The 69,238-nt window shown below is 32.4% G+C and overlaps 1 protein-coding gene and 2 long non-coding RNA genes across 4 annotated transcripts; 1 reads left to right on the forward strand and 2 right to left on the reverse strand.

Annotated features, from left to right (window-relative positions):
* Positions 1–37,743: 37,743 nt before the first annotated feature.
* On the reverse strand, positions 37,744–38,978 carry LOC131613010 (uncharacterized). Its single transcript, XR_009287537.1, has 3 exons — positions 38,314–38,978; positions 38,086–38,221; positions 37,744–37,951 (listed from the first exon to the last, which is right to left on the reverse strand). It is a non-coding gene; the product is annotated as an uncharacterized LOC131613010 (long non-coding RNA).
* Positions 38,979–39,200: 222 nt separating this feature from the next.
* Positions 39,201–40,357, reverse strand: LOC131613018 (uncharacterized). 2 transcript variants are annotated; one of them, XR_009287545.1, is made up of 5 exons: positions 39,950–40,357; positions 39,735–39,781; positions 39,571–39,626; positions 39,356–39,437; positions 39,204–39,257 (listed from the first exon to the last, which is right to left on the reverse strand). It is a non-coding gene; the product is annotated as an uncharacterized LOC131613018 (long non-coding RNA). The 2 variants fall into 2 exon arrangements; XR_009287544.1 differs by having other exon boundaries at positions 39,201–39,257; positions 39,356–39,626.
* A 10,149-nt stretch (positions 40,358–50,506) lies between these two features.
* Positions 50,507–52,703, forward strand: LOC131643620 (extensin-2-like). Its single transcript, XM_058913881.1, has 2 exons — positions 50,507–52,049; positions 52,347–52,703. The coding sequence occupies exon 1, from the start codon at positions 50,573–50,575 to the stop codon at positions 52,022–52,024; it is 1,452 nt and encodes a 483-aa protein (XP_058769864.1). The 5' UTR covers positions 50,507–50,572; the 3' UTR covers positions 52,025–52,049; positions 52,347–52,703.
* Positions 52,704–69,238: the final 16,535 nt, after the last annotated feature.

Consider the following 69,238-nt stretch of genomic DNA (forward strand, 5'->3'; position numbering starts at 1 on the left):
GCATATTTAATGTCTCGAAAATTGAAATATTAAATTTTCTATAAAATATATATATTTTTTGGAATGTTTAACCATTGTCTTGAAGACATTGGTTAGTAAGATCCATTTTTATCCTTTTCTTATCACTTTTACTTTTCTACATTCATTACTATAGCTATTGCATTATTGTATCGTTTGTATGTTATTTAGGTTAGACATTACTTATAGTGGTTTAATGTATAAGTTTAGGTCTGCGAAGCATAAGTCTATTACATCATCACAAATTTAATTATGTGTTGAATAAATTTTTATGTAAGTGTGTTTAAATCACTTTGTTTAAAGTGTTAATTATCTTGTAATTGATTTGCATTATAAAAAACATGCCTTTAGTGATATCCTGCAATGATTTTGTTAGATTAATTTATAGAAATGGCTTTTTTTAATGCTGTGTCTTATGCAATGAGGAATAAGTATTCCATTTTTAAAATTTTTAAAATAGATTACCAATTGTTGTGTTTATAAGTTTTTTTTTCTTTTCATTTTGACTATTATCCCAATTAATGTGTCAAGGGACTATGATATTTATGTGTCCGTTTAAGGGATTAAATAATGAGCGCGCTACTTGTACTTATTTATTTCAAGTATCAAATATCATTTCTATTATTCCAACCATTCAGTTTAAATTTAAAGAGATTTTATGTTTAGATATATTAATATAAAAATTGATTAAACACTAAATTTTAGTGAAAATATCACGTTATACTTAACATTATACTAAAAGTTTAGTGTTCTAACTTCACAAAATCACATTAAGAAGTGCATTGGAATAAAAGTAATGGTGAAAATGCTCAATTAAACATGTGATAAAATCATTTTGTTTTTAAAAAAAAAAAAGAATTGAACTAAATATACACCACCTACCTAGATATATCATCTTATATTACTAGAAAATCCAAGATAGTAGGAACTAGGAATACTCTAGCTATATAACATTGTAAGAATTGAACAGTAATTTAACAATGTTGGTACATAACATGAACTGCAATATTTTGAAATTTGTGATTTTGTTGGTACTAGTACATGCACATGATTGCACTGCACTCATAGCTCCATAGCCAGCATGAGTGAAAAAAGAGTAAAAAGACAACATCAAGAAAGATGAATTCCCCACTTGTCCCCATGTGCAAAAGCATTACTCTCATATACAATGCATGGCACTTTCAAAAGCACACAGTACCAAATATGATTGTCTTTCCTAATTAGTGCTGATAATCGAGTGTTGCGTGCATCAATAGGTTTTGGTTTTTTACCATTGTGTGGTCACATCTTTTGCTATTTATATTCTATAGCATTAATAAGATTTTAGACTTTGTGTTACGAAGCTAGCTCATCCAACATAATGTGACTAGGATGATGTCTTGGTTATGGAGTAAATATTACTACTTTATTGAAAAATGTATAAGTTGCCGGGAGTAATTATTTGGGATTATAATTTCAAATAACATTACTAGTATGATGGTAACATGGGTGGGTTTAGTTATAACATTGACTCATTGTTGTGATGAAATTACTTTGAAGTAGTATGAATTGGAATTTGAGGTGTCAACAACAATAAAGCATTTTGTGTTCTTTTAAGAAAATCCTCGGATTCTTTTCAAAGATGTAAATAAGAGAGAGAAAGAGACCTTACCGATAGGCAATCATACATTTAAGTGCTCATAATTAAAAACATTCATTCAAGCTTATCAAAAAAAAAAAAAATTCATTCAAAACTATAGATTCTTCTAAGATTATTTCTCAATGCATCCCATAGATCGTGAAAGCATGCTAACATGAATTCGTAAGAATGCAACTAACCTTGGTTTTGGTGTAGTAATAGGAAGATCGGATAATGGTACGGCAAGAAGAAACCTGTTTGTAACAATGATGTGCAAAAGAAGCGGGAACTACCGTCCTCCTCTAAGAAATTTTAAAAGAGACGACACGGGTACTAGAAAATGCGAGTGTCCATTTAAGATTCGTTGTTACATGTTGGCTAGCAAGAAGTGGATATGCTCTGTTATTTGTGGTTTGCATAATCATGATTTGTGCGTAAAATTACAAGGTCATCCTAGTGTTTGTCGGCTCAATTCGAAAGAGAAGACATGTATTAAAGACATATCCTTGAATCTTGTCCAACCGAAAAACAATGGGCTCCTATTGGTTGTTGACCAAATAATGGATGCATGGGCTCGTATTGCAAGTTCGTCAACAAAGGAATTGTATGACGATGCCGCATTGCAATTTTGGAAAATATGTGAAAAATATCCCGATTTATTGAAATATGTTGAAAGTACCATTCTTGACAAAGTGAAGGAGAAGTTTGTTTGTGTTTGGACTAATAAGGTCCGACACCTTGGGAATACAACCACCAATAGAGTTTAGTCGACACATGCTACTTTGGAAAATTGATTGTGTAATAGCAAGGGTGATTTTTGTCGAGGTTGGGACACCATAAATCTCATGATTTCGAACCAACATAACGAGATACAAACCTCATTCGGTCGGAATATTACGGTGTTAGAGCATCGATTTAAGGACAACATCCTTTACTCTCAAGTGATCTGTAATATGTCTCGGTCCGGATTGAATTATATCTTTCACGAGGCCAAACGCGGCAAAACTTTTGGTGGCGATAGCGCAAAGTGTGGTTGCACTATTACTAGAACGTATGGTCTACCGTGTGCTTGTGTTATTGCTAAGAATGTGAGATTAGGTGAGATGCCAATTTTTATGCACAAATAAATCGACCGGATCGTCAATGTGGTTGGGGGTGGTAATTGCGAATTCCGGGCTGTATTAGCTTTGCTTGGTAAGGGAGAGGATGACCATAAGCTTGTCCATCTTGAACTTATCGAAGAGTTGATGAACCATAAAGACTCGTACACGCGGGTATTTGGAGACGAAACCAAATTTGAATCGGTCAACGAAGCTCTTGTTCCTTGGTTGGACGCTTACGCACCAACTTCAAAATGGATGAGATTCCCAGAAATGGGACATCTTATTGCATGCGCATATGACATGGTATGCATTGACTTGACGCGATATGGTTTTTCGGAAACCTTTTTTCCGCTCCGCACCGCACCTCCTCCAAATTTTGATGATCGTATTATGTGTGTTGGATGACTCGCAAAATCGAAACATTTTGTGCAAGTTTACTTGAAACCGGGATGCCCCATACCACCTACGTCACCGGAATGAGCACTTCATCATACCTAAACTACCGCTACGTGGCCGGATCGTTTTGATGATAAGATGCACGATTTCGAAAGGTTGAACAACATCAAAAAGGAATCAAATGTTAAAAAGTCAAGATTGGAACCTCCAATAGATTTAGCCGCCGTCAGTTCTTTTGATGTATTTATCTAGTTTCAAAGTGTAATATATACACTCTATAACATTGCAATATAATCCTTTTGGTGTTTATGTGTTTGTGTCTATGTGTTTCAAAGTGTTTATGTTTTTGTGTTTTAAGCTGCTACTGCATTCAGTTCTGCTAAAAAAACTAACAGGGAAACTTTCGTAGATGTATCTACGATAGATTCTGATATTGAAACTTATGGGTGTTTACCGTAGATGCATCTACGAAGCGGAGAAATCTATGACCCTTCCGTGGATATATCTACGGAACATTCTGTGACAGAAATTGTGTGGTCCATAATCACCAAGGCTTTTATAAATTTGGGGCTTCTAGGGTTGCATTATTACACACAAACACAAACACAAACACAAACACAAAAATGACTCACATAAGGCCTTTTTCATGGCAGCGAACATCATCCAAGCGTCCAGATCCTGAACCGGTTTATCGCAGAAGGGATGGGCATGTTATTTTCTCTTTCGTCAAACCCCCTATGTCGGTTAAATTTTGGAACATTCATTCCTTGGACAAACTCAAGAGGACTCTGATGTCTTTTTTAGAGGGGGAGTACAAACCCGGATAAGTAATCAGAAGGATCCAGAGACTTAGAACAAGGACCTCGTCTGAGACCGGAGAAAAGGAACGTTGGTGGGATGAAGTGGAAGGCGACATTGATTCTATTCTAATGATGCATGAATCATATGACATTGTTTTCTTAATTTTTTGTTGGAAATTTTGATGTATCTTTTAATCAATGTTGATTTTAATCAATGAATGAATGCTTTATCGTTACAAATGTTGTAGTTCTGGTTTTCTGAATTTTGTTTAGTTCCGTATATGCATCTACGGAAGTCTTCCATATGTGCATCTATTGAACAAAACAACGTTAAAACAAAAAATTGGTGCTTCCAGAGATGCATCTACGGAAGCACGAGAGCATTTTGATCATTTCGGTGGTGCGTAAGAAGGTCATGGAGTGGGATGAGAAATTGTCTTCTTCTATTTAACATGGAGTTAAATATAAATATTCAATTTTGATATTTAATATTGTAAGAACTGATTAAATTAAAGGAAAATAAATTTTTGAAGGGATCTCATTTAAATTTTCTTAAATTTTGTTTAAGAGTTTGATGGAAAGTGAAATGGAGAATTCAAATAAAGATTTAAAAAATATATAAATTTTTGCTATTAATATGGATGATGTGATTTTGTTCGCAAATTCACCCTTTTTGTTTTGACGATTTTGAATTTGTATTGCAACAATATACTCTATCAATTTGAATGAATGAATATCGTTTATTTTCAATTAAAAAATAATTTTTTGGCATAATTAGTCACGAAGTATTTTAACTTAATTTAATGTTTCATTTTAGTTCCTTAACTAAAAAACGTTACATATTAGTTCCTTACAAATTGTTTTGTTAGTCAAATTGGTCATTGCCGTTAAAGTTTTTGAAAAAACATTATCTTTGACTAAGTGACATGACAACTAAGCATTAGGTAAAATAATGATTCAGTAAATGTATTATAAACGTGCTCTAGGGTTTAATCATCATCTTCCTTCTTTTGTATGTTTGTTGCATTTTTTAATTTGCTTCATTTTTTGTTCATCATCATCCCTCTTTCATTTGTTTTCTAGGGTTTACATTTTCATCTTTTCCAACATTCATCTTGTTCAAGATTTTTCTCCAATGTCATAGAATTGAAGTTGTGCTTCAATCTCCAACAACCAAAGCTTTGGGACAACTGGATTTGTACTTCGTATAAACAAGAAGATGAAGTGTTTTTGCCAAGGTGAATGTGTTCTTCGTACTGTGAACTTTGGGGGAAAATTTTGGGGTTGAAGAAATTATAGAAATCACATGTATAAGAGTTGTAATTTCTTTTAGTGGTTGGGTGATGAATTTGTTGATGAAAGAAGTTTGAAGATTGAAAGGCAAAAGAAGAAAAATTTTAAATTAAAGAAAAGGTTATCCACACTAGAGGATGGTTGAAAATGTCCATTGTTGTTGGAATTTTGAGCTTAGGGTTGAATCTTGTGATTGTAACAATGTATTTAAAATAGGATTAGGATAAATCATTGTTTAGGGGTTCAATGTTGAGTTTATCAATGTACTCCAGTTATTGTATCCGTCATTAGAATTTTATGTAACACTTTATTGGTTTAATGATGATTATTATGAGAAGCAATTTTTGTTCAGTATACTCTTCCATTATCACTGATACAAAACACTGGTATAACACTAATACAAAATACTGGTATAAAAGAGTGGCCAAAAACATTGGTGTAACATATTGGTTTATGGATCAAAGTGTAACAGTACAATATAGTCAAGGGGATAATTTAAAATATATAATACAATAAAGAGACTAATGTAAAATATGTAATAAAGTTCAGGGACCAAAGTGAAATATTTATTACAGTAGATGGACTAAAGTGAAACATATAATAGAGTTAATAGAAATAGATATCAGAATTTCATATCATTTAAAAGAGTTAATAGAAATAGATATCAAAATTTCATATCATTTGAAATTGTGTTAAATAATAGAATTACATGAAGGATAGAAAAACACTTAGAAAGGGGGGGTTTGAATAAGTGTAGCTTTAAAAACTTGACAGATAAAAATAAAATGCACAGTTATTTTTATCCTGGTTCGTTGTTAACTAAACTACTCCAGTCCACCCCCGCAGAGATGATTTACCTCAACTGAGGATTTAATCCACTAATCGCACGGATTACAATGGTTTTCCACTTAGTCCGCAACTAAGTCTTCCAGAGTCTTCTGATCACACACTGATCACTCCAGGAACAACTGCTTAGATACCCTCTAAGACTTTTCTAGAGTCTACTGATCAACACGATCACTCTAGTTACAATCTGCTTAGTTCACTCCTAAGACTTCCTAGAGTATTCTGATCAACACGATCACTCTAGTTCCTTACAACTTAATGTAATCAATTCTAAGAGTTTACAAATGCTTCTTAAAAGCGATAATCACAACTGTGATATTTCTCTTAATCGTTTAAGCTTAATCTCACTAAAATATTACAAAAGCAATGTAGTGAGCTTTGATGAAGATGAAGATTCTGAGTTTTGATTTGAACAGCGTTTCAGCAAGTGTTTTTGAATAATCTTGTTCAGAATTGTTAACCTTGCTTCTCATCAGAACTTCATATTTATAGGCGTTGAGAAGATGACCGTTGAGTGCATTTAATGCTTTGCGTGTTCCGTACAGCATCGCATTTAATGTTATACGCTTTTGTCAACTACCTCGAGCCTTGTTCACGCTGTGTCTACTAACGTAGCCTTTAGTAGCTTTTAACGTTCCTTTTGTCAGTCAGCGTAGCTTGCCACTTGTACTTTCTTCTGATCTGATGTTTGTAAATACAACGTTTGAATATCATCAGAGTCAAACAGCTTGGTGCATAGCATCTTCTGATCTTCTGACCTTGAAGTGCTTCTGAGCGTGATACCATCTTCTGAGCTTCAGTGCTTCTGATCTCATGTTCTTCTGATGCTTCCATAGACCCATGTTCTGATTCTGCTTCGACCATCTTCTGATGTCTTGCCAGACCATGTTCTGATGTTGCATGCTGAACCCTTGAGACAAAGCTTCTGAGTGCTGAATTATGCGTACTCTTTATATATTTCCTGAAAGGGAAATTGCATTGGATTAGAGTACCATATTATCTTAAGCAAAATTCATATTATTGTTATCATCAAAACTAAGATAATTGATCAGAACAAATCTTGTTCTAACAATCTCCCCCTTTTTGATGATGACAAAAACATATATAAATGATATGAATTTGCGATCAGAAAGAATAGACGGCAAAAGACAAATTACACAGCTATAGCATAAGCATATGAATATGTCTCCCCCTGAGATAAATAATCTCCCCCTGAAATAAATACTCGAAGAACTTTAATAAAAGACTTCCCTGATTATTTCGGTAGAGACGATCATATAAGCTTCTTGTCTTCAGAGAATTCATAGCTTCTGACTTCTGCTTCCATAGGACAGCTTCAGAACTAGAATTTCTTTAGATCCCTAGAACACTCACAGCTTCTGATTCCTGCTTCCATCTAGGACAGCTTCAGAACTTGAATTTCTTTGATCTTCTGAACATTCACAGCCTCTGATTTCTGCTTCCATTCAGGACAGCTTCAGAACTTGAATTTCTTTGATCTTTAGAACATTCACAGCTTCTGATTTCTGCTTCCATTTAGGACAGCTTCAGAACTTGAGTTTTCTGGATCTTTAGAACATTCGCAGCTTCTGATTTCTGCTTCCCTCGGATAGCTTCAGAGCTTTGAATTTCTACCAACATCACTTCATGCTAGATTTGTATCAGAACATTGTTGAATGTACCAGAGCATCATCTGAGCATCTCTACATCTTGAAATGTTACAGAACAAAAACTAAACGACAAAAGTCAGCATGAACGAGTTAGAACATAAAATATATGTTAGAACACATTATATGTATCAGAGCCATATAGGCTGAAATAATGTATCAGAGCAAATAATGTATCAGAGCCATAACATTATATGTATCAGAGCAAATAGAATTTTGTCAGAACAAATAGACAAATATAGATCAAATTCTATTATCAGTGCTTCTGATTCATTCTTCTTTCTTGCTTCTGATCTCTGAAGCTTGACAGCACTCGGCTTGCTTCAGTTTCCATGGTTTTGCTTCTTGTGTTTGCTTTTTTGCTTTGAAGATTCTCTTCACTTCTTTATACCTGCAAAACACTTAAACCATATAGAACTTGCAGTTCTTGTTATTGAATGTGTGGGAGCTTTACCCAGCAACTGATAGATTAATCAAATCATTTATCATTTATCTTCTCCCCCTTTTTGTCATAACATCAAAAAAGAATATTTCAAAAGATTCAGATGCATAAAACGACAAATAAAATGAAACACACGGAGAAAGAAGACGATTTCATTGAAGTGCAAACAGCAGGTACAGAAGTACATGAAGATCAGATGCACAAAGACAGATGCAACGAAAGGAAAGAAACAACACAGACTCAATCTAAGATGGCCCTAGTCTTGACAAGATCTTGGTCAGCATCTCTTGAACCATATTGTTGTGTCCTTCTTGCCTCACCATGAAAGCACTATACTGATCATTGAGTGAGCTTTGCTCATCCTGTCTCTTCTGAATTTCTTCTAGAGTCCTTGCAAGACGAGAAGATTCATTAGAAGAAGTTTCAACTCTTTCAACCATAGGAATAGCAACTTGATCTGTAGCTTCCATGGATAGATCATTTGCAGGGATTTCCTCAACAGGATCTGATTCAGCAACATGATCTTTAGCATCTGCTTCTTGCATAGAAGCATCTCCATATTCTGCAGCAGGAATTTCCAAGTCTCCATTCTCAAGTGCCTGAAGAATGGCAGCTAGATTCCTTGGAGCAGAAGGACCTTCAACTACTGGTGGGTCAACAATTTCTGGAATGACCAAGTTTGGATCTTTCTCAGACGGGTTTTCCCTCAGATAGTCAAAGAGAGTCTTGAAATCTCCGAGCAGAACAGGATAGTCAGGAATAAAGATAACCATATCCCTGCATGGATTTGCTTCCATTTCAGCAGCCAGTCTTAATACTTCCAATTCATCCACAAAGGGCTTCTCCTCAGCAGCAACACAATTTCTGAGAGGATGGTAGTATATACCATTATCTTCCTCCAGAAGGTAACCAGGGTAACCAGGGGCAGCAGCCACTAGTCTTTTCTGTACTCCCATTGCTTCTACTTGAAAATCCTTGCGAAATCTTCTCCAGAGATTTCTTGTAGAAACATCATCCAGACCATTTAGGAATGCATCCTTCAGAAGGTCTAGACTGCTAATCACCTCATGTCTGAAAAGTTCCAGGTAGGTATAGGGTTCAGGTTCAGGCGGATTGAAGGTGAATTTGTAGTCAGGATAGAGAAGACAGTAAGGTTCGGAATTTTCGATAGGTAAGGGATGAGATATAGAAGTTGGAGGTACGGTGGATGAGGAAGAGGGGATATCTGAGAGAATGATTGATGAGGATGGAATATCAGAAATGATGGATTGAGACGAGGATGGAGTGTTTGTAAAGGGAATTGGTGAGAGAGATTTATCAGAAGGAGTTGGGGGAAGAATACTTAAAGGTGTGGGGTTTAGAATGGGAGAGGAGAAGGATGATGGAGAAGGATTTGGTAGGGTGAAGTTTACTTTTGGTTCAGATGGAGGTGATTGGAAAGATGGTTTAGGGACAGAAGGAGGTGGAGTAAAGACCTTTCTGGAGATTTGTACAGAAGAAGAAGAAGATCTGGTTCTGCGAAAGGAATCTCTGATCCTTTTATCTCTTCGTTCTTTAGAGTCCACCTTGTCAGGATCATAGGTGACCCTCAACTTCTTGGCTCTCTCAGCCTCATCTTCTTGTGCCTTTCTTTTTAGCCTTGCCTGACGTTCCTTTTTATCCTTCTTCAGAATATCATCTTTGGATGGAAGTACTCTGCCACGGATCCAAGCAGGATCAACGTCTGATTGCTTCCTCACACAATCTTCCAAGTAAAACTTGACAACTTGATCAAGTTCTTTATGATACAAAGATATGAATCCTTCAACAGCAATTCATCTTGACAGAATGTCAGGAAAGCTTGTGCACATAACAGGTACATTCTTAATGACTTCCAGTCCGAACAGATCAACACCATTGAAGATGGGACCTTGAGTTACTCCAAGAAAATGCGAGGCATTACGATTTCTGATGGAGTCCACCACTTTGCTTTCAATCAGAATGTCTGAAATCATCCTTCCGAAAGGAATGGTTGTTCTTGGAATATGAGGGTACTTCGCCCTTTCATCTTCTCTTGACTCAAAGATAGAGGTTTTCAGATTCTCAAATAGAATATGAGAGATGTTGATCTCTATCTTTTTGCCAATGCAGAAAAGAGTATACTTGTGAGTCGGACTGATGTAGGAGGAGCAGCGCATCCTTTTTCTATGGTGAAGAGAACCCAGAATAATCTCAGCCCATACTTTATAAAAAGGCTTTAAGTTGCCCGTAAAATGAGAATCAGTTCCAACAACCGTAGAGATTTGTTTTTCAACTAAAGTCCAGTCAACTGTATGGGGTTGAAACTCAGACCAACCTTCTTCATCATCAAGATTGTACAGCTTTCTGATGAGTTTCTCAGTGATAATCACTTCATGCCCTAGCACGAATGAAATGATGGCAGTTGGGGTAACTGTTGCATGTACCCAAAAATCCTTTACAAGTTCAGGATAAATTGGACCAACCAATCTATCAAGATATTTAGACCATCCTTGCTCAAAGATTCTTGCATCACACTGAAAGCCATTTGCTTTAAAGTTGTTGACGTCCACAGCCGATTCACATAGAACTTCCAGTTCTTTCGTGGGTATTAAGCATGTTTTCAATGGAGCATCATTTTTGCTTAAACGGTTCTGTGTGGAAGTGATTCTATCTTTAGAGATTGATGAACGAGAAGATGGATTCATTATGATAAAGCTTTGAGATCAAATCAAGAACTAGGGTTTGAAGAGAGATGCAACGAAGTGAATGCACAAAAGAGAGAGAAAGAGAGAAAAAGAGGGAATGAAGATGAAGCGGGTTATTTAAAAGATTTAAAAATAAAAAAAAATCATTATGCATTTAATGAGAAATGACATTAGGAGAGAGAACACAGTAAATGAAATGATTTAATACAGTTACCTAGGTCGGCGTCTTTTCAACTGCACGCTTTGTACAAACCGTACAGACACGTGTTCACCATCAGATAATAGATGACAGCTGTAAATATCAGAGAGATTTTACGCCTTCAGATTTAGATCACTGCTTCTGATCTGATCAACTTTCTCTTCTGGAAACACTTCTTCTGAAGTGTGCTGATATAAATCTGAATGATCTTCTGATTCATTACTTCTGATGTACACAGCTTCTGGAGATTCACTTCTTTGTTCTGCAGCTTCTGATACGACAAAATTGTATCTGCAGAAAATCTTAAGCCGCTTTGTTTCATCAGAAACAAGTTTATCATCAAACTAGATATTTATTGATTCGTCCACAATCAAGGTTTCAAAGTTGTCTATTCTGTAGCATTTTACATCATTGCTATAGACACAAACAAAATAGATGGTTCCAAGACTAACAACTTTCTTTTCTGATCTCCTACAAGCATAGTTTCTTCAACAGATTTAAGAACCAGAACTTGGAAGACAATCTTTCTTCCCTTCAAGTGTTGAGACCAACTTGAGTCCAGGAGACATGTCATGTTGACTTTTATCTTCTTTGTCACCAAGAGAATCTGCAAAAGAAATAGTCTTTTTCTTTGGTACCCACATTTTCTTGGGTCCTTTCTTGTTAGTTCTCCTCAAGTTCTGATTGAACTTGGGTTTAGCATTGTAAGCAATAGGAGGAACAGCATGATAATTCTTAATGTGAGTTTCATGATATTTCCTAGGTTGTGTCACATGCTTTTTGGTGTGTGTTATGTGAAAACTTTGAGCATGTGAAGTGTGCCTAATATCATGGGAGTGGCCATACTTGAACTGATCATACAATGGCTTGTATGTGATTTTCATTTCATCAACAGGTTCAAGTTTGTATGGGGTTTCACCCTCAAAACCAATGCCTACTCTTTTGTTTCCAGACACAGCATATATCATAGAAGCTAGCTGACTTCTGCCAATACTTCTAGACAAGAACTTCCTGAAACTTAAATCATATTCTTTCAGAATATGGTTTAGACTGGGAATGGATTTTTCTGAATCAGAAGGAGATCCAACATTATTGGATAATTTTAAAAGTTTTTCTTTTAATTCAGAATTCTCCAACTCAAGCTTCTTTGTTTCAAATTCAAATTGCTTTTTCAGCTTTTTGTATTTGAGACTAATCTGAGACTTGAGTTCCAGTAGTTCAGTTAGACCGGAAACTAACTCATCTCTAGTAAGTTCAGAAAATACCTCTTCAGAATCTGATTCTGATGTAGATTCTGATCCGTCATCTTCTGTCGCCATCAGCGCACAGTTAGCCTGCTCATCTTCTGAGTCATCTTCTGACTCATCCCAGGTTGCCATAAGACCTTTCTTCTTATGAAACTTTTTCTTGGGACTTTCCTTCTGAAGATTTGGACATTCGTTCTTGTAGTGTCCAGGCTCATTGCATTCATAGCACATGACCTTCTTCTTGTCAAATCTTCTATCATCAGAAGATTCTCCACGTTCAAATTTCTTTGAACTTCTGAAGCCTCTGAACTTCCTTTGCTTGGTCTTCCAGAGTTGATTTAGCCTTCTGGAGATCAGGGACAGTTCATCTTCTTCTTCAGATTCTGATTCTTCAGGATCTTCTTCTCTAGCCTGAAAAGCGTTAGTGCATTTCTTGATATTGGATTTTAATGCAATAGACTTACCTTTCTTTTGAGGCTCATTTGCGTCCAGCTCTATTTCATGACTTCTCAAGGCACTGATAAGCTCTTCCAGAGAAACTTCATTCAGATTCTTTGCAATCTTGAATGCAGTCACCATAGGACCCCATCTTCTGGGTAAGCTTCTGATGATCTTCTTTACGTGATCAACCTTGGTGTATCCCTTGTCAAGAACTCTCAATCCAGCAGTAAGAGTTTGAAATCTTGAAAACATCTTTTCAATGTCTTCATCATCCTCCATCTTGAAGGCTTCATACTTCTGGATTAAAGCTAGAGCTTTGGTCTCATTGACTTGAGCGTTTCCTTCATGAGTCATTTTCAAGGACTCATATATGTCATAGGCTGTTTCCCTGTTAGATATCTTCTCATACTCAGCATGAGAGATAGCATTCAGCAAAACAGTTCTGCATTTATGATGATTCCTGAAAAGCTTCTTCTGATCATCATTCATTTCTTGCCTAGACAGCTTTACGCCACTGGCATTTACTGGATGTTTGTAACCATCCATCAGAAGATCCCATAGATCACCATCTAGACCCAGAAAGTAACTTTCCAGTTTATCTTTCCAGTATTCAAAGTTTTCACCATCAAATACCGGCGGTCTAGTATAACCATTGTTACCGTTGTATTGCTCAGCAGAGCTAGATGTAGATGCAGGTGTAGGTGTAGACTTTTCACTTTCATCAACCATCTTTTACTGAAGCGTTTTTCTCTTCCTGAATCTTTTCTAAACACGGTTAAGTGCTTGCACCTTAGAACCAGGCTCTGATACCAATTGAAGGATAGAAAAACACTTAGAAAGGGGGGGTTTGAATAAGTGTAGCTTTAAAAACTTGACAGATAAAAATAAAATGCACAGTTATTTTTATCCTGGTTCGTTGTTAACTAAACTACTCCAGTCCACCCCCGCAGAGATGATTTACCTCAACTGAGGATTTAATCCACTAATCGCACGGATTACAATGGTTTTCCACTTAGTCCGCAACTAAGTCTTCCAGAGTCTTCTGATCACACACTGATCACTCCAGGAACAACTGCTTAGATACCCTCTAAGACTTTTCTAGAGTCTACTGATCAACACGATCACTCTAGTTACAATCTGCTTAGTTCACTCCTAAGACTTCCTAGAGTATTCTGATCAACACGATCACTCTAGTTCCTTACAACTTAATGTAATCAATTCTAAGAGTTTACAAATGCTTCTTAAAAGCGATAATCACAACTGTGATATTTCTCTTAATCGTTTAAGCTTAATCTCACTAAAATATTACAAAAGCAATGTAGTGAGCTTTGATGAAGATGAAGATTCTGAGTTTTGATTTGAACAGCGTTTCAGCAAGTGTTTTTGAATAATCTTGTTCAGAATTGTTAACCTTGCTTCTCATCAGAACTTCATATTTATAGGCGTTGAGAAGATGACCGTTGAGTGCATTTAATGCTTTGCGTGTTCCGTACAGCATCGCATTTAATGTTATACGCTTTTGTCAACTACCTCGAGCCTTGTTCACGCTGTGTCTACTGACGTAGCCTTTAGTAGCTTTTAACGTTCCTTTTGTCAGTCAGCGTAGCTTGCCACTTGTACTTTCTTCTGATCTGATGTTTGTAAATACAACGTTTGAATATCATCAGAGTCAAACAGCTTGGTGCATAGCATCTTCTGATCTTCTGACCTTGAAGTGCTTCTGAGCGTGATACCATCTTCTGAGCTTCAGTGCTTCTGATCTCATGTTCTTCTGATGCTTCCATAGACCCATGTTCTGATTCTGCTTCGACCATCTTCTGATGTCTTGCCAGACCATGTTCTGATGTTGCATGCTGAACCCTTGAGACAAAGCTTCTGAGCGCTGAATTATGCGTACTCTTTATATATTTCCTGAAAGGGAAATTGCATTGGATTAGAGTACCATATTATCTTAAGCAAAATTCATATTATTGTTATCATCAAAACTAAGATAATTGATCAGAACAAATCTTGTTCTAACATTACATATAGTTCAAATTGGCATTACATACCATATCACTCCATTAGTATTCCAGAATTACATATCAGTATTCCAAAAGTCATTACATTCACTATCATTCCAAAAAGCCATTCAAAATGGCATTATAAGCCATATCATTCCCAAATTCATTACATTCCAAACAACAAAAAAGAAATGAGATACATAATCATGGTTAACTCAAAATAGGTTTTGGCCCTTTTTGAAGTCTTCTTTTCTTTTCAAATAATGGCTGAGTTGAAGATATTGATGGTGCTTCTTGACAGGGAGGTGCTGCCTTCCCAGGAGGTGCTGGTGTTAGCTCAGTTATGGGTGCAAAGTCACCTTGTGCTGGCTGAGTTATGTTATGCTGATTTACTTCTTGGATAAGTGGAAATGGTAGTTTGCATATGGCCTTGTTGTGACCATCCATATGGCATCGACTGCATTTCATACCAAATTTTTCGTGTTTCAGTTGTGACTCATCTCTCACCATTTCTCCATCCTCCTTGTTCCTTTTCTTCTTGTATGATTGTTTGTTATTTTTCTCAATTTCCAATTCTCTTCTCCTTGTATTTTTTTACACAGTATGTCTCCAATGGACAACCTGACTTGAATATCACTCTCATTCTCTTGTTATCATTTAAAAAAAAAATTAGATTCCTGCTAGAATGTATAATATGTATTCTTATTCCCTCTTTAAAGTCCTCCTTTGTAACAAAATAAGTTGCTACTTCCCACTTTTAATTCTCCATTATTTTTGGAAGATTGAAGGTTTAAAAATCATCCTTTAAAATCTCATAATCTCCATTATCATACTCATCAGGTAACTCATCACTATCATATTCTTCAATGTTACTAAATCCTATAAAATTTTCCTTTGGCACCTCATCTTCATTCGCATCATCAAGTAAACCACTCCCTTCACATAATCCTTAAACTCCCCTTTGTTTACTTGGTCTCCCAACATTGTCTTTCCCCTTACACTTGTCTTTACTTTTTACCGTCCCCTTCCGCTTACCTTTTGCTTTCCCTTTCCTCACCTTTTTATTTTTCTTTTTTTTTCTAGTTACTTCCTCATTATCAAATGAAATCTCTTCAATAATTCCTATATTATCATCTCAATCTTCAAAGTTTACATTTAAAGCATTGTCTTCACAAGCACCATCTTCTTGTACATATTCTTGGTCAATACCCTCAATGGTCCCCTCCAAAGTAATATCCTCTTTGTAACGCGCGTTTTTCATTTAAGTATTTTATTTAATTGTGTGCTATGTCATTTAGTTAATTATTATGTGTTAATTAGGTGCTTATGAGATGTTGTGCTAATGGTTGGGTTTTATTAATAAATAAAATAAGTTAGAGAAGCTTTTAGTTATTGGGCTTGAGTTAGCATTAGTAAATGTAGGGTGTTATTTAAGGCCCATTAATAATTAAAAGGATAGTAGGGTTTAACTAAAACAAGGGTTTTAGAGAAAAATAGAAATTAGAAGCTCATTTGGGATTTTGGTGAAAGAAGAGAAGAGAGAAGAGGAGAATCTCAAGGTTGAAGATAGAATTGGCTTCAATCCAAAACCTAAGGTAAGGGTGAGGTTCTTCCATGCGAAAGGGATGTATGATGATGTTTAGGGTGGGTTGGATTGTATGTTGAACCATGGATTGTCTTTGTGTAGAAATGTTAGGGTTTATGAACAAAATGCATGAATTTGTGATTAGAAATGTGTTTTGATTGATGTTTGATGATAGATGATGATTGATTTCGTGTTTATACATGTTTAATTGCTGTTTAGAATGAGTTTTGGGTGAGGGAAGGGTGATTATGCAGGTCTGTTACTGTTATCGTTTTTCTGCAAAATCGCGCTCCCGCTAAGCGGACGTGGGTCCGCTAAGTGGATGTTGTTCTATCTGGAAAAATGAAAAGGCTCGCTAAGCGGAGCCAGTCCGCTAAGCGGAGCTTGTTTCGTAAAAAGCTTTTGCCTATCGTCGCTTGTGGACCGCTAAGTGGACCCTGTTTCACAAAACTTGTTCAAACCTTGAATTTATGTATCTTTTGAATCGTAACTTGTTTTTAATTACCGTTTGAACCTCCGTGAAGCTTTAATCAATGTCTTTCCAATGAATATGATTTGAAAACCCTTGAATATCTTTTTGAATCCTTTTCTTGGATTGAATTGTTGGATGTTGTGATTATTGTTGTGGCATGAAACATTGTTGTATGATGATGTAACATAGTGACGTGATTGTAAAGGAATGAATTACTACAAAAGTAATGATGTTTAGTCGATGATTGGACGATGTTGTCGTACGATGTAAATATGTGTTTTATGGATGTGTGTCATTGTGTCGCATCCATTGCATAAGTGTTCTCTAGCCTGAGAATGGCAACGACTATTAGCCTGAAAGATGGAAACGACTATGGCCCAATGGCAATGATTGAGACGGGAGTTTTTCTCTGAATGGTACCACATGCATTTGCATAAGTTGAGTCACATTTGAATTGCATTTGATGTTGTTCTGAATGTATGTTTGATGTGATGTGATGATGAGAGGTTATTGTCATGTATGGAACTCATAATTGTGAATGGAATATGTTGTCGTACTTGTTTATTGACATGGTTGCCGTTTTATAAGGTGTTTGAATGATGTGAATCATTGGTAACATGTTATGTGGTGAGAAGTGGTGATATATGTATGATCTTTACTATGCTTTGAATATTATCATACGTTTCTCTATAATGAATGATATCTCACCCCCTCTATTTGAATGTTATCCTCCATTGGTAACGTGCAGGTAAGGACGTAGAGTAGCCGTTTACCTATTAGCTCGTGTCGGTGTGTCTATGCTCTGATACATAGCACTCGGGGGACGTCTAGTTTGCTTTGATGATGTCGTGTTTTATCGTCATTGTTTTGTTGTTTCTTGTATTATGTATGGATATGATTATTTCTCTTGGATTATGTTGTTACATCTTTGTGAGATATGTTGGATTGGTCGATCGCTATGATCGGCGTAAATGAGATATTTTGGTTTTTGTTGGTAATGAATTCCGCTGCGATGTTTCTAAGTTGTTTGGATTGAATGACGAATGAGTTATGAGTTTTACTCCGATGTATGTGCTATGTATATATGGATTATGAGCATGTTTATGAATTGTTTTAAGTCGAAATTATGACGCCTCAAATATTGATGTTTGCTTTGAGACTTTTATACTCTGATTTTCCTGTATATCTGCGGGGTAGATTTGGGGTGTTACACTCTTCATCAAACTTGTCAGTTTCTCCATTATTCAAATCTTCAAAAGTGTCTTTTTTTCCATTATTCAAATCATCCAAATTGTTCTTTTCTGCATACTTCAAAATTTTCAAACTTTCTTTTTTTCCTACCTCACATTATGCTGCTTTTTCATTGGGTCCTACATTATATTTTAGAGAAAGTATTGACTCTTCAATAATATTTGCTTATGAGAATGGATAAATGACATATAAATGCACATTTCCATTAATCAATTGCTTTGGTTTTCATTCTCTTGGTTCCTAAATCATCTTTCAACAAAACAAGCTTATTAATATCCATTGCATCATAATACCACTGACTTTTCACATTTGGGTACTCTAAATCCTTTAAACCACTCAGCACTTCAAAATAACTCCAATAATCATGACCTATTTCCCAAACCTCCTCTAACCCCTTGTAACATGATTTCTTAAACTAAAAAAACTCACCCCATGATGGACAATACACTCAAACCTCGTAGTCATATGATCTCATCAGGTTAAATAATGAAGAAATTAGAAGATGCAAAAACGAAAAAGATTTTATTTTAACAAGGTAAACAATAGTAATCGTACCTTGATTAGAAAGCTGGAAATGAATAATATAGGTTAGAATTTGTTGTGTCTTCAATGTGATTCGTCTCTCTTCAATATCCTTCATCTTTCCTTTTCTTCGTCCTTCCTATTTGTCGTCATCTTTGCAAGTGTGACCTAGGGTTCTTCCAAATATTAAACAGTGAACGACATTTCTTCTTCTATACATATATTGAATAAGTTCGCTACTAAAACTAAAAATTAGCAAAAAAGTCAAGTCAGATATTAAAAATTCATCAAAATTGTCATGTAGTCAAAGTTTATGTTTTTCTCAGAAAATTTAACGGCAAAGACCAATTTAACTAACAAAACATTTTTTAAGGGGCTATTATGTTACGTTTTTTTAAGTTAAGGGACAAAAATGAAACATTAAATTAAGTTAAGGAGCCAAAAAATGCACTAAGCTATTTCTTAAATACCTTCTCAAAAAAATTTGTGTAGAATAATTAAAAAGTATTTATTATTAATATATTTTTAATTGTTAAAGTATTATAATAACATAGATTACATTTAAATAATTTGTCTAGATCTTTCAACATCCATCATCCGATACAATTTTTTTAATTTTCCGAATTTTCCGAATATTGTTTTTATGAATAAAAATAGATCTCTCAAAATTCTCTCACCTAAATATTTCTATTATTTTTATTTAATCCTTACATTTTTTCAAAGTCATATGCCCTTTATTTCCCTTCAAACTTTCAACAAAGCCTTAGGTTTGTGTATTATATGGGTAAACAAATTTTACACTATTATGGCATTTTAACGGTTGAATATGTATTTGTGTTGTTGGGATTTGTTTGAAGTTTCACATTACCGAAATTCTCGAAATGATTAATGTATAAATATGTAAGAGTAACTTAACTCTTTAAACTAGTTTTCGAGGTTAAGATTCAAAGTTTAGTTGTCTAGATTCTCGAAGTGTTGAATATATAAATAATATAAAAACAACCTCATCTTTTAAACCAATGTTTAGAGTTGAAATTCAAATATATTTAACAGTTATATATCTATAAATAACTTAAAAATAATTATGATAAAAATTCATTATTCTTAACAATTAAATTTATTAAATTTTCTATAGACTCTAAAAAGGCCTATGATGATTCCCACCGCTCAATGAAACACACCCTTCATCATATATATATATATATATATATATATATATATATATATATATATATATATATATATATATATATATATATATATATATATATATATATATATATATATATTTATTCAAAATGTACAAATATGTAATTATAGAAAGAAATAAAAGGATCGAGGGAATATTTCCCAATCAAACTGAGGAACCTTCACAAGAAACCAAACACTAAAAACAAATACATGAAACTACTTTGACTTTAGCTTCTTGTTTCCATTTCTGACATGAATGATGCATGCAGTGACTCGTTCCAATTTTTGATAGCACCATCTAATCAAATCCTGACCGTAGGATCCATTAATACTCACAATATTTATACCAAAAATTTGCACTTGGTTGCATGTTATCCTCTCTCTGTCGGTAACTCAGATAATAACATTTTTCTTACACTATTATAAAAACAGTTATTTAATTCTTTTTTTATATTTTATAAAAAATAATATTATCTTCTTGCTCTCATCAATTATTATGTTCTAATTTTGCTACTTGCGACATGAGTGTACAGCTAAGTATGTTGAATAATGTTAATAATGCATACTAATTTATTTATATTTTATTATGCCTTTTCAGGCTCGTACAACTATCATAATCATCTTTTCTTTCCTTTTATTTTCGAAAGGATCTGAATTCTAAATCTTGTGCTTTCATTATGTTAATTGATTATATACAATCATTAACTTATACGCTGTTTGTGTGAATTCTTTTATATTACATGATTGATTCCATAACATATTAAATATTATATGGCCTACTACTTTTATATATTAAAAAAGACCTGCGAAATGAGTAATATTTTTTAATGATAAATAAAATATATTAATAAAAAAAGAAAATTATGTGACAACAATAAATTAGAAAGTACAGTCCAAAAATAAATTAAAATAAGCAAGATAAAAAATAATTCCAAATCAAAAATATACTCTTCTACTATTTTTTTTTGTTGATTTTTTGACTTTATTAAAAATAATATAGTTTAGACTTTTCAATGGTTTGTTTTGTTGTATTAGATGTATAATTAGTTATCTAATTCAAGTAACCACATGACTAAATCTGATTCTTAGACTAGTTTGAACAAACATCTCAAATTTGGCCTGCAAGACACAATTTAAAATGGAAGTAAGAGGCAATTCATGTTTTAAGAGGTTTGGTGAAATTGTACACCCATCTTTCAGACATCTTGATGGATGATTGTCCTAATTCACGTGCTAAACTACCCCACCAATGTCTTATGGTAATTGTTTAATAAAATTCAACAGGTTTTAAAATATTTATTTAATCAGCTAATCGTATTAATACACTATTATATGTGTACATTTAAATGGCTACAAGTTCGCATGATTGAATATCTATAGATAATAAATTAAAGCATTGTTAAATGCCTCCGATAAGTCTTCCCCAAGTAAGTCAAGTTTAGGATGTAACAAGTAGGTTTTGTTTAGGGAAAAAATAAATGTGAATCAAGTTAAATCGCATTTGAATTAAGGTGTTGAGAGAAAATAAATCTGGATTAATTTTTTTCCATTCAAGAATCATAACTAGTTGATGACTGATTGTGATAGATCTCAAGCGTGGTGGAGCGTCTTTTCGATACGATGAAACATGATGAATCTGCAAGGTTATCACTCAAATATTCAAGTCAATGAATGAATAAGAACTAATTTGAGTGTGAGAATGAGTATAATACTCGTCTATTTTGGCATGTGAAGAACTTTATATAAGGAAAGTAGTTAAGATTGCTTCCACTTAACCCGACGTCCAATGCAGATCACCATCTGATCAAATTTGATGGTGTAGAGTTGATATGAGGTAGAAATCACGTATCCCAGGCTGGAGTGAGGTCGTACTTGTTCCTCGCGTTTTTCCCATGTGGGTGGCCCAAAATATTTTCCCCTGAAACCCTTGTTCCTGCTTGGAAGGACAAGAGTTTCATTGTGCGAGCCTCCATCTTGACCCCTGTTCGAAGGGAGTGGGATATATGTGACGTTGGTATCATTGGAAACATACACATTGAATGCCTTCCTTGAAACTCACAATGTTTCACTAGAGTGTTACGGCGCTTGGCCCTAGGGGTGACAATAATAATGCATATTTATCTTACAGTACTCGAGTCTTTTGAATGGCTCGGTGCGCGATCACGATTGTTGGTGGCATGATCACACTTTCCAACGCCTACTATCGTGGATCAGACTGTTGCTCGAAGAGTATATAAAAGGTTATCCATACATTTGCCATTTGTGAGGCCTCAATGATTCTTTCCATCTTTTTTGCACTTGCTCTTTTATCTTCGTAAAAAATCTATATCTATTAACATCCCAATATTTTGTACCATTTCCACCTACGAAACTTTCCCTACATGAATCATCTAATTCATTTCATTCTATGTCCTACCCTTACATCCCTTTCTCTTTGCTTAAGGCCTCCTCTTTGCTTGAAAAAGCCATCCATGTGTCGAATACGAGAAGAATTATACCTACGGAACCTGATGTTGATCTAGCCTCTTTATATCTTTTAATTCTGACTAGGACGGGAGTACTACGTTCTCCTAGTCTACCTTTAGTGAGAGTTACCTCCGATAAGTCTTCCCCAAGTAATTCAAATAAAGGATGTAACATGTCAATCTTGGTTAAGTGAACCAAATAAATGTGAATTAATTTAAATTAGTTTTGATTAAGTTGTTGAGAAAAAATAAATTTGAATCAATTTAAAACGATTTTAATTAAGTTGTTGATAGAAAATAAATGTGAATTAATTTAAGTCGATTTTGATTAAGTTGCTTAGAGAAAATAAATATGAATAAATGTTGTTTTGTTCGGAAACCAAAAATAGTTGATGACAGTGTGATAGGAATCAGGTTTTATGAGGGAGGTCGTGTTATGATACTTCCTCTTTAGGTGCACTAGAGAGGCCAACACGTCTAGTATTCTTGCAAAGGATATTCTTAGTATGCAATTGTAGACCCTTTTATAGGGGACTATAAAAAATTGCAGATTGACCCTCCTGGTGTCTCTTCCTTCTTTAACCACTAATTTGGCAGTATCCTTCGTATGGTGAAATCTTATCCATTTTCTCGAAAAATCTCCACATACATTATGTCTCATGAAATCCCATTGTCCAAGAGGATCCTAAACACATCGAAGTTGGCCATAGTCCCTGTTATTACCATGGGGAATTTTTATTCGGGATTCTGCCTACCTTTTTGCTATCGCAAAACCCAAGGACGAGTCTCTTCGACTTCCACTCAAAAGTTTCCTTTCCTTCTTTGTTGACCGCCATTAACTCGGTGATCCTCTTTTTAATGGTGCCTTTGGAAATGTTCATATGATTGGGAAGGCCTCCATGAATGGATGTAATGTATTGGTGCTTCCATTTTCGGTTTTCTTCTTCTTCGCTGCTATTATCCCTCTTTCATTTAGCCCTGCCTACAAACAATATAGTTGTCTTGGGAGATCTGTTTTCCCAAAAAGGGGATTATATTTTGTTTAATTTCTTTCTTTTCCAATCATCTTTTCAACCCCCTTATGAGTGTAGCGAGTGATTCACCCCATTCTTAACTAGCTACCCAATTGTGTCTTTTAAATGAACACGTTCATTTGTGTTGTTGTTGTGGATCTTATGGAAGTGGAAATAATCCGTTTTATCAGTACAGGCGAATTCTTTGATTAGGTATGGGTTCGTTATCTCAGTTTCCTTGAAGTCGGTATTTGCATAATATTTTAGAATTTTCTCCTTGAAAGTATTCAAGGGAGTATAAGATGAGAACCTTGCTCGAGGTCCCCATGTCTCCATCGTCACGACGACGATTGTTATTTCTCTCCAGCCCTCGACCACCTCCTTAGTTTCCTGCTCCCTGGCCTTATTTGACCTCTTTGGTGAATAATTCTTCTTCATAATTGGTGTAACGTTATGCCCTAGTTAAGAGGTCGTTTAAGCTACAAGCATATTCCAACCCTTACTTCTCACAAAATATATTGTTTGGTCTCAGCCCTTATTCAAATATTCAACACTTTAGTTTGTTGTTCGTACCCCCACTTTTACTTCTACTTAGGTGTACTGATTAATGTACTCTTGCAGAGTCTCCTTTTTTTCTTCTTCTGAATCTCCTAAGTATGATAATTGTGATAGCTTGTCGCTTTCCAGCAGTGAATTAAGCAGTAAAAGAGTCACATAATTCGTTCTAGGCGTTTATGCTCATTTCGCGGAGGAACTTAAACCATATCATTGCATCTCGTTTGAGGGTTAACAACAATGACTTGAACTTCACAACTCCCTAGGCGTGGTAGTAGTCGAGTCTAGTGTCCACATGCTCAATGTGTTTGTTTGGTCTCGTGATCCATCATAGTTGTAAAACTTGGGATGTTTCTCGAGAGATTTAGGAATCTTGCTATCAAGATTCATCTTGAGAACAAGTTCCTCTTCTTTTTAGGGAACCTATACTTCGACATCGTGCCTCTCCTTTTTTTGTAGTAGCGCAACGACGAATGGTGGTGACAACAGATTTTTGGTGGAGTTTGACTGACTCCTTTTCCCACAGACTCATGTGGTTGGGTGTAGTGTTTTTAAACCGTGTGTGATTCGGAGACCACCTTATGTGGAGAGGTGGTGTAAGCAATGACCGATTCTGGCTCAACTCCATGATCACCATGCGAGGTCGCCTTGGGTACATAATGGTCCTTAGAAAGAGCATATTGTAATTTCTTTTCGATTTGAAGCACTCTTTTATGAAAGAGTGTGAATTTTGTCATTACACCAGGTTTTATACATCGTTAAGCAAATAGTTGACCCCTTGCATATCCATATTGACTTATAATAGTTCGAGGCTTTGAAACATCTCTTGCATGGAAATCATCGATTGTGACAGAGGTCGCGTCGGAGTCAAGCCTTGGAGTGGTTTCTAAAAAGACTGAAAGAATAAAAGGATCTAAAATGTGCCTCGGCCGATTGTTAAAAAATCTGATAGTTAGAACTAAGAAGTGTGCGGACAACAATCCAGAAGAGGATTCCACAAAGAAACCAAAACAATTATTTTTCTATATGATATAAAATATTTAATTTGAAAATCAAAATAATTTGTAAATGTTGTGTGGTCAAGTCAGTTTCACATTTCAGAAATTTAGAAATTCAGCCTATACTTCATATCATGACAATTGACAAGCATAGAAGTAGCCGGAGACTTCTCATTTTCTTCTCAGACTCAAATGACCCAAACATTACGCCGATGTTCAGTGACAGTAGAGAAAGAGAAAGCATATGGTTTGTTTTATGGTGATTGCCCCAAATTTGGGGTGAATGACTTCATTTTAGCCATGCAATTCTTTTAATTATTCAATTGTATGAGATTAGTCTTTTTTTTTTTCCAATAAATTCTTGTAAGTCATATTAGGGATGACAATGACATAGTCTAAGTAGGTCATATTATATAAGGGATGAATTTGAACTTATGTTAAAAATGTATCAAGTTGGAATCGGAATCGGAATCGGAATCGGAATCGTGATAGTGATACGGACTTATGGCTAAGTGTATGTTCTGCCCTTTTAATAACACAAGAGATATTTGTGAATATTTGTAATGAAATTTGTTAAAAGGAGTATTATACACATAATATGACAAAATGATTGATTTCGGACAGTTAAATAATTTAAAGACTATTAGATGTAAATTGTCTTCATTTTATTAGAAATTTAGGTTCTTAATTATAAATGTAAAGAGTGAAAAAGGTGAGTTTTTTTCTTCATAAAAACGACATTTATTCGTCCAAATTGATAAAATACATAGAATAATATAAATTCAAAATCGCTATAAATTAAAAAGGATGAATCTAAAAGTAAATTTACAGTACCCATATTAATAGCATACAATGAAAAAATGTCTACAAATGTGACAAAACTTACAAATATGACGAAATTGAAATGTTCGAAATACCCATGTCTCAGAGTCTGCAACGTTGACGACGTCAAAGTCATTGATTGAATATGTACTGAGTCAAAATTAAACTATCAATATGAGTCGTGAAAATAACGAACCAAAACGAAAAAACAAAAATAACGTCAGATTAAGACGAAGACCAACACAACGTCGTACTGAGACGACGAAATCGCGAAAAAAAATTAAAAATATATGTAGAAACACTTATTTGAATGAAAAGGAATTAGAGGGTGATTTTGAATTAAAAATTGATCCTAAAACCGCTATTCTTTAGTCGACGAGACGAAGAAAAAGAAAAAACTAGGATTGAAGAAAGAAGAGAGACACTGCTTGCTAAAATGAAAACTAGATACCATTTGTTTTAATCTATTCAATATGTAATTGTTTAGGTGGGTTAAAAATTTGTTAAGATGAAAGTATGTACATTTAGTTAATTGCATTTATCTTTTGTTAATTATAAACAAAAATACTGCACTCCTTTTGTTAGAAATCGGGTATGATAATCCTGGATAACTTCGAAGAATCATGTTCGTTCACTTTCCGAACAAAGTATTTCGACCTTATTCTTGTCTGGGTTCACGAAATTTTTGCGGGGATAATTCTTGAAGAGCAATCTGTTTCTGACAATAGAGAACATATCAGAAATGTAGAGAGGAAGTATGATTTTCGTGTACCAAAATTGAGGCCAAATGACTCCTTATATAGGAGATTAATAACAGAAACCTAAAAGGCATAACTTTTCAAAAAAGCGGTTATGTCAGTTGGGAAAGGGTACGACTATTCAAACGAATTTTTCGAATGGGGCGCTGCCCCGCACCCCGCCCGCTGACCTGGACCCCAGCCAGGGGCTCTGCCCCTTGGACCCCGGCAGGACGGTGCCCCGCATCCCGCCAGGGGCTCTGCCCCTTGGACCCCGACGGGGCGCTGCCCCACACCCTGCCTGGGGCTACGCCCCTTGGAACCCCGTTTCAATTATTCGCATTCAATTACACGTTTGGCTCGACGAGCGTGCACTCCGCACTACCCTAACTCGTTTCAAACTTAACGCATAATTGCATTGACCTATAGTAAATCACATTACTACCACAATACATTGATGATACTAAAATCACCAACACCTTTTTCATTTTAATATTATACTCCTTCCGTTTTAAAATGATTACATAATTGGTCATTTAACATGGATTAAGAAAATATGATAAATAAAATAGAAAGAATAATATTATTACTAAATTATCATTGTTTTTTATTGGTGTGTTCGAATTATCATAAATACAAAGTGAAAGAATAATAAATTGAGAGTATTAATTAGAGAGTAAAATTGGAAGATAAAAATTAGAATTGCATTAGAAATTAAAAGCGACAATTATTTTGAAACAAATAATTTTATTAGATGCGATATTTATTTTAAGACGGAGGGAGTAGCTCATTTATTTTGTCTAATAAAATGTTACTATTCAATTGTCTAAAAAATCTACTTTTGTAACATGTAGAAAATATGTTACTCTCTTTGTTCCAAAATAAATGTTACATTTATAAAAATTTATCTCATAACAAATGTTACTTTTAATTTTCCATAAAATTTTAGTTTTTTTTCTTCCAATTGTGTCATCTAATTAATATTTTTAATTTACTATTTCTTCCACCTTACATTAATAATAATAAAAATACACCAATAACTAATAAAAGTAATTTAGTAAAAATACTATTTTCTCTTTTTGATTTATCACACTTTTTATTGTGTGAAATTGTCCAATATAACTAGAGTTGTTAAAATGAGTTACCCAACCATAAACGGGCCAACCCTGGTAGGCACTGAGCTTTTTAGGGTTGTGCCAAAAAAATCATGTAAAAAATGGACTCGAGAATTACTACCGAGCCCGATCCTAGATGGGCGTCGGGCTACCCGACCCTAAACAGACTTTTTATTTATATAAATTAAAACAAAAACTCCATAATATTTATTATAATAAAATTAAAAATTATCTCTTATAAGTACTATAATGTGCTTCTAAATACAATAATTATCTCTTATAAATACTATAAAGTGTTTTTAAAAATTATATGTTATAAATATTTCTATATTATCTCTTTTAAATACTATAATATTATATTGTGTTTCTAAACACAATACATGTCTATATTGTATAAAATAATATTTGAATATTTAACCAAAGAGAAAAACTAATATAATATAATGAAAGAATGTTGATTATATAAATGTATAATATTTAAAAGATAAAGATTGAATAAAGCAAAGATAAAATCTAGTGAGATGAGAAAATTACTGTACTATCTTGGAGTAAGACAATATAAATATTAATATATATTTTTTAAAAATAATATTTTTGTGGACCTAGTGTGCTCCCACGGTCCATATGGACTAGCTCTAATGGATAGCAGACTTTTTAGAGTAGAGTTAAAGAAATCCTACAAAATATGATCTCTAATTTTAAGGCTCAAACATTATAATTCTTCAGGCCTGGCGGGTTATCCCGTATGGACTAGCTCATTTTAATAGCTCTAAATATAACATTTAAAAATTATTTTAAGAGAGAAGGAGAGAGAATAATATGCAATAAATAACTAATGCTAGAAATACATTAGTTAAAAACGTATAAAAAAACATAAAAGATGAAGATGAAATAAAATTATATCAACATAAGTCATGGTTATTTAGCTTATTGTTCTTTATTAGAATAATAATGCAAGTGTGAGTAAGTGGAGAAATAGTTCCACATTGAATAGAAATATGGTGACTTGAACATTTATAAGTGGGAGAACTCACTCACCTATCACCTTAAGGTTTTAGGTGGATAAGTGGTGTGTCTCTCACAAAGGTGCATAATCCTCAACTTTGTATCTATGCTCCTAATAACTTCCCCCAAGAAATGGTATCAGAGCCTTGGGTTCGAGAAAGGGACCGATTAACTTGTACCAAAATGTCTAAGAAGAGGTGTCTCATTGCCCAAGAAGAGGTAACGACGATACAAGTGTAAGTGGGGGAGCATTATGGACTCACATTTGACGGGGAATGTTAGAATAATAATGCAAGTGTGAGTAAGTGGGGAAATAGTCCCATATTGGATATGTATGTGGTGACTTGAAAATTTATAAGTGGGAGAACCCACTCACGTATCACCTTAAGGTTTTAGGTGAATAAGTGGTGTATCTCTTACAAAGGTGTCTAGTCCTATAATATGTATCAATGCTCCCTCCTAGTAACTCCCCCAACTAACTTGTATCAAAATGCCCAATAAGAGGTGTCTTGTTGCCCAAGAAGAAGTAACGGTGGTACAAGTGTAACTGGGGGAGCATTGTGGACTCACACTTGAGGAAGAGTGTTAAAATAATAATGCAAGTGTGACTAGTGAGGAAATAGTCCCACATTGGATAAATATGTGGTGACTTGAACATTTATAAGTGAAAGAACCTACTCACCTATCACCTTAAGATTTTGGGTGAATAAGTGGTGTGTCTCTCACAAAGATGCGTAATCCTCAACTTTGTATCAATGCTCCTAGTAACTCCGCCCAACAATCTTAACACCATCTTTTTTTTTTATTTTTAAGATTCATTCAATCATAATGTTTATAATGTTTGATAACATTCGGTACCATTTGAGTTTTCATATATGAGAATGTTATAAGGGTCTTATTAAGTTGTAATTTATAGTTTTTATTTTTATTGTTTTTTGTTCTTTTGTGTAACAAATTATAGTCGTTACTTTTGTAACTATGTTGGCTATTTTGCAGGTAGCAATAGGTTATTTAAAGGAGGCACCTTGCCGCATGTAAATGATGCATTCAGTTAAATGTTGAATCTTCAATAATATATTTTTTTGCTAGTTGTTAATATAGTATCAGTATATTTAGGTGTTACTCGTGCTCTTCTTTTCCAATCCCATATATAAAATACTTTTTGGGATCATGCCCTTTCACATGTTGTGTTTATTATTAATAGAATGCCTTCAAAACTTTTACAATACAAGACTACCTATACTCTACTCTTTAACATTTTTCCTGATTACAATTTTATTAGAACATTTAATTGCCTTGCCCATACCACTACCTGCACTACCTTGGCAACAATCATGGTATCAAAGGACATGTCCTATTTGACATCCACACTAAACAAATGTTTTTATCTTGTGACACCATTTTCTTTGAATATATTTTTTGAGATCAAACACAAAAACTAGAAACACCAACTACTACCCATCCTAAATTATCCTTCAACCGCGACTATTTCCATAACCACATTGATGACCAAAAATTTCACCCTTTCAACAATAACTCAAACATATATTCCCCCAGTTACACAAGCACTTCTCCTCACATAAACCATTCTCCAACACCTTCCCTCATCACTACTCTTGAACACTTAACACACACAACCAATTCTACAACACCTTCCTTTATCACCACTTATGACCCCTTACCTAACCAACCTTTTCCTCCCCTCTTTAACCCCCACCCTTAGGTAATCCAACAAATCCTCAAATCCACCATCTTACCTCAAAGACTTTCATTGTGGCATACTAACAGGTACCACATTCCATCCCAATCAATCTCATACATGCACCGTTTATAACTTATATCTAACTTTATATAGCATTCTAATTTATCCTATAAACAGAGACTTATTAATCTTAAATTATTTTCTAACATTAAACCGTCTCCTATTCTACTGCTATTCTTGACCCTGATTGGCAAGGAGCCATTAACAGTGAGCTCCAATTTCTCGTGAATAACAACACTTAGGACCTCGCTCATTTTCCCCGCCATAGGTTGTAAGTGTATTTTCAAATTGAAATTCCAATCCAATGGTACTATAGAAAGGTATAAATCCCGTCTTGTAGCAAAAGAGTTCAATCAAATAGAGGGTCTTGACTACCATGACACTTTTATCCCTATTGTAAAAATGACATCGATTAGACTTATTCTTTCAATTGCTTCCACTCAAAACTGGTATTTACAAAAAATTGACATTGACACAACTTTTTTACATGGTGACTTGGAAGAAGAAGTCTACATGAAAATTTCCCCTGGGATAAAAGTTCCTAACAAAAACCTTGTATGCAACTGCAAGGTTAAGAGATCAATATATGATCTCAAGTAAGCTAGTAGACAATGGAATAATAAATTAACCACCACTCTTATTTCATTAGGATATTTCCAATATAAAGCCGACTACTCATTATTCACTAAGAAATATGAAATCTATTTTACTGCATTCTTGTCTATGTTGATGATTTGGTTCTTGCGGTAAATAATCTTCTTGAGATAAATAACATTAAGAAGGCCTTGGATATTGCCTTCAACATTAAAGACTTGGGAACTTTAACATATTTTTTAGGCTTTAAAGTTGTAAGATCAACTCAGGGCATCTCTCTTTGTCAGTGCAAATACATCCTAGATCTCCTCCAAGAAGCTGGACTGCTTACTACAAAGCCTGCCTCGACACCCATGGATCCAAGCCACAACTTGCATTGTGAAAAATCACCTATCCTTTTTTATCCCACTCCCTTCAAGAGCCTGATTGGTAAGTTAATTTATTTAACATACTCCCGTCCTGATATTAGTTTCTCTGTTTGTATGCTCAATCAACACTTGGCAGCACCAACAGAACTTCATCTGTAAGTTGTTTCTCAGATTCTCTACTACATCAAAATGGCTTCAGCACTAGGACTATACTTCAAAATCAAGACTAACATGACACTTACCGTATTTTCTGACTCTGGCTGGGAGTGTGCCCAATTACAAGGCATTCTACAACGGACTTCTACAATGTTCTTTGTTTTTTACCCTTATGTGTAATGAATTATAGTCTTTTCTTTGGTAACTATAGTAAGTATTTTGTAGCTAACAATAGGTTATTTAAAGGAGCATTCAGTTTAATCTTCTTAATGTTATTTATCTCAAGAAGATTATTTACCGCAAGAACCAAATCATCAACATAGACAAGAATGCAGTAAAATAGATTTCATATTTCTTAGTGAATAATGAGTAGTCGGCTTTATATTGGAAATATCCTAATGAAATAAGAGTGGTGGTTAATTTATTATTCCATTGTCTACTAGCTTGCTTGAGATCATATATTGATCTCTTAACCTTGCAGTTGCATACAAGGTTTTTGTTAGGAACTTTTATCCCAGGGGAAATTTTCATGTAGACTTCTTCTTCCAAGTCACCATGTAAAAAAGTTGCGTCTTCAATAATATTTTTTTCTCTTGCAAGATGTTAACAGGTGTCAATATAAAATATTAATAATCTTTTTAGTGTCATCACGTAGTGAAAGATATAATATTATTTTTTATAAACAATTTTTTTATATTTTCAAAAATGTATTTTATAAAAACACTTTTTTTTAAATGTTAAAAGAATACTAGCGCGATACCCGTGTGTTCGCACGGGTACCGGTCGAGTACGCTCATTGAGTTAAGAAATTATTGTTTTTAAATAAAAGAATAATGAAGTGTTATTTTATTAGTATGCAATAAAAATTAGAAAGATCAATTATTTGACTTAAAATATTACTGTTTTACCAACAGTAACTTCATGTTCCCGTTAATATTCAATATTTTGATCAGTAATTCATTATTTTGATCAGTAACTTCGTATTTCCGTTAATATTTCAAATTTGTTCCCGTTAATATTCAATATTTTGATTAGTAACTTCATGTTCTCGTTAATATTCATTATTTTGATCAGCAACTTCATGTTCCCGTTAATATTCCAAATTTGTTCCCAATAATATTCAAAAAATTTATCAGTAACTTAATGTTTCTATTAATATTCAAAAAATTATCAGTAATTTCGTGTTCTTGTTAATATTAAATATTTTGTCAATAACTCCGTGTTCCCGTGAATATTTATTATTTTGATTAGTAACTTCGTGTTCCCGTTAATATTTAAAATTTGCTCCCATTAATATTCAAAATTTGGATGAGTAACTTAATGTTTTCGATAATATTCAAAATTTTGATCAGTATCTTCGTGCTCATGTTAATATTCAATATTTTAATCAATAACTCCGTACTTCGGTTAATATTCAATATTTTGAATATTAACGGGATACTCGTGCATTCGCACGGGTACCAGTGTGGTACGCTCATTTGTTTTAAATGGTTTATTTTACATAGAAAATTAAATAGGATAGTTAAATAAAAATTATAAGAAAAAATAAATACGAAGATATGAAGGAAAACTGATACGCTCATTTGTTCAAAAAATATAATAAAAATAAAATAAGATTTTTTTTAAAGAAATAATAAATCGGTACCTATAATTCTTTCCATATATAAAAATATTTGAATCAATAATATATATTATTTTTGTTTTGGAATTATTGTCAAAAGTATTTAAACCCGAGCGTTCGTATGGGTACTGACCCATTACACTCATATGTTTCTAAATTGTACAAAAAAATGTAATAACCCGTCAGTTCGCACGAATTTTGATATGAATATCCGGGTGTTTGTATGATTATTGGTGTGTTCATTCTATAATTATTTGTGTTTAAGTTCATGTAGTTGATTTAATTTATAAAATATTTATTATTATAAAATTCACAAAATTAGTAAAATGAAATAAAATATATCACATAAATTCACACAAAATAATTATGAATTGTTTTAGTTTTAGTGGTCATAAAATAATTATTAAGTATTTATATTAGCATATAATTATAATGTTATTTAACTCATATATTACTTATGTATGTTTGTCTAGTTTTTTTTTTCCTTATAAATATTTGTTTCATTGATTTCTATATTAGTAACATAAATAACTGTAAAAGATAACATATTTTCCCGTACTACATTTAAGTAAATTTATTTTTAAACTTCAAAAGAAAAGAAAAACTCTTTGATAGATGTAATATATATATATATATATATATATATATATATATATATATATATATATATATATATATATATATATATATATATATATATATATATATATATATATATATATATATATATATATATATATATTAAAACTGCATGTTACAACTTACAAGATTATGTAAAGAAAATATACACAAAATATTATACTACCAAATATTTAGATTTATTTAATTTCATATATATATATATATATATATATATATATATATATATATATATATATATATATATATATATATATATATATATAGCTAATAATCATAATTAAGTGATCATCTTAAAATCAAATGACAAATGGTAATTTAATTTTATGTTTGTTAAAATGTATTGATATTTTACACAAAAATTTATAATAATATATAGAAAATAATTTGATTGATTTGAAATTCATTTTATTAAAAATATATGGCTTAATCATTCTAAATTTAATTTATTTATTTAAAGCCGTTAAATTGATTTAAACTACTATATTAAAATATAACAAAAAGAGCACAATGATTATTTGAGATCATGTGTGTCCCTTATTTTTAGAATTATTCTATATAAATAAATTACATATTTTGAAAAGATCGAGAGAGTTTTAATTTTCTCGTGTCATTGTGCGAATGTAGTAAAATCCACGCATGTAAAAGAAAAGCTCATTTACTCCGCCACGTGTCCATGATGCATGAGTTGTAGTGGAAATCCCCTAAAAGACGATGAAATAGTGAAAACGTAGAAGAGGAAGAGAATGATAACAATGAATGCGGTAAATGCATTAATGATAACTCGGTTACTAACCTTTAACCAACTCGATGGCCATGAAGAAATACCCTACGGATCAACGTGGTGGTTATCTTACATTTCATCATTAATTTAAATTTTATTACAAACTAGTAACTAACCCGTGCGTTTGCACGGGTTTTGGTACGGGACGCGTATTTGTTTTAAGTCCCCACTTGATATTATAATATATTTATTATATAAAAATTAGTAAAACAAAAAAATTGATAGTATAAGTAAAAAAACAGTTAGACTGGATATTTTTTAAAAGTAAATATCGAGTAAAAGAAATCACTGTCCCAAAGAGGATACTTGCATACCAGATATTATGGGGGAGTTGTAAACATATATATATATATATATATATATATATATATATATATATATATATATATATATTGAAGTATTTAAAATAAATATAACTTGTGATAACAATGTGAGGGTTACCCAAAAAAATAATAAATCCGTGCGTTCGCACGGGTTCTGGTACGGGACGCACATTTGTTTCAGATGTATATTTTTAATAGAAAAATGTCTGGTACCCGTGAAAAAATAATAATTGAATGTATAGAAATATGTTTGGTACCCGTGAAAAAATAATAATTGAATGTATAGAAAAGTGTCTGGTACCCGTGAAAAAATAATAATTGAATGTATAGAAAAATGTCTGGTACCCGTAAAAAAAATTAATTGAATGTATAGAAAAATGTCTGGTATCCGTAAAAACATTTAGATCAATAAAATTTTTTAATATAAAAAAATGTGAATAATAGAAGATAAAAAAATACAATAAAAAATAAAAGCTAAAAAAATTATGATGGAATGTCATGACATCAACTCATGACAAATTATTTTGATCAGTAAATTCATGTCTCGTTATTAATCAATATTTAAATCAATAACTTCATGTCCCGTTAATAATCAATATAATACGAATGTATATAAAAAAGAAAAACAAAATTATTTAACCGAAAGAGTTTATTGAAAAATAATTTTTTAATTTATATATAGATTAAAAAAAAACGGTTCCCATTTATTAAAAAAAAATTAAAATTTAGTCATTTATTTAACACGCTATTAATAATATAATCCCTCTATCTCAAAATAATTATCTATTTATATTAATAATAATAAATAAATAGTATTTGGTGTCATGACTCTTTTGCCTCAATTGATTTTATCCCTTTAAAAAAATATCACTTATTAATTTAAAAATAAAATTTCATTAATACTTTGACTAACAATCATAATAAAATTGTTATTTTGTTAATTTAAACCGATACAATATAAAGAAAGAATATGAGATTAGTGTATGTTCTTAAAAAAAATAAACAAGAAAGACGTAAAATATGCATCTCTGTGTTTATTTTTTTATATATAGATGTCTTTTTATTTAAAAATTTGGAAAAAAGAATTAGTTTTTATAAAGATTTAAAAATACTAAGTGCTAATTTAATATAATAATATTTTATTTTTTATATAGCTGTCTTTTGTCTCAACTATGAATTTCATATAAATAATTTATAAAAAATTATTTTAAATAGTATAATGAAAATATGTTAAGTCATATAAGAAAAAGTCAAATATAATATTTTAAAAAATCATATAAACTCATTGTATTGTTATAATACTTGCAAGATTAAATCAATTAAACTTATTTGTTCTTGCTACATGGGTTACACGTTTAAATAAATTAAACCCATAAAAATAGGGATAGACATATTTTTTTTAACACATCATATAAAAAAAATAATAATAATAATGTGCACATTTAGACTCATAAGAGAGTTGAAGAGTAGACTAAAAGTAATTTAAGAATGATGTATTTGGATAAATATGTTAGTGTTACAGCTACATCAATTTTTTTATTTAGAGACAAACTTAAGTAAACCATATTCAAAGAACACCAAATATATGAGTATTTTATTACAACTATAAAGTAAACCATATTCATAAAACTCTTTCTCATGCTTTTTCTTAAGTCTGAAATTATTATTTGTCGTTAAAGTTATTTAACCGGTGGTAACATGTACACGAAAGTTAATTTAAAAAACAAATTAAAAACTATATTAAATGCAAGTTAAAGTCATTTATAGTGATTATAATAAAAAAATCTCTGCTTTACAAATTTTTCCAGTGACATCATGCATGCATTCTTGTCATTCTCATCCAATTCATATGTCTTGGCAATCTTTTCCCAAACCTTCTCCACATATCTCTCAAATGTCTTAGGATAGGCATCCCTGTTTTTTCCCCTTGCCAATTCATCTAAGGATAAATCATCTTTCTCAAAGAAATGATGTTCTCTATAGCCTTCAAGAATCTCAGTAAAGCGTGTATATAACGTTCGCGAGCAAAGCCTGAGTTCCTCTCTTATTTCCATGACTCTTTCCTTTTCAACTGACAATTCCATGTATTTCTGCTTAACAAATTCCTCCATTGTCATGACGCTTTTCTTTTTATCTTGCTCAACCATTTGGTTTATCCCTGCAATACCTTTCCATGCCTCATTCCCCATATATTTCTTGTATGCACATATCTCTAATAAATACTGCTCTTGAGGATCCCTAAGGAACCGTTTCATTAATTCCAAGATTTGCTTCCATCCAGTACTGGGATTGAAGCATTTCATTAGACTTTTAACTTGGTTATCAAGAAAAACAATTTTAAGATCTGGATAAGAAACCAATTTCATTCTCTTACTATTGCCAAAAAGCAAAATTTCACCTAAACCATAGGTATCATACTCAAGTGAATCCATTACTAAACTATGCAACTGAATTGCCACCTGCAAAACTGCAGTATTAGTTGGAGCACAAGTCAATGTTCTGGTTTTCAATTTGAGCAGAGCAAATAATAAGCAAGCACCCATTTTTCGTTTTCCCGGTTCCCGGTGGTCCCCATATAATTTTGACATCAGAATGATGACAGTTTGTCATATCAACACTGCTCAAAACAACATCTTGTTGAGATTCATTACGATTTTGAGAACTTATTGTCACGTCTTCCTTGATGAATGGAGCATGACTATCTGCTTCTGATAGACATTTTTAACAGTTCTGTCTACTCTGAAATACAAAGCAAGCAAGCATTTAACAGGTTACATTCATACTCTTATTTTGAATTCAAAAGTCAAAGTGGAATTGACCAAGTGTGAAGAATGCACTGCACAGAAAGATATTACACAGAGAAACTCATTCATGATAAACAGTAGTGGTTCTTACATTTAGATCAGGCTGCAATATTTTTTCAATAATGCTTCCATGCATCTCAGAGTTCAAGGCTTTCCAAATCCGAACATTTGTCGTCATGTTCATAAAGTAAACTGCTTACAACTTCTGCGTTTCATTATCCCTCGTGTCAGATTCAAAATCTGTGTTAATGCATTTGGATGAAATAACAAAGATTTCCTCGTCAGATTCCAATTTTGGACCAAGAACAAAAGCAATATGATAGGGACTCTTAGGTGTGTTCAACTAAAAGTCATCTATGGATGACCAAAATTCTCTTGCACACTTGTCACACTACAATTAAAGTAAACACCTAGGCTTAGATGATTGAAACATTACAACTATATATCTAGATGCATGACTGAAAATTCATGTAGAAACCATGCCACCTACTAATTTAGTTTAACACTACAAAGAAATGCTGTTACCCGTGTTTCATGATGCATAAAACTTCAGCGCCATTTTTAAAATAAGTGCTGCAAGATCCCCAACTAAACCGGACCAATGTTGAAAAACTGAAGAGAGAATGTTTGTGATTTTCTAGCCAAGACTCGGTCGCGAGATCTACATAAACAAAAAACAAAACATATATGTATTCAATATAATGTAAATCAAACTAATAGATATCATATGCGATGGACTTATAACATTCTCACCCCCAAATATCCCAATCCAAAGTTCCTCTGCATGTTATCGGTAGTTTCATCGAGCACCCAATCTCTTACGGCTCGGTCCCTCGTGACCTGAAAGGTTGGATTAAAAGTTGTAAGTAGTGGCACCTATGTTTCTGTGAAGCAATTGGACATGCTTCCAAGCAAGGTTCCTTCAGGACGTCGTCATCTTCAAGCAAGGTTTCTACAAACTTTCCACAAAACCTTCCAACTAATATTTAAAAACATTCTGTCAACTTATTCATAGTTAATATAAGTTTCCAAGCAGAAACATCATATATTGTACTAAAAGTAACATCTAACATCATCAAAATACTTTCCTTGCATTGCAAAAGCTAAAAAATAGTTTTTCTCGACGTATCCAACAGAAAAATTGTAGCATAATAGCTAATAACACTGGACATCTAAATGCACAAAAACAGAACTAAGTCAAATTTGTTAAGCTCAAAAGATACTGAAATCCAACAAATCACCAGAATCTCATGCCTCAGTTTCGTGCTAACCCGTTCAAACCTATGCAAACATCGAGAAAGTTTTGACCAATCTTATAACCAATGAAGCTTTATCAGTATATTTAATTTCTCCCGTTACCCGTTACCCATTGCAGAAGCTTTATGAAAGCATATGATATCACCATTGTCTAACTGCATTCATTCACACCTAAAAATCAAAGGGAAAAAGGTTTAAAAATATATATTTCAGCTAGTTTTTAGTGAAGAGATATTGCTTCAGCAGTGTGGTAAATTTTATTTACTAAATAGGTTAGGTGAAATAAATTATTTCACTTATAACAGGGATTGTCGTACCAAATAACGTGTTTTTTTAGGAGCTTTCATCGAACAATTATAAACCTGAAACCAAAAAACTTACTTTCTAAACAACCTCCCCTTGTTTGCTCGATGCGTACGCGTGCTTGATGCTCATTTTAACTACCGTGAAACCAAAGAGCAACAGCAAAATCGACGTATAAAAAAAAGATAGTGGAAAAATAATAACACCAGTGAACAGAAGAGTAATACTAACATACCAAAATTACTGCATTTGTTAAAACTTGTGAAACAAAGAAATAAGTTGCCATATGCCCGTTCACCGACTCCCTTTCTCCTTTGCTGAGACATTTTATCAAACACCATGCGTGCAATAAAGAAAGTGTAAAATAAACTAACACATTAGCCCTTAAAGAATTCAATCAAATATAGCTTAAAATTAAAACTTACAAAGTTACTCCAAACTAACTATTACCTGTTATTTGAGTTATCAATCAAAAGGGCATGCCACTCCAAATTTGAAATCTACACCTATAAACAACATCAGAAGAAAAAAAAAGATAAAGTTGGAATCGAATCTGTTTTAGAATAATAATCGTCGTCCGCTGCGAACCAACACCGACATAGTGTAAAACCTACTCTTTTAAACAACCAATTTCTTCCTTGGACAACCTCTCCGTAATAACCTACAGTAACCCAAGATTCAAAACCCATAAAGATTACATTTTTCCAATGAATATAACAAAACAAAGAAAATCGATGATTCAAAATCCAAAAAATATTGAATTTTTCCAACAAAAATACAAAAAGAAAGAAAACCCTAAAATTGAAATCTCAATAACTACCAAACATACCATTGAATCAGCAGATGTGGATTATTTAGACCCCAAACGGTGGATGCCGGTCACAAATGCGACGAAAGCAAACTGACATCTATAGGAAGACTTCGAGCCATTCTTTTCCCTTCGGCTAGAGTTTCGTTAGCAATATTGTTAATTACAAATGTAGATTTGTTTTTGAAATCATAAAGTCATGTCGTAGAAGACAGAAGAAAAAAAAGGAAGAACGAAGAAGATTAGAAGACAGAAGAGGAAAATGGAAAGATGAAGATGAAGCGCAGTTTGGTGAGAAATGAGGAGGGAGAAAAGGGGAAGAAGGAAGTAAAAGACAGACTAAGATTGAAGAGGCATGGGAAAGAGGAAGCTGCAATGATAAGACAGGTTGAGTAAAGCAAACAGTAAGATTGGGTTTCCAAGGAAGAAAAAAAAACGAAACAGCTTTTTGGTTTTGTTGCAAGAAAGATGAGTTAGTGGAAGGTAACATAGAAAGAGCAAGATTTGCAAAGACAGCATCCACGTGGCTCAACATATAAGCAAAGGGGCATTTTGGGATTTTCCAGAACATCAAACTTTCTTATATTGTAGATTATATTCAATGTATAATAAGAATATTCATAATTGTAGTTAATTATAATATATTTTTAAATCATTTAAACAAATATCAATAAGTAATTCATGTATAAGGTTTAATCATTTTTATTATATTTAATGGTCTTGATTTCTTCATTTTTGTAAATATAACAACCAATAAATTAATAGTATTGTTATTGAAATTGTTGAACATTTTTATATAATTTTTTATATTATAAAAAAAATCATGTGAGACATATATTTAACTTCTTAGTTTATATGTATTGCCATAATTTAAAAAAAAATTTAATATGTCATTAAATCTTTTTTACTTTAATTCAAACATTAAAGTATTAGCGATATTATAATATAAAAGAGAAAGATAACTATAATCTCATAAAGAATATTAAAATTTATCAATATTATAATAATGACCGTATATTATAAAGGATCCAAAATAATAAAAAGATAAATTTAAAACTTAATAAAAATTATTATATTTTAATAAGTAGTATTTATAATGGTGGTTTAATAAGTAATAGGTATAATTATATTCCCAACAACGGATAGAATAAAATAAAATACATTGTATTTTGTTGATGTTAGTTGTACAAATTTATCTATTAGTTGTACATATAGTGTATTATTACTTTTATTACAGACTATTACCGCTGACATGTCTGAGGCCTTTCACTTCTGTCAGCCACATTTTTTTTTCACGTGTCCTTCTGGAATTCCATCAAAGACCATTATTACTCCTCATCTCTCTTCTCAAGATATCTATATGTGTTTCTTTATGGGTCCTCTTCATATTCTCACTTATCTACCATAAACATTCCTAAGATAAACATTTTTGCATAAAAGAAAAAAATTTTTTTAACAGTTCATAATAAATAAAATGAGTATAAATCAAATCACAAATTTTAGATCTGTTATTGCCTTCACATCTAAAATTTCATCCACAATTTTTTCTAGATCTGAAGAAGAAAATAAAAGACAAACATATATATGAGATTCAATCTATGAAATAACAAACTAATTTAAAATTTTGAAAGGGAAAGAGATAGAAATTTGCAAGAAATCCTATACAGAGAAACTTTTACCAACACTAAAGAAGATAAATTTGGAACACTTAAACTATACCTTGTATTGAAGAAATGCTAAATCAGGTTTATCTTCAACCTGAAAAGTAAAGGGAAAAATATGTTAAAAACAAGAGAAACTTTGAGATCTGAAACAAAACATTAACAATATAAAATATGCAAAAAGAATATAAAACCTAAATTAAAACACAAAAATCAAAACATAAATTAAAACACAAAATACCAAAACTTAAATCACAAAACAAAACACCATCAACGATAACCATTACGAAGAAGAATATAAAACACAATAAGAGGCAGTGAGGATGTTATAGCAGATTTGAATTCTATTTTAAAATCATAAATTGTTTTTGCATATGAAAAATAAATTGTTCTACAAAATCGTGTAGAAGGAGAACGATGCACAAATTTGTAACTGTCGTGGAATTGAAAACAATTGAAATAAGAATATGCTAATAGATGGAAGAGAGAAAGAGAGAAAGAATAAAAAAATGGAACGTTTTAAAACAAAATGGTGGAATGTTAGGCTAGACACGTGGTTTGATGTGGAAAGAGTAGAGTGAATTTTCTTATATGATAGATAAGTAATATGTCAACCCAACCAATACAACCAATTAAAAGTAGTAGTTATTTATTTTTCTTTTTTGACACACCTTTGCTCTTCTATTGTGACATCGTGCTTCCAACCATTATTTGTAAGGCCGCTAGCTCGTATAAATACTCGTAATAAACAATTGTTCATTTATAAATCATACCTAATATGAGAGTAATTTATCAAAAAAGGAATATATATTATCTATTTTATGCAATGTTTTAAAATCTGGATTGACCCCGCCGATTGAACCGATTCAATCTTAAACCGTTGTTTAATCCGGTTTAGTTTAGACCAATATACTGTTAGGTTTATAAAATTAGGATAAATTGCTTCGAGCACAAAAAACCAAAATAGCCGTAAAATTGGGACCTGTTTTGATGAACCAGACGGTTAAAAAAAATCAAAGATAATTTTTTATGTTTTACTTCATTTTATTTCTTTGTTTAAATCTAAAAATTTATTTATAGCAAACATTTAAAATTGTATAGATGGAAAATAAAGAATAAAAATGAAAGACATTAGACAATGTAAATGTAATAGAAAGAGAAGAAATAATGTAATGTTTGTGGACACGGGATAATGATATTGGTCTTTAAAGAGATGTGAAAAATTATACTGATGAAGAAGTTATGACTTTAAGTTAAGCAATTATACATATTGGTCCTTAATTAATTTTATGATTTGTTATTGAGTCTTACATTGCATTCTTCTTATTTTGTAAGCTTGTTTATCATTATCATATTTATTTGAGAATTTTATTTTATAAATTATGATATAAATTAATTTTATTAGGATATTTAATAGTATATTTATTTATTTAGTTAAAATTTAATATACGGTTCAACTATGATTGAACGGATTGAACCATGACCCGCATGTTTTAACGATTCTTTCTCCGGTTCGGTTTTTATAACATTGATTTTATGAGATCTTGAAAGGTTACATATATACAACGCCAATGAACTTGATAAATTAGATATTTTGTAATGTTTTTTTCTTCATAAATTAAGTAATTTGATTTTTATTTAATTTTGTAAGTAATTCTTGACTTAAATAAATTATAGTTTTTTTTTTTTAACTTAGAGCAATCGTTAGTTGTACAAAGATATCATATTAAAATTTTAATCATTAATTTATCATATAAAAAAATGTTTAATGATAGTAGATATTACATCGAAATTCCATCAAAATATTTTAAAGTGATAAATCATACAAGTAATTTAAAATTTATAGGTTGACTTGACATGGTTACCATTGATTAACAGTATAAAATTAATTTACACTATTAGTGCACAATTTTTTTTCCTTAAATTATGAAACAAACTTAACATAATTTCTCCCATTAAAATGACAAGGTATTATTTATAAAAAGAAGAAAAAAAAACTTAATACAATTTTGTTATATGGTATATATTTTTGTAAATAGTTTTTTTTAGATGTTTTGTTTGAGAGTTTGGAAGAAAAATAAGGGACTTTAAAAAAAGAAAAACATTAAGTTAAAATAATAGATAAATTTATGTGGAGTGTTCTGAAAGAATAATTTTCATTCAAAAACTAAAATTCTTTTAATTTGAAAAATTTTAAAAAAATTATATTGAATGAAGAGTTTAGAAAATTTGAAAGGATTTAGTCAAATTATTTTAATATAATATTTAAAAAAAAATATTAATGACCCTATAAAAAAATTTATTTAAAAAAAAATCATTTTTAAAACTCTCACTTTCCATTTTCTTCCAATCCCTAAAATAGTCTTAAGAATTCACCCCAATAAAACAAATGAAGTTTAGAAGTTGTCGGCGAATTTTCATTATCTTCTCATACTTAAAACTCTAATCAAATGGTCCAAACTAAAGTTTCCATAAACAACATCAACTATAGAGAAAGAAAAAGCTTACGATTTGTTGTTATGTGGTGATAGCCCCAAATTTGGGGTGAGTGATTTAACATAGAACCAAAAAATAATAAATTTTGGGCTGACTTGAGAATTTTATATTAAATTTTATTTATAAAATTATTGAGATAAAGTACATATATAAAAATTATATTCGATTATATTATAATAATAAATCCATTTAACTCAAGAGCACTTGAATATTTTGATGATTATTTCCCTCAACTTAATTCGAGATCCTTAACTTTAAACATACAATAAGAGTTTTGCTATCTATCAAAATCTTTCTCACAGTAAAAAAAAATGACCTCTTCAGTTGCGATTACAGTTACAAATAAAAGATATTCAATATCTATAAAAAAATCATCTAACAACTTTTTTTTTTAACAATGCCATCTAACAACTTATAATTCAAATTCAAAACACATGGCATGTGCATGCGACAGGAGGTTCTATCTCTCTCTATCCTCCACATATATAAAAGTTCCTACAGTCAATGGAATATGTCCTCTATGTCATCATCAAGGGTCAAATATACATACTCAATAATAAGGTCAAGAAAATGCAGACTTGGATCTGAAAGTTAAACTATTTTTTTACTTACAAATATTTTTCAATCATGATCAACCAATATTTACCTTGGTTGGTGCCTTCCCCCTTTTTTTTTTTTTCATAATTTATTGAATTTTTTATTACTTATTATTAATGTTGTTCATTTTACATTATAAAAAAAATTAAATTGAATTGATTCAATTTATTTATAATTAAACCAAATCAAAATTATTGTTTTAATAAATAGGTTTGAAAATTATAAAAAAAAATTAAATTTATTTAACTTTTTTTATTTTAATTTTGATCAAATTAATTATAATTTGGATTTAATTTATTTACTAATAGATTTAGTTTCGGTTTACCAACCACCATAATAATTTAATTATTTTAATTTTAAATTCGGTTCAATTTAATTAGTTTTAGCGGGTTCTTGTAACAATCTTACATGTTAGGCTCATAATCATTATTTTGTAAAAAAAAAATTAATAATAATAATTGCATCATTGCATGTCATATATAATTGATACGCAAGCTTTTATAACATGTTCTGTTTTGAACTAAGGTAATTGCCTATGTCGTATTTTGATTTTACGGGCATTCCCTAGTTTAGGATACATTGAAGCAGAAGTATATGATAATACATGGAAAAATAATAATTATCACGTAATATGATTAAGAGCATGAACTAAGCTTCTATTTCTATTAATTATCTTCCCATGCTTCTTAATTAAACAAGTGATCTATGATTCTCATCATACCTCATGCTTAAATCGACCTTGTAACCTACATTTTGTAATTACATGCTGGTTATTTAACACGTATATGCTAATTATATTTTGGGGACAAGAAAACCAAAATAACGTTTTGTTGTATTTTGAATCCAGAAGATAAGTATTAAGAATAGTGAATTAAATATATATTTTTTGTTCAACGGTGGTTTAAATATGTTATCCAAAATATTTTGATTGATTAAGTAGATACGTAATGGGCCATGATGTATTATGTATATTTATGGTCAAACTTGTAAAATAAGATAAACCCCTTGCTAATGCTATTTAGGGGCTTCTTAGTTGCTTTCTTTTAAATTTTCTTTCGGTTAGTGATCTGTTTTGATTCATTATATTTCTTATAAACTCTCTCCATTCTAAATAATAATAATAAAATATATATCTTTATTGTTCTATATTATAAATAATAAAAGTAATATTTGTTTTTTTAAAAGCAAAACTAAATATTGTTAATAAGGGGTGTGAATAACTATTTGATAATCGAAGAAATCACGACACTAAAATATGTTGATAAATTTAAATGGGTGTGATCAACATCTTTGCGACACTATTTAGAAAGACGAAACACTAAAAACATTGAACACTTCTTGTAGATGGGAAGGCACAAGATTTTTTCAAATATGTTAGGAAACATTGATTATACATAACGGCAGTACATTCGAGGTCGAGGTAGTCGTGGAAATCCACTATAGCACTTGGCACTTAGATGCACGACTGCGTATAATTTTCCAAAAGAGAATAGAAGAAAGAAATTAACTGTCTCAAAATGGGTCTAACAAAGGAGAAAGTTTTGAAATATGTCAAATTTTGGTGTAGATTTTATTGTTGTAATCCATAGAGACCAATAGTTTAATACTTGTATTGAATTATTTAATAATAATAAAATACATTTCTTTGTTATGTTTGTTTTTCCAAGATAATAAAGTCCTTATAATAGCAAGTTCGTTTATCGAAACATTAAGTGTGATTTAATAATGAGATCTCATTTAACATAAGTCATTATTCTTAAAGTATTTCTAATCAAGTTTTATTGTTTAATGAGATAGCATTAAAGCATTGATATTATTATGTGGATAGACTGATGATCACATCTCCTTGATCATAGATAAAGAGTTATTAAGCATTCACATAGGTATGTATATTAGGAGTAACATTTATAATGAATTGACCCACCATGAGAATACTACATAGAATGTTATGCTAGTGTCATAAGTTATTCTCAAGGTGATAGTGGTGTATACCACCCTTCGACCTAAAACCACTCTGGATCTTAGATGTGATAGGATGACCATAAAGATGATTGAAGGGTGCTTCATAAATCATACTGAGGGATGAGGGTTACCTAGATAGAATTTACTCATCCGGTGTAATAGATATATGTCTAATGGTCTAATACTAAACTGGACAAGGGTGACACGATCTATGTCTTGTGCTAAATATTTATATGAGAGTAAAAGTGTAATTGTACACACAAACATTATCACATACAGATTTTGTTAAATCACATGACATTTTTGTAATTTAGGTAGCAGTGATGTATTGCTAGATACCACTCACTATTTATTATATTAAATGTGTGATTTAGTATAATTGTCAATGTCACGAGAACCTACAGAGTTACACGTATAAGGATAGATTAATGAGAGATAGAATGAATACGTGAAATGTAGAACACCTTAAGGTATGATGTACTTAAGAGAAATACGAAACTCCGTAAGGTACAATGCACTTAAGTGAGTTGTAGAACATCATAAGGTACGGTGCAATTAAGTGGAATACAGAATACTGTAAGATACCATGCACGTAAGTGAAATACAGTACACAATAAAATACAATGCACTTAAGTGGACTATTTCATCTTCCAGCCCATACAATTGGTTTTATCAATAGAACCATTGTACAAAAGCTTTTTCACTTAATGAAGTTCATTTTTGAACCCTAGTTGTACTCTCTCTCCTCTCTCTCTCTCTCTCTCTCTCTCTCTCTCTCTCTCTCTCACGCACACACACACAAATTCTTCATCCGTAACAGCTAGCATTGAGATTGAATGCACTGTGTTTGTGTGGACTGAGTAGAGATGTTGTTTTTTGTTCAATATTTTGATCGTTCATCCGATTTTGCATCAAAGCTTTTATTTATGTCGGTTTCATTTAAATTCGAGGTAACTGATTTATTATTATTATTAAAATACAACAAGACGCTCCGGTAACATATACCAGCAGTTTTTAATCGTACATGGTAAAAATTTTGTCATAAAAAGCGTTATTAATTGTTGTGATCTAGTTATTTTTTTAAAAACGTTTCGTAACATTGTTTAAAATTGTGCAAACATACATTTCACCGGGATGTCTCTAGTATAAGAAAATTCAATTGCATAAATATACCCTCAAATAGGAAACTAAGACAACCTGTTCTAAAAATACACTCTACAAAATTTGTTCTAAAAATACACCCTCAAATATGATCATAAGAGAACTCATACTTTCAAAGAAACAAAACTTATGAAATGATAGTTTTTAGAAGAAAAAAACATAAAGAAAAGAAGACAACATATTATACTAAAACCACTCTAAATTTTAAAATGACAAAAATTATAGAATAAATTTTAAAAAAAGAGAAAAGAAAAAAACTCAAGAATAAAAGGAGGTTAAATACCTTTTTTTAGTCTCTTATTATTATTAATAATAATAATAATATTAAATAATAAATAATAATAATAGTAGTAGTAATAATATTAATAATAAAATTGAATGAGATAGAAAACATAAATTGTGAAGTGGTGCACTAGAAGCTTGGTATTGCTTGCAAGTAGGGTATGGATTTTGTTGGAGGCAACTCGGGGGTACCACCGTTGACACTCTTCAACGAATGATACCATTGTTGGAGCCAACTCGGGAGGTCAACGAGAGAGCATATTAGACTTGAGACACACCTTTGTGAGAGAAACACCACATATCCGCCTAAAACTTTAAGGTGATAGGTGTGTGGGTTCTCTCACTTATAAAGTGTTCATTCTTCCATTTTCTAACCAATGTGGGAATCAAGTGTAAGTATATACAATGCTCCCTCACATGTGAAAGCTCTCTCTTCCACATACACTTGAACCAAGTTGACACTCTTCAACTCTTCAAAGAAACACCTTCTACCCACCAATTGCGAGAAGTGTTATAAAGTGTTCATTCTTCCCTTTTCTAACCAATGTGAGAATCAAATGTGAGTCTATACAATGTTCTCCACATGTGAAAGCTCTCATTTCCACATACACTTGAACCAAGTTGACACTCTTCAACTCTTCAAAGAAACACCTTCTACCCACCACCTGCAGGAAGTGTTATAAAGTGTTCGTTCTTCCCTTTTTTAATCGATGTGGGAATCAAGTGTGAGTCTATACAATGCTCCCCCACATGTGAAAGCTCTCTCTTCCACATACACTTGAACCAAGTTGGCACTCTTTAACTCTTTAAAGAAACACCTTCTACCTCCCACCCGCGGGGAAGTGTTTCGATACAAGTGAGCCGATCCCTATCTCGAAACTAAAGTCTCTGATACCAGAGTTGGAGGCATCTCGGGGGTACCACTGTTGACGCTCTTCAACGGATGATACCATTGTTGGAGGCAACTCAGGGGGTCACAGATGATATCACTATGGGAGGCGACTCGGAGGGTCAACGATGGAGCATATTAGACTTGAGAGACACCTTTATGAGAGACACATCACATATCCACCTAAAACCTGAAGGTGACAGGTGTGCGAGTTCTCTCATTTATAAAATGTTCATTCTTTCTTTTTCTAACTAATATGAGACTTCTTCCGCACACTTAATTTTCAACAGGTTTAAATCTAGATATGTATGAACTAACTAGCGTGATGTATTTACGCACTATATTTTCAAATGTACCTACACTCTACAAAATACTATGATTGTATTTGTCAATTGACAAAATTTAGAGATTTTTGATAAAGAAAAATGAATTTGATTGATAATACAAGATATGTATGCATATATCAATGCCGTACAATTAAGTTCCAAGCCACTGCAAAATTCTCAAACTGATAGGATTGTGAAAAATGCTCATATCTTTGTCGACTAAATTATCTATTTTTTTTAAAGAAATTAGATATATTTTAAGTAGGCAAAATCTATATCAAAAGTTATATACTTTACTTTACACCAGAGTAAAAAAAAATTAAAGCTGTAAAGTAAAAAGGAGACACATCTCTTGTCTTTATCTGAAAAGGACCAAGCCTGAACCGATGCCATGATACATTATTAAATTGCATGCAAATTTTCTAAGGGGGCTAGGTGAGTTATAAAAGCCAAATACGTTAGATTTTAGTAAAAATGTATTTACAAATAAATAAATAAAAAGTAAATTTTGTACAAAAAGTAATACTAACAAAATTTTCACGTAAAATTATCGTCCTATAATTAAGGCTGCTATGGGCCCTGTGCTGTACAAGTCCTTTTGAAAAGTCTTACAACGACAAAAAACGAATATAGCACAGAGTTAGGACTCTATACATCATTTTTCAAGATTAGTAAGAAATTTCAAGACCATAAATTAAAAACTCAATAATGATGATAACTAATTATGTTAAAATTTCATCTTTTATACAGTAAATTCATAATTAAAATCACAATTATTACAAGCTATTTATTTGTTGGCCTCCATATTTATATGATCTCTTTGAGAGGGCGCAAAATACATTTAACATACAATTTTTTAAAAATTATATATTTTTTAAAAAAAATTCTTCATTGAGGGTAATTTTTTTTGTTGGAACACCGTTAAATATAAGCACTTTTTCCAGCAGATATTTGAACTTTTCCACTAATCTAACACTCATTAGTTATTAATAAAAGAAATTATCTCACCCTTATTAAAGTACTACTAACAACTTTAGAGCCAAAATATACCTAATAAGAAAAAGAAAAAGTAAACAGAACACAAGAAACGGCAACACCTTATTGGAAACCAAGTTTTGGCAAGTTGAAAACAAAGTTACCAAGATGAATTGTCCCACTAGTTAGATGAATGAGGTAACCAAAATATCTATATAAAGAGCATCACTTCTCTAACCCAAAACACATCAAAAACCCACTAAGCAAGTGGGGTTTAAGCCAAAGAACCAAAAAAATGAGGTCTTCAATGGCCTCTGCCACCTTGACCCTTCTTTTAGCCATACTGTCGGTATCCTTACCTTCCCAAATTTCAGCTAACAGCTACTTGTATTCTTCCCCTCCACCACCAACCACCGTGTACCCTCCGGTTTCACCACCTCACCATTATCCTTCACCATCACCATCGCCACCGGTGTACTCTCCTCCAAAACATCCTTACCATTATAAATCTCCACCACCACCGGTTTACTCTCCTCCTAAGCATCCTTACCATTACAAATCTCCACCGCCACCACATAAGAAGCCGTACAAGTATCCTTCTCCTCCACCACCGGTTCATGTTTACCCTAAGCCAGTCTACCACTCTCCACCACCACCAAAGACACATTACAAATATTCATCTCCTCCTCCACCAGTGCACCATGTCTACCCTAAACCTATCTACCACTCTCCACCACCTCCATATTATCCACACCCCCACCCCCATCCTCACCCCCACCCTCATCCTTATCCACACCCCCACCCAGTCTACCATTCACCACCACCCCCAAAGAAGCAATACAAATACTCATCTCCTCCTCCTCCATATCACCCTCATCCCCACCCCCATCCTCAGCCCCACCCCCACCCCCACCCTCATCCTTACCCACACCCCCACCCAGTTTACCACTCACCCCCTCCACCACATAAAAAGCCATACAAATACTCATCTCCACCACCTCCAACTCACCATGTTTACCCTAAACCAATCTACCACTCACCACCACCACCCAAGAAACCATACAAATACTCATCTCCACCACCACCAGTCCCCACTCCCTACGTTCCACATCCAGTGTACTCCCCACCCAAGAAACCATACAAATACTCATCTCCACCACCACCAGTCCCCACTCCCTACGTTCCTCATCCAGTTTACTCACCACCAAAGAAACCATACAAATATTCATCACCTCCGCCACCAGTCCCTACTCCCTACGTTCCACACCCAGTGTACTCCCCACCAAAGAAACCATATAAATACTCTTCTCCACCACCACCAGCCCCCACTCCATACGTTCCACACCCGGTTTACTCACCACCAAAGAAGCCATACAAATACTCATCCCCACCACCACCAGTTCCCTCACCCTACGTTCCTCACCCAGTCTACTCACCACCGAAAAAGCCATACAAGTATTCATCTCCACCACCCCCAGTTCCCTCACCCTACATTCCTCACCCAGTTTACTCACCACCAAAAAAACCATACAAGTACGCTTCTCCTCCACCACCAGTTCCCTCTCCATACGTTCCTCACCCAGTTTACTCTCCACCTAAGAAGCCATACAAGTACGCTTCTCCTCCACCTCCACCAGTTCACACTTATCCTCCATACATTCCTCACCCAGTTCACCATTCTCCTCCACCAACTCCAACCAAGAAGCCTTACCTCTATGTTTCTCCTCCCCCTCCTTACCACTCTTAGATAGTGGTCCGCCATAGCTCTCTATGTAAGCTTCATTTAATCTCTTCACATTATCCATATTATTTACTTAATTAATGATCTTAATATAGGTTAATTAGGTGAGTTGTTCTAAATATAGAGTATCTATGTTCAAACATACCGATATATGATTGTGTCCAAAATTGACTATTATAGTAATAAGAGCAAAACTGTGTCCACATCAATATTTGATGAATAATAATAATAAATATTTTTCTCGTTTAGATTTTGGTGAGGGACCATATATTTAATGATATTGACGGGCAGATATTAATATATTTATTTTTTTAAAATATTTTTGTAGGATATATGAATGAAGAATATTTGAAAATAAAGAAAGCGAAGGAAGGAAGGCGTAATAACAGAAGAAAAAGAGAAAAAAGGAAGCAAAGTTTCCGCGTTTTGTCTTCATCAGATAAAAAAAAGTGTTATTTATTTTCTGTTTCTATGATAGGATTGCTACTGGTTTATTTTGTAATGTGCTTTTGTTTAGTTTATTTTCATGAAAATCGCTTTTATTATTTGACAGTTGTAAAGCAGCACTGTTCTGCTATAGTACATGCAAATGTAATGATGTGTAGTCTTCAGCCTGCTCTTTTGCAGGGGTTGTAAGACATTATATATATTAATATTTAATATCAATTACTATATGTTATTTAAATTATTTGTTATTTATATTTATATTACGGTTGTATTTTGCATAAGATTTTTCGAGGACTGTACTTTGCGGTGAGAACATGTATATGAAGAACAGTTCCAACGTCGGGTGTGACCGAACATATACAGTATATGAAGAATACACGTTGATTTCCGAGAACATTGCTGAGCGACTGTTTCTCGAAAACGTGTCCATAGACAAGAGAGAATCTGTTTATTAGTTGTAGATTCTTTAATCTCTTCACATAGTGTTGTTCGAGGCTAACTAATAGTAAAAAAATTAATGGATTAAATAGTTTTTTTGTAATTGATTATTTCTCTTTATTTACAAATAGTGAGTGGATCCCATCTTTGGAGGTGGTCTTGTTTGTTGGCATCTAACTTGTGTATGGCTTGTTTTTGTTGATCCAGTTCATTTGTGCATCAAGATTGTGGTTTTGCAATCTCTCCTCTTTTTAGTTAGTGATGCTATTGCATTTCACAATGTCCGATTCTATAGCATGTCGACTATGTTTAAGACTTTGCGAACATGTTATACTCGAGTAAATTTGAGAAATATTCGAACTTTTCTCATGTTCTATTGTGTTCATATGAGTCTAGAAATATTCGAGCTTTACTCCTGTTATATTGTGCTCATATGATTTTGACTTGGCTGGGAAATTTTCGCCACTTTGTTAATTGTTTGTTTTGTCGATTTCAATTCACATGTACTTTTTTTTATAAGCAATTGAATTTTAATAAACATTAACGGAGTACAAGGGGTACTCGCTCGAATACAACAGTATTATCCTAACAATGATTCAAGAGGGTTTTGACACCAGAAATAAAAGTTAGTTGGGCCCCTATTTTTCGTACCTAAAATCTGCCAATGCCACGAAGATAGCCGAATCTGCTCAAACACCTCCACAGCCACTGCGTCCTCGTTTTTAAAAATTGTTGCATTACGCCTACACCAAATCGCCCAAATAGTTGTCAGCCACAACAATAGCTTCTTCTTCGCCGTGACTCTCGTTTCGACAGATGCAGAAAAAAGCCTCAGATGATCAATAAGCGAGGCAGCTTGAAAGGTGTCAATGCCAGCCCAAGAACACACATGCTGCCATACGGTTTTTGCAAAAGAGCACAGCACAAAAAGATGTAGTACCGATTCGCCGTCACCGTTACACAGAGCACACAAGTTTGACATATTATTAGACAAGATTCCTCTTTTATCCAATTGATCCCTTGTAGCAATTCTGTTCTGAATACATTTCCAACCAAACACTTGTACTTTCGAAGGAACCTGCGTTTTCCAGATCTGGTTGACCGCTTCCAGAGCCGCCGTATTTAAACTCGCTTGACTAAGTACTCGTTTGAGCATCTCATAACCACCACGAACCGTATACGAAACCTCCCCTTGAGGGAACCAAATGAAATCATCCTCCCTTTCAGAATTTGGAGCAATGAAACACAGTAAGTTGTTTAACTCTTCAAGTTGCTCCTCGGCCCCTAACTCAAAAGTATCCACGGCAACCCCTATATTCCTCACCCACCTTGAATTCACAACACTCCCCATCTCGTATACCGTAGCATCTCGATTCGTCGCTACCTCGAACATATTTGAGAAAAGGCTGCAAAAAGGGGTTCCCCCAATCCATCTTGTTTTCCAGAACAGTGCTTTCCTCCCGTTTCCTAACCTGCAAGAAACAGAATCCAGAAACCAATGTGAATCGGTAGCCGCAACTGAACCCACAGTCATTACATCCCTCCACCATAGTGAAGAGTTTCTACTATTTGTTAGATCCAATCCCCCGAAGACGCACTTCTCCAAAGCCCCATATCTATGAACTAGTAACCTCCGCCATATAACATCCTCCTCCACGAGAAACCTCCACTTCCATTTGCATAGCAATGATTCGTTAGCTGATAGCAAACGCCTTATCCCTAACCCTCCCTCCATCTTGCTCTCACATGTACTTTATTTTTAAGTGTAACCACCAAATATCTCTCATGAATTGCATTACCAACTAACATTGAACTATAAGATGATGCAACTTAACCAAAAGCTATTGACACGTGAGATAAGATGACTCAAGAGATTTAAAAAGTAATTAAAGAGACATTATCAAGAGGTTTCAAATCTAGAAATAAATGATCAAATGAAGCGTGTTAAAGATGAAGAAGGCAAATTCTTAATTCTAAAAAAAGATATAAAGGATTTGTGGAAAACATATTTCTACAACCTATTTAATGAAGGATATGATATCTCATCGGACTCTAGCAGACTCGACATTAGAGAAGAGGATCAAAACTAAAATTATTACCATTGAATTTAAAAACAAAAGGTAAAGGAAGCGTTGAAAAGAATGAGTAACAGTAAGGCGGTGTGGAAAATTCTTGAAAGTAGAGGTATTGAGTGACTCACCAAACTCTTTAATAGAATTATGAAGTCAAAGCGCATGTCGGATGAATGGAGAAGAAACACTTTAGTTCCAATCTATAAAAACAAGGAGATATACAAAATTATACAAATTAAATGGGGATTAAACTGACGAGTCGCACCCTGAAGTAATGAGAAAGAGTGACTAAACGAAAATTAAAAAAGAGACTCAAGTCACCAAGAATCAATTTGGTTTTATGTTTGAAAGGTTGACCATGTAAGCGATTTATCTATTACTACGCGTGATGAAGCAGTATCGAATGAACCAACATGACATGCACTTAATTTTTATTGACTTGGAAAAGGCATATGATAGAGTGCCTAGAGAGATTTTGTGGAAAGCCCTAGAGAAGACATATATTCAAGGTGTCCAAGATATGTATGAAGGGGTGTCGACTTGTACGCGGACACAAGATGGAGAGAAAGACAATTTTCCCATTAAAATTGTTTTGCATCAAGGTTCAACCTTAAGCCCCTATCGTTTTACCTTGATTTTTGACATACTCACAGAACACATCCAAGAGCTAGCTCCGAGATACATATTTTTTTGTAGATGATATAAACCTTCTTGGATAATCGAAGGAGGATTTAGATGAGAGGTTGGAAATTTGGAGACGAGCTTTAGAAACACATGGTTTTTGCCTAAGCAGAAGTAAGACGGTGTATATGGAATGTAAGTTCAACAAAATAAGAAGTGTTTCTAACTTAAAGGCGAAAGTTGGAGACCATATTATCCCTCAAGTCATACGGTTTAAATATCTTGGATCTTTAATACAAAATGATGGAGAAATAGAAGAGATGTAAACCATCGAATTCAAGTTGGGTGGTTGAAATGGATAAAAGCATAAGGTGTTTTATGTGATGCAAATGTACCACTCAATTTGAAGGAAAAGTTTTATATGACTGTAGTTAGACCTGCAATTTTGTACGAGACAAAATGTTAGGTGGTTAAGAATCAACACGAGAATAAATTAAGTGTAGCAGAGATGACGATGTTGCGGTGGATGTGTGGTAATACTCGACATGATAAAATTAGAAAATAAAATATTGGAGAGAGTGTCGGCGTAGTGCCTATAGTGGAAAAGATGGTGGAAAATAGACTTAGATGATTTGGCCATGTAGAGAGATGACTTGTATATTATGTAGTAAGAAAGGTAGACTAGATGGAGAGAAGGAAAACAATTAGAGGATGGGAAGAACTAGAAAGACTATCAAAGAAGTTATTTAGAAAGATATTGAGTTAATGACTTGGATAGAAGTATGGTCCATGATATAATATTATGTAAAAAATTTATCCATGTAGCCGATCCCACTTAGTGAGATAAGGCTTACTTGTTATTGTTGCTGTATTATGTCGTAAATCGTATAAATAGTTTTTAGAAACCCTACTGCGACATGTATCCCAAAAACCCTAACCCTACTCGCAAACAATCAAAATCTTCATGTACCCTAAAAAATCCTAACCCAACTTGCGAACGATCAAAATCTTCTTAACTTTTACTGATTGAATTGCTTGAATGGTAATACTGGTTTTTTAGCTGATTCATTTCCCCTCTTGTATGTTTATTGGATAACACTTCTTTATCAATTTTCTTAGTTGAGTAACATGTTCCTCCTTACTAGGTGTATTCTCCCCTCTAATCACATTTCATGAATCACTTCCCTAATTTGTTTTATCTTACCTAATCTATTTTATTTAAGAAAACCATAGCCTTTTCTTGCTACTAATGTCATTCTCCGTTCTTATATCAATAAGGCGACCTTTAGTACTTTCCTCTTTGAACACATTGAATTCAATTTTGTTTTGTGATTGATTTAGTTTTGAAAGTAAACTAAGTGAGTTCAATACAAATCATCATCCATTTATTGATTACGTGATCTAACTTCACATGGTTAAAGTCACCAAAGTTTTCATTTGGAAGAAATGTGGCATCTACTAGATGATTATAATTTCGCAAGAAAACATGAGAATTGACATTGAGCATTTTTGACCTCGTTACTTATTTTTTTGTAAGTGCTAATTATTTTATGGTATACAGAGGGAGGCATGATGTGGATGCCATACTTGGTTATCCCTTCTTTGGGGTCGAGGTTCATGCAACTCATGATTTTATCTATGGATCACTTAACAAATTAAGTTAATGTGTTCCATATTGGAACCATAATTGTGTTGATTGTTTATGCAAGACCTTGGAAGCAATGATGTCGATCTTTGGTATGGTGGTGCAGGATGGATTTTCATGTCAGTTACAAAGTCCAATATGGATGGCGATGTCAAGGTTTTCCTTGTTTATACAAATAGCTGGAAGTAGTTCAAATCTTATTACTTCTTGGTAATTCCCCTTTCCCACGTGACTTACTCAAAATTTTGCTACTTCTCAACTTCTACTTTGGGGCCTACTGCATGCACAAATAAGGTCTAGAGGATCTAGTCATGGATAACTTTGGAAGGCTAGTTTTTACTCCATATATTACAACTCCTTCACTACCGATGAGAAGGATGCGAAGTCGGCTTTACTTTCGTTTTATGACAATTTGAGAAACTGTCAAGAATTTGTGAATGTGAGTCCTGTATATAATAGTAAGAAACTATTTGGTGCCTAATTAAAATTTTCTAGTGATTTTGGTTTGATTGATTGAAATAACAAGTTGCAAGTAACCTATATTGTGTAAATTTGATTAAACGAAATCACAAAAGATGTAGTGTGTAGTTGTTCATGCTAACTGTTATGGTCGATCAAAAGGAAGACAAAGTTTGACTAAATAATTGCATACATGTGATGATAAACATGTAGTAATTATTTTTTTATCCATGTGGTTAATGATTGATATCAAAGGTGTCCATTAAATGACATGACTTATTACTAATATTTGATCATTGCGTGGGAGTACTGCATACAGTTAATTCTTACAATTAAATATTGGGAATTGATGGTGTTTTTGGTATCTTGTCTCAATATTATTTAATCTGCATATAAATAATATTTTGCATGTCTATATGGTTGTTTGACGTGCCTACTAATGTTGTTGTATGTTTTTTATTCTTTTCAATCGATCCAGTTGTTGCTGCAAGCGCTCCAAATTTTGCTACTCAGATTAAATTTATCCATATACTGAGTGAGATAAACTTCAAGTCTTGGAAATAATCTATTGAAATGTTCTTGGATGCATGGACTTAGACTCATACTTGAGGGAATAATGTCCCATTGCCATTGATGAGAACCCAAATGATACTAAAATTGAAAACTGGGACCGATCTAACCGGATGTGCCTCATGATAATCAAAAGATCCATACATGTAATGAATAGGGATTCTATTAATAAGAACGAAAGCTCCAAGAGGTTCCTCAAAACTGTAGAGCAGTTATTTACTAAAAATGATAAGGCTGCAGACATTTTTCTCAAAATAAGAAGACAAAGGATCAAACTAAGGAGTTCACTTGCTTCTTTTGCAAGAAGGTTGGACATATGATGAAGGAATGTTATAAGTATTCCATATGGGGTGAAAATAAGGATAATTTTCTCACTTTTGTTTATTTGAAAATTAATTTAACTTTTGTACCTAAGGATACTTGGTGGGTAGATTTTGGTGATACTGAAAGAAACATCTATGTGGGTGACGACAATAAAGTTGCAATGGAGGCTATATGGACTTTTATATTACTAGTAAAGACTAGTTTTAAGTTGGATTTAGTTGAGACTTTTGCTGCACCATATATTAGACGAAATATGATTTCAATTTCTATTTTGGACAAATCGGGTTACACTTGTTCATTTGGAAATCTATTATTCATTTGGAAATCTTCATAATATTCTTTGCATATTTTTCTTTGCAAAGAAAAATAGAGTCTTCCATCTACTTGATTTGTAACCCAAGAAAGTAGCTCATTTCAAACTCAGATTGCATTTGCTTGACAAAATGTTGGACCATCTCATCCAAAATCCCTCCAAATACAATGTCATCCACATAGATCTGAGCTACCATAAGTTTCCCATCATTTTCTTTGATAAAAAGAGTTTTGTCTATTCCACCCTTTTTGTATCCATGATGGACTAGAAACCCAGTCAACCTTTCATACCAAGATCTGGGAGCTTGTTTAAGACCATATAAGGCCTTCCTCATACCTTTCAAGTGCAGATGGCTAAGCTTTTGATGTTATAGTATATTTTACATCAAACATGTTGAGAAACATTCAGTTTCTTAGAGGCTCCACAGGTAGAATTTATCTTTAGATTTGGTTCCCTTCATGATAACTTTACCTTCCTTATTTGTTACAAGGCATTCAACTTTAGTAAATTTAACTTTGATACCATGGTCAAATAGTTAACTTATACTTATCAAGTAAGTCATTAGCCCTTTAACAAGAAAAATATTGTCAAGACTTGGCTGTCCTTCATGATCCAGTTTCCCCACACCTTTTATTTCTCCTTTTGATCCATCTCCAAAAGTGACATAGCTGGTAGAGTGAGGCTTTATATCTATCAGAAACTTCAAGATACCAGTCATGTTCTTGGAACATCCACTACAAAATACCAATCCTCTCTAATGGAAGCTCTGAGAGAAGTGTGAGCTACGAGGGCAGTCACTGTCTTTTTAGTTGTTATTCTAATTGTTGTTGTTGTCCATGTCATGCATGGTCTCTTACTTTGAAATAGAAAACTCTTCTCAATCTTGTAGCTTGGCTTACAACTTGTCCTTTATGTTCTTACTATTGTTCATGCGTACATTTCTTTTGATTTTTGGATCGGATAAAAGTTTTCATGTTGGATTCTTACCTCGCCTAGACAAGTAATAACATAACTAGCTAACACAGTTAGTAGTTTAGTGACTATAAGCAAAATATGAAAAATAATTAACAAATTTAAAATTTATTTAAAATGGTAAAAACTAACACAACGTCTTTAATAAACAACGCCAATCCCCGACAACGACATTATTTTGTTGTAATGCCGATAACCCGTGCAGTTTTAATAGTCTCTATAGAGGTTGGTTTTGTTTCAAAGATTGTTCAATAGTTTCTGTTACTTTAAGTTTGGTTTATCATCATTTGATTTTCTTGGTGAATACTTGAAAAGTAAAATAACATAAAATAAACTTGTATTGTTTCAATAGTGAGAAACCTTTGTTGGGTTTAGATTTTATTTAGTTATTTTTGTGTAGCATCCTTGACCAGTAATATACAATTCTAATATGTTATTGATATTACCTTCTAAGGCTCTCATCACAACTCATGTCTGAGTCAACAATGTGAGATCAGTTGTATCATCTAATTGACGATCTCTTAGTCTATTAACCAATACGTGAGCATTAAGTTTCATTAGTAAATGCATATATTAATGTCCACTTTCATTGATATCATAATTAAATGCGGGTATTAAACCTAAATCTATGTCTATACTTTAACATGCAATAGATGACAAACTTGGATCGAGTAATGACTAGTACCTTTCAAATATCAAGTCATACATTGAAAATGTGTTTTAGGTAGGTAATCCAAAACAAGTAGTAAGAACCAAGAATTCATCAATAGTACATCTTAAGAAAAAATTACATAGAATGCTATGGTTGGGATCAAAACATAAGTAACAAGATTGTTAAATATGCTGGGATATCAACCATAAAAGATAGCTCAAAAGGTAAGGTTGCCCTCATATGTTTATATATTCAACAACTTAGTATTATTATATTTGACGGCAGGCCGTCCTGACACTAAGTTTAATGTTCGTCTTTGTATTAGGTTTCAAACAAATTTTATAGGAATCTCATCTTGCCTCCATGAAGAGTTTCATGAAGTATCTCAAAGGAATAACAAAAATGTTGGTCTATTGTATCCTAACGGGAGTGTATATGATTTAATTGGTTATCCTGACTCGGATTATGTAGGTTGTAAAACTGACCGAAAAAACACAAGTGATACATGTCATATCCTAGTGATAAGTGTCAAAATTTCGTTACTTTGAGTATATATTTGTGGCACTTATCGATTCTATTCTTTTGGTTTTTGTAATAAAATCCCAACTTTTGTGTATATATTCATATACTTGAGATTTGATTCGTTTTATGAACCGTTTGATAGTTTTTCCTTTGTTTTATAGGTATTGATGCATATTCAAGCCTCGAGGAATAAAGTGTCGAAGGCACAACTTTGAATACGCAGTTTTGGAGCAAAATAATGGAAATTATGCAGAAGCTTGCTTAGCCAAGCTGTATTGCACTAGGAGCTTCACAAATAGGGAAGCAAAGTTTTCCAGAGTTTGCTTAGCGAAGTTATCTCACTAAGCGATATTTCCTTGACTATACTAGATATTTTAGGAATAAGTGTAGGTTCGCTTAGCCAGCCTAGCTCGCTTAGAGAGCCTGTGTAGATTTTATGTTTATATTTTTTTCATTTGAGTCATTTTAGGGTTATAGTTTTGGGGGTTTTGTGTCCCAACTTCATCAATTCCATTCTTATGTTAGGATTAACTTAGAAAATAACATTGGGTCGTGTATATGGATGATCGGAGGTGGATTGCTCATCAGTCGTAGCTGACAACCCGCGAGATGTTCAATTTATCTCTTCTCTTCTTTGTGTATTTCCTTTGTGTTGGGTTTTGTTTGTATATTTACTTGAATCTTATGTATATTTATCGCTCATTGCTTTGTATAAAATCTGCTTTACAAATCGTTATTGTTATCTTCTCTAATCTTTTTGCATTTATGTTTTGAATTTATGTTGCTTTAGAGATAAACTTCACGAATCCTGATTAGGGATGAATATCTGTTAGTTTCAAAACTCTAGAGATGGATTTAGAGCTGACAATCATTTGTGTGTCGAAGCTTAATGCTTTCATGTTCGAGTTGCGCGCAAGAGATCGCCGACGCGAGAATACGGATGTACTAGCAACTTTGTGTTAGAGATAACCTTGGTTTTGATTCGTCACGTAGGTACTTCAGAGATGAACACTGATATGAGAGACACGCGATGGTAATAATGGGTACTGTAGGTTGATTTCAATTGAAATATAGGTTTAAGTTTGTGACAAGTAAGTATATTTGTATGCCTGATAAGTTATTCTCTCCTAAGAATGTATTTATTTTATGTTCATAAATTTTATTTTCCACTTTTACTTTCAACCCATTTAAACCCAAACTCGAAAATATAGAAATCGTTGAACGACATTCTAACGACCATCTCTGTGGACCCGATAATTTCTGGATAAATATTTCCCATTCTTTTGTTGCTTGCTACTATGTCTGCTTCAACAAAATGGCGCCGTTGTCGGGGATGGTTTGTTAGAATTGCATATAGTTCCTGTGGTTTTGAGCTTTGTATATATCGTATATATTGTGTATGTTCACTTGTATATTTTCACCTATAAATGTTTACCCGTATATGTTTACAGTATACTTTTGTTGGTGAATGTTTGTGAAATAAGTTGAACTCGGATTAGCTCTTTAATTACAAATATTCACTTTTCAACTTGCCTATCCAATATTCACCAACTTTTCCTTTTATATGATAATAGTTGTATGTGTTCCATACTTGTGCATATGTGTTTATTTGTTTACATAGTTGTATACTTTTGTTTTTCTTTTATGTTCGTATATGTGTTGTATATATTTGTACCTGTAACGTTTGCTAAATGTTTTGGTTTGGACATTTTCTTTAGGTTTGCGCGGTAAGACAAAACCATGGCATGACGAGAGGAAGCTACTTTTCAAGCACCGAAACAATAAAGGCGTCGAGCTAACGATATAAAACAAGCGCTTGTTATGAGGCACCCCAACGGTTGTAACTTTGGTTACTTTTCTGCATATGAGGTATTTAGGTGAAGTGGAAGTAGGCTGGAAGACCTGTTGTAGTTCTAGTTTTTCCTGTCATCGCTTAACGAGGTCTAGCTCGCTTACCGAGCACAGAAAATTTTATAATTTTTGCTTTGTATCAGTGGGATTCCTATTCCACTTGATTTCTGTCGTTGTCCCACTCTCATCAAGGCTATTTAGTAGTAGATAATAGTTTTGTTTTTCTAATTCTTTTGTTGGTTTTTTGGAATCAAATTTTGGTCTGGTAATCGAAGATTTTTTAGGTGATTTTCCAAAGCTGGAGTGATTCAACTTGCGAATATATGGTAATGATGTTTTTGAAGTTGTATCATTCAAGGTACTCATTTATTGCTTTCTATAGCATAACATGTTTAGGAAACTTTTCATTTGTACAATTACCATTCCATTCTTTCTTTTGCATTACTTGCTTTTTTATTGAATCATTTTAGCTCCTACCCCCAAATGTGAGGAAGCTTTCCATTGTCCATATATGTTGGAGGCCACAATCTTTGTTTAAACTGGATTTTATTATGCTTAATCTTTTGTTTGTGTTGACTATATGAAATCATGAAAAGGATCAAAGCATTTTTCTTTCATTTTGAGCACAACTACCTAGCCAAATAGTCATTTCACCTTGTGAGTGTGTGATCATTCGTACCCTCTTTTGAGTCTTTTGTCATTGTCCATATTCTTTTAATTTGATGCTTGTCTATGAGTATTGATTTCACTTATTGTATGAATTTGATGCTTGCCTTAGAAAGTAGGGAGTAATCACATAATGACACGAATGAATTCAAGTTGAGGAGAAAAATGATTGTGAACTTGTGGTTGATTGCTATGAGGTTGAAAGAGAAAAGAAAAAGAAAAAAAACAAGAAAGAAAATAAAAAGAAAAAAAAGGCTTTGAAAAAGATAAAACAAAAAAGAGTTCGAATAATTGTTCAAATAAGTATGGTGCTTTGGTGTGAAATTTAGGTTGATGAAGAAGTTTAATTGGAATTTTTTGTTTAAATCTTTGGTGAATTGATCACTCCCTTAGGTTTAGGAAAGTTTTTGTTTTGATTAGCCTTAGGAATCATCCTTTGTTTGTTAACTAAGTCACATTACAACCTTGAAAAGCCCTTGTGATTCTTGCTTTTGTATTATCAATATGATTTTTGGATAAATGCATAATTTAGTCTTTTGTTTGCAAGATTGTTAGATGAGTGTTAAATCCTCACCTTTGTGTGTTTTTCATCCCTTGATGAATTTTGCTAGGTGTGATTCATGATTGAGCTTGTTTTGTTTTAGAATGTTTTGTAGGATTTTGTACTTAAGATTCGTTTCTTTTACATATTATTGTTGTAGTGTCGTGGTAATTATTTACTTTGTTTATACGTTTTTGTGTTGAGCTATACTTTTGTTTTTGGTTTTTCTAAACTTGTTGATTCAGGATTCTTTGGTTTATTACTTTGGATTCTTTAATTTATTTGACATTTTTTGAGGACAAACAACGTTCCAAGTCGGGGAGAGTTTGATAAGTGGCAAAATATCGTTATTTTGAATGGATGTGTTAACCTGACTTTTGACCATATTTTTTAAGGAGATCATTAACAGCTTGAGCATTTTTTTCTAGTAGCTTTATATAATATTGTAAAGTCATATGCAAAAAAAAAGTGTGGCTAGAAATGTTTGTCTTACTAACTGATATGCATTTAAACATACTTGATCCACCAACATAGATAACTGCATTTTAAGTGTCTCTTTAGTGGTGCAAAAAAGCAAGGGAGACAAAGGATATTCTTACCTCACTCCTTTATAGGAAGAAAAATATTTCATGTCTTTGCGATTTATAATGATAGATAGTTTAGCTGAGTGGAGAATGATAAGAATTCAATCACAAAACTTTTAATCAAAGTAAAATTAAACAAGAACTTTAATAAAATATTTTCAATCTATATTATTAAAGGTTTTTCTGGTGTCTATCTTCAAAATTATTATATATATATATATATATATATATATATATATATATATATATATATATATATATATATATATATATATATATATATATATATATATATATGGCATATCTAGTGAGAATGGATAAGTTACATGAAAATGTGAGAATGAAGAAGAACCATTAGATTGAAAAAGGAATGGTTGAGATTAAATTGTGATCTTTAATAAATCAAGTGTCATTAAAAGGAAAGAGAAATTATTAATCAAATTTTAAAAAATATATTTTAATCTCAACCATTAAATATAAATTCAATGGTTGTTATTACATTTTCATATAACTTACTTTTATATATATATATATATATATATATATATATATATATATATATATATTTTGAATCGAAAATTTTACTCAATACTAATGAAAAATTAAATAGTTAAAAATTGAATGAAAACCTATAATTAATTTTTTGGTTTTGGGGGAATCTTGTTTTTTAAATAAGGGTCTGTTTGGTAAAAATAGCGGTTGATCGAGAAGTTAGCTGATAGCTTATAGCTTATGACTGATGGCTGATGACTGATGACTTATAGCTTATAGCGGATGGTTGAGACTGATAGCTTATAAGCTCGTTGAAGTGTTTGGTAAAATTAGCGGTTCAATTAATTTATAAATGTAAAATGACATAAAAGATATTTAATATATAATTATTTTATTTTAAATTAAAATAAATTATAAGGGTTAAAAATGGATTTTAATTGAAATAATAAGGATAAAAAAGGAAGAAAAAGTAATAAGCTATAAGACATAAGCTAAAACGCTATTTGAAATAGCGTCTGGAAAATTAGCTATAAGCTAGTAAAATAAGCTATAAGTTCGTGATGAAAAGACCGTTACCAAACGGGTCTAAATTATCATATGAGTTTATAAGACATAAGACATAAGCTATAAGCTCGAAAATATGTCTTACCAAACAGGGGTTAACTATACTGTCACTTACTTAGAAAAGTTTTTGACTTTTTTATTTATTTAAAAAAATAAAGTTTTATGACTTTAACTAGACATACATGGCATTTATTATAATATGTTTTTTTCCTTTTATGGATACTATGGCAAGTTTGTCACTTGCTAAGATCTTATCACAAACATTATTGAGACATAGCAAAGGCCCTACAACCCAACATATCATTAGTTAATATGCCACTTGGCCAATAATAAGGGTAGGTGACCTTAGGATGTTGAGATTTGGGTGTTTTTTTCTTTTTATTTTCCCCTTTTCATATGATATCATGAATCTCTTTTCTCGTAAAGTTACAAAAATATATTCAAAAAAGAAATAGCTGAATATAAAAAAGATATAAATAATAAATATCTGTATGAATGATTTTTTCTTTCTGCTAAATGGGTTGTGCAAGTCTATAATATTTTTTGATGAAAATAAAAGAGTTTCTATAAAAGAAAGTGTTAAGGGTTTGAAGTGGATTCCCAAAATCTTTTTTGAAATGCCATTATCTTTACCTTTGTCTTTGTGGTCTTCAAAATCGCAATTTTATTAAAAATGGTAGAGTTCGTTTTTTTAGGTTTGTATAAAGAGGAGCCTAGAATGAAATTTATAATAATAGGTTATAAAAGTTAAATAGAATGATATTAGCGAAAATAATTGCATATATTTCAAACTATCCAACTTTTTATGTGGGAATATTCTTTTGGATTTTTGAAATATCCGAGACCAGATTTGTTCTCCCAAACATACAACAAACTGTAGCCAATAAAGTGGAAACAAATATCAAGTTAAATTATTTCATGTATACTAATGTCAAATTCCAATGAAAATAATTGGTTTTCCAAACCAATTTGATTACAGATATTCCTTTTAGTAAAAAAGTATATTAATTATTTTTATGAGCAACATTTGTACTCAAAGGAATACAAAATGTTGAATACAAAATAATTTACTAATTTTCTAATCTAAACAAAATAAAAAATTTCCTTTTTAAAAATTCAGTATTTTGTTTTATAATGGATTATTCCTTTAAAAAAATAAATTTTAATACTCTCTCCATCTCATAATAAGTGTTTCATTTCCACTTTTTTTATGTCTCAAAATAAATGTCTTTTTAGAATACCAATACAATGTTTATTATTTTTTTCCACTATTATACCCCTATATATATTAACTTTTACGTTTTTCAATAATTCCACTACCTATAATAAATAAGGGTATTTTAATAAATAATATTAATTTTATCATTAAAATCAACACATTTAATTATTTTCTAAAAACCGCGCAAAACTCAAATAAGATATTGAGAAATGCTAGCAACACTCTCTTTTAAACACTCTCTTAAACACTTATTCTTTTATTGGTTAAAACATATATGGGTCCTACTACTTTATGTGGGACCTATTTTCAAAGTGAGGGGCCCACACATGTTTCAACCAATAAGAAAGTGAGTGCTTGAGAGAGTATTCAAAAAAGAGTGTTGCTAGCACTCCTCATAATATATTTATTACGAGACTGAGGTAGTAGTTTTTTACAAATAAACCAAAAATGTAATAAACACCTGACATGTTCAACCATTTCCAATAGATTATTAATTAACCAATTATTGTTGTCTCCTAGTCATTTTGCACTTTTTAATGCACAAGCTGAAATCATGGAGGAATTCATGGAAGCATATTTGTTTCTTTTTAAGAAAAATAATTAGTGTAGAACATAAGTTTTGAAGTTCTTAAATTTTGATAGAGGTGATCACCTGTCAATATATTCTTTTTGGTCTTTATTATAATAAAAAAAATTATTTATTAAATAGTTAATGTATTTAAATTAAATATTAATTAAATATACTGATTATTATTTAATAAATTTAAAAAAGAAAATATTTCTTATGATAAAGACAGTATTTTTTTGGGGACTTTTTTTAATAACCAAGTTTTAAAAAAAATATATACACAATTAACTCATATTTTAAGAAAATTATCCGAATAATCATGTTTGGGGATGTTTTACACCTAGGCGTCATTCCACATGGTGCCTCCTAGTTTTTTTTTTTAAATTTTCCAGTTACCTGCAGATTTACTATTACCTGCGAATTTATCTGCAGAATATTTTAATGTTTAGTCTGCATATAAATCTGCAAGTAACAGTAAATCCGCATATTGAAAATTTTTAAATAAAATAGGGGGCAATATATGAAATAGTGCTTAGGTGTAGTTATGAATTTTTCTTTTAAAATTTGATTATTAAAGAAAATTTTCCATTTTTTGGAGTACTATTTAAATTGCTTACGGAATCTCCATCTGAAAGTCTGAATATTAAAACAACTTTAAAGACATCAAAATAATATACAATTAATTTGGTGTCGGCCTAGGAAAATAGTTAAAATATTTAAGTATATTGTTAAAAAGTTACTATATATATATATATATATATATATGATGATTTTATTCTGGTGAATATAGATGAAATGTAGACTATTGACTAACCAATCGTTTGCTGGTTTAGTGGTGATTGGCGCTAGATTTAATAGGGAGAACGACGGTTTGATCTCCAGCAATTGCGATCAGGAGGGGGCTAGAACCACTTGATGCCAGAACTGACTCCCGAAACGGACTAAACCGGTTTTTAAAACCAAAAAAGAAAATGTAGACTATTGACTATGTATCATATTAAGAAATTTGAATGATTAAAAAAATGATAAATAAGTCCTTTATAAAGAAGGATATAAGTCCTAAAAAGTGATCATATTTTCATTGAAAAATAGTAAGAATCACACCTAAAGAATTGTACATAAATTTTATCCATCAATCTACTTCCTCCACCTTTTTTTAATTTATTGAATAACTAATAAATTTGATCTATATATAGATTAGATTTATTAAATATTCAATAAATCTAAAAAGATGATATTTGTTTATAATATAAAACGGAAGGAGTACTAATTTGAATATGCTCACAATCAACTGAAATTTTTTCATTCACGTCCACTTCTTCCATCCTTTTAAGTTCTCCAATGGAATAATAAAGAAACTATCATTTTCTTTTTATTAACTTTAATTTTTTTTAAGGTTTTTAATTATGATTTAAAATCTTAGTTGATAAAGAGAATATATTTTGAGATTTTAAAAATCAAGTCTAGACATCAACAAAGACAACATACCACAGAGCGAGGCTTGCGGTGGATTCGACGTGACAGGAGGTTGGCGGCGGCAGAGTAGTAGTGGGTCCGGGTCTGGCGAACGGTTCGATTTTTCAGAGCTCTAATCCGATTTTCTTGGTTTGCATTTATTGTGCTTCATTGTTTTAGTCAATGGATCAGTTTGTTTATGAGTTTCAACAATTATAAATATATATCGCTTGTATGTTTAATAG

The sequence above is a fragment of the Vicia villosa genome, linkage group LG1 (genome assembly GCF_029867415.1).
Source record: "Vicia villosa cultivar HV-30 ecotype Madison, WI linkage group LG1, Vvil1.0, whole genome shotgun sequence".
Classification (NCBI taxonomy): domain Eukaryota; kingdom Viridiplantae; phylum Streptophyta; class Magnoliopsida; order Fabales; family Fabaceae; genus Vicia; species Vicia villosa.

Excerpts from the sequence above, each read along its gene's own strand:
- LOC131643620 (XM_058913881.1), top strand. The coding sequence starts at position 50,573 with ATGAGGTCTTCAATGGCCTCTGCCACCTTGACCCTTCTTTTAGCCATA.